The sequence below is a fragment of the Microcebus murinus genome, chromosome 17 (assembly GCF_040939455.1).
Source record: "Microcebus murinus isolate Inina chromosome 17, M.murinus_Inina_mat1.0, whole genome shotgun sequence".
In the NCBI taxonomy this organism is placed as follows: domain Eukaryota; kingdom Metazoa; phylum Chordata; class Mammalia; order Primates; family Cheirogaleidae; genus Microcebus; species Microcebus murinus.
Window position 1 is genome coordinate 27,480,716 of NC_134120.1, and position 72,089 is coordinate 27,552,804.

At 34.2% G+C, this 72,089-nt stretch overlaps 1 long non-coding RNA gene across 1 annotated transcript; it reads left to right on the forward strand.

The window, feature by feature from the left end:
• Positions 1–7,043: 7,043 nt before the first annotated feature.
• On the forward strand, positions 7,044–43,399 carry LOC142861621 (uncharacterized). The gene is made up of 3 exons (XR_012912845.1): positions 7,044–7,208; positions 42,201–42,250; positions 43,197–43,399. It is a non-coding gene; the product is annotated as an uncharacterized LOC142861621 (long non-coding RNA).
• The last annotated feature ends 28,690 nt before the right edge of the window (positions 43,400–72,089 follow it).

Genomic DNA, 72,089 nt, shown 5'->3' on the forward strand with positions numbered 1-72,089 from the left:
TGGCATTTCCCAAGGCAGATGTGACTCTGGGTATCCATGAACCTTGAGGAAGGGACCATTAGAGCTAAATGATACAACCTTCTGTTGTTGAACATTCTTTCATCTTTCATATCTCTCACAAAGGGACTAACTTACCCTGATTTAAAGGACCCCTGGAAAAGTCTGTTCCAAGGAGTTGGAGAAATTCAGGTAATGTAAGAACTAAAGGATCAGAGTTGACACATTCATGGCTTCGATTTTCATTAGCTGCAGTCCATTAAACAAGCATTTGCCAGTGTAATATTGTATGCATAAAACAACTGAAATATTTATTAAATGGAAAAACGATGGGGATGCAAGCCAACCATTCTCCTAGACAGTTTTGCCACAGGAATACAGCTCACCAGGGTCTACTGCTTTGTCATTTAGTTTAATATTTTTGAATACAAGGTTTTTAAATATCTGTGCATCATCAGACAAACATATTTAAATTTTTATGAAGGAAATGATTTTTCCGTTGGATCAAAACACTTAAAATATTAGATTTTCAAATACTTTTCGTGAGAGGGCCTGAGCATATGATACAAGTCATCAGACAGAACCAGTCCTTTTATGTTTTAAATAGAGATACTTCCTCTGATAAATCAATTGGAATAATTGTTCCCCAACATTCTTTTACAAAAGAAATGAAACAACAAGTTTTCAATGAATGAAACCTATTTATCAAGGATCATGCTAGATATTCCCAGGGCTAAAGCAAGACATGTCACTGCTTTCAGTCTCCTAATTTAATGCATAGATTAGACAGATATGTATATTGTATAAAGCAAGGTAAAATAATGAAATGGTATGAAGGTAGTAAAGTGTGACATGTATTTAGGAAAGAACTGTACCATCCAGTCTGGCTAGATTTTATTACGTAGAAGAGACACACAAATGGAAATGCTATTGCCCTTGAAGGACCTTCAGTATAAAAATTAGGAGTCTATGTGTAACTAAGGAGGCATAATTTTGAACCTCTAGGAAAATTTATATATAATGAAATTCGTCAGTTTCAAGGATACAATTTGATTACTTTTGACAAATATGTTTGTGACTCTTCATATTTCCTGATAGTCAATTCCCTCCCCCCATTCCAGGCCTCTAGCATTCTTGTTTCTATAATTTTGCTTTTTCTCGAGTTTTCAAGTAAATGGAATCATGTCGAAGATAGACTTTTGTGACTGACATTTTTCACTTACCATAATGCATTTTAGACCTATCCATGTTGTTATATTTCAGCAGTTCATTCCTTTTTATTGCTGAGTAATAGTGGCTATATGGCAGCTTTACAGTTTGTTTCCATTCACTCACTGATAGGCATTTGGGTTGCTAACAGTTTAGGACTACTATAAATAAAACTGTGAGAATTCAAATATGAGTCTTATGTGGAAAATTTCTTTTGAGAAAACAGAAGAATGAGATGGCTGGGTCACGTGGAAATTGTATGTTTAAATTTCGAAGCAACCACTCAAATGTTTTCCAAAGTGAATGTCCTGTTTTCCATTCCCAAAAGTAATGTGTACAAATTCCAGCTGTTTCACTTCCTTGCTAATATTTGACATTGTCAGAATTTTTCATATGTATGTATTAATAGTATCTCAATGTGGTTTTAATTTACATTTCCTTAAGCACTAATGATGTAACACCTTTCTGTGTGTTGTTCCTCATAAAAATCAAACAACTCCATCAATAAATGAGCAAAAGACACGAACAGAAACTTTTCAAAAGAAGACAGAATGGCCAGTAAACATATAAAAAATGCTCAACATCTCTAATCATTAGAGAAATGCAAATCAAAACCACAATGAGATATCACCTAACTCCAGTAAGATTGGCCTTTATCAAAAAAATCCCAAAGCAACAAATGCTGGAGAGAATGTGGAGAAATAGGAACACTCTTCCACTGCTGGTGGGACTGCAAATTAGTGTAACCTCTGTGGAAAAGAATTTGTAGATACCTCAAAGAGCTACAAGTAGAACTACCATTTGCTCCAGCAATAGCACTATTAGGCATCTACCCAAAGGAACAAAAGTAATTCTATAACAAAGACATCTGCACTCAAATGTTTATGGGAGCACAATTCACTTATAGCAAGGATGTGGAAACAACCCAAGTGCCTGTCAATCCTTGAGTTGATTAATACAATATGGTATATAGTATACAATGGAATACTACTCAATTATAAGAAATGATGGTGATCTAGCACCTCTTGTATTTTCCTGGATAAAGCTTGAGCCCATCCTCCAAAGTGAGGTATCACAAGAATGGAAGAATAGGCACCACATGTACTCATCATCAAACTGGCACTGACTGATCAACACTAAGGTGCTCACACAGTAGTAATATTCTTTGGGGGTTGGGGATTGGGGGTGGGTAAAATCACAACTAATGGATGCAGTGAGTGATGTACGGGGGAAGGGCATGTCTCAAATCATGCTTGGGATGTGGCAAAATCATAACATGTAACCAAAATGTTTGTACTCCCATAATTTCCTGAAATAAAAAAAAAAAAGTTTTGTTACTTTTCAATCAATTTTTTATTTGAATACATTATGACTATTAATAGTTTTGGGTTTTGTATTATATTTTGAATAAAAGTTCCTTGTTAAATATATGATGACAAAATATTTGCTTTATTACTCTTCAGGACATATTGCTTTTTTTCATTTTCTTCTATTTATCTATTTATTTTTATTTTAAAATATTAAGGGGGTACAAATGTTTTTGATACATAGCTTGAGTCAGGGCTGTAAATATACCCATCACCCGAATAGTGTTCATTGCATCTGTTAGGTGGGTTTTGCCCCTCCCCTATTTCCTTCTCCCCCTGTTTGATTTCCAATAACTTTTACTTCTCTATGTGCACTTGTGTGCCCATTTGTTAGTTCCAATTTATTAGAGAATACACATGATTTTTGTTTTTCCATTCTTGAGATACATTGCTTAGAAAAATGATCTCTAATTTCTCTTAAATTGCTGCAAAAGATATTAATGCATCCATTTTTGCAGGGGAGAGATGCCCTATCTTAGGGCTAATCAGGAGAATTACCATCAAGGGGTATAAAACATGGATGCTTACTCAACTGAGCTTTTGAGGTTGGCACTTCATATGGACTCTTTGGTGTGAAAGCAGATAGACACTGTATAACATGCCTGCAACCAAAGTTGTCAGGGAAAATAATTTCAAATTGAGGCAGTGGTAACCACCTTCAAATGTTGTGGATAGTATAAGAGAATGAGGATTAAAAATATTTTCTTAGACTTGATAATTAAGAAAGCAACATGAATTTCTCATATTCAGTTTATAAAGGAAGATTTTATGGAATAGTGAGGATTGGAAAGAAGTGTAAAAAGTGGCTAATTCATCATTACAAAGAAAGTGAAAACATTCTTGACTGGGATGTAGCATAAGTAAAATCCAGAGAAAGGAATTAGAAAGACAGAACCGATGGAGAAGATGAAGTAAAGCATAGAAGAGAAAATAAATTCAGATATTATAATCAAGTTAGCTATGATAAAAAAGGCTTTAATAAAGAGCTAGTATATTAGAATATGAAGAAATACTAGTACTTAAGAAAATATACTGTACTTAAAAATGTAAGAAAATGAGCCAAAATGACTCAACTAAGCAAGTTAAATTCTTTATAAAATTTTAGTTTCTTATATAGGCATTTTGTTTCACATCACTGCCCTCATATCTAATAATTTTAATTGAATGAGTATTTAGAAGACAAATGCCATTTACAATTAGACTAGCCTATTGTTACTCAGTATTATTCAGCTTTTGTAAGAAACACCATAAATTATGAAATTATAGTCTTATTTGGAACTGTCAAACCTCTTGTCATGAAAGCAATTTAAAATCCTAGAGTTTGATGACATCATCACATCACATCTTTTTGGAGAAACACAATTTAACTTGCACAGAAAAACAAGGATCTATGCAGTATTCTGAGATATTATTCTTTTCCCTTCTTTGAAATTAACAAGTAGCATTATGTAATCCATACAATCTGGAATCACGATATTTTATATTTTATTTCATTAAAACCATCAAACCTTCTGAAATTATCCTTAATCTGCTTTGTGGAAAAAGAAAAAAAGCTATATTTACAGTATTTTAGTGGCCTTTATTATCCTCTTCTTGGCCAGAAATATTAAAAGGTGACTGAACTTTTGAAAGTATACAACTTTCAAGATAAAGAGGAAAATTGTGTTTTCCTTAATTTCTTTTATATTTTCTGATTTATAAATAAAATGAATGATTGAATACCTCATTGACCTAAATTGTTTTCCTCTCTTCAACCAGTCTTTCAAATCCAGTTTTATATGACAGTAAGTTTTAAACCTCTAGCACATGGCCAGAGATACAAAAGTCACAGAAAGATCCTGAGGATTAGTGGTCAAGGACAGGGTGAGGTCTTTTTATGCTACATGGTGACTGGACAAATTGAGTGGATGGGTGAGAAACTTGATTTTGCCCATGCTGGACAGAATCCGACAGAGCATGATGATCAGTTCGCTTGTAGGTTTGGAAAGAGTTTGTATGAAGTGGGAGCAAGGATGAGTTGTCTATGAAGCCATAGCATTCTCAAATTGACCCCATATGACCACCTTGGTAACAGAAACCTACTCCAGTGTTTCACTCACTGAGGAAATGTTATGGTCCTTTATGTTTCCCTGTTGAGCGATGCATGCACTTCCTGTTTCCTCTCTTCCAAGTTTAAAATGCAAGACAGCTGCATTTATGTTGTGGCAGCACTATAGAATTATGCCCTTGCCTGTTTTTGTTTTTTTTTTTTTTTTTTGTTTTTTTTTTTTTTTACAAATAGGCATGCATTTACTAGTTTAGGAGGGAAAAAAAAAACTAGAATGAGAAAGAGGAGGAACTACATTTTCATAGGAACTCTTATTGTTACATTCTCAAGAGGAACAGAAGTCAGAGATTATAAGAATGTCTTCTCAGAAGACAAATCATAATTTCCTTTTTTTATATTTTGGAGAGTTGGAGTCTGGAAGATTCTCTAAAAAGAGGGATTTGAGTTAACATTATAAACCATCCAGTCTTTATCATTTGTCTTAGTGGTCCCATCCAACTGTTAGGTAACTGAGGGTCACACTCATCTTACCCCTGAACCATGGAGGAGAAACTGTGCTATGCTTGAACCATGTCCAAGTGCATTGATTATGTCTTAATGCTAGGAAGGAGGACACAGGATCAAAAGCTTGAATTTCTGCCTGGTGGTGAGTCCTCTTAAGGGTTTGCACCCTTGGGCTCAGCCATGATTTGGGTTTACATCTTTGCAGAACTTCCTACACTGATTTTGTGAAGAGGCTGGTGGAGAGGAGGGTGGGAACCTTTCCCTAGAAGACACAGGGACCACAGAAGAAATTACTCATGTTTTTAATCTTTGGAAGAACTGTTCTATCCAGTTCAGGATTTGTTGTCCTTTGGTGAGATCTAGAAAGTCTGGAAGAAAAACGTTAGAGACCTTTCCTCCCTTGTGCTCTAAGCTTTCATTTTTTTGCAGCTTGGGAAGAGGGAGGCTATTAGTTCCACATGGCCCAGCTCAGTTCAGCAGGAGTGGTTGCATGGAGGGGCACCCTGCATAGCTTGTGGGAGCAGAAGTCTTATAGCAAGACAGAGTGTGGTTTGCACAGAACATCTCCTCTGCATATATTATCACACAATCTGGCACTCTGAGATAAGTAGTAGAGGATTCATGTATCCTGGATCCTGCCAAATTCACCTAACAAGAAATAAACTCACTGAAGCATCTTTGTTACTAGTGATGATTTCAGCCTGCTTACTTCTTTGATGCTGTGGGTGAAACAATTGAACAAAATCCTAGGGAAGAGGAGTGGAAGTTAGGACCTGGCCTTTAGCATCGGCTCTATTCTAGGTGACAAAAGCAAGGAATAGAGAGCTAGGTCTTCTATATTCCAACACAGAGCCTGCTTCATTCCCATTCCACTCCTCCCTGTATGTCAGAGTGGTTTACTGCAAATCTGCTGCTTATGGTAAGATCATTCCTACTTTCACAACTTTTACTTTTTTTGTTCTTCTCACCAGGAAAGACCCCATTTTTCCTCTTCTCTAAAAATTTTCTACTTACACATCAAGGTCTAGCTCAAGTGTCACCTTTTTAATCAAGCACTTTTTATCCTTTGGGGTTCTTGAATCTCTTCCTTTTAGCTGGATGAACAATTAAAGCTTTATGAGGTTTATTAACTTGTAATTACCATTTACCAACAGTAGTATCTTGTCTCAATTTCAGACTCACTGGAAACCATGAATATATCTAACCTTTTCTTGTATGCATTAGAGCACAGACAAATTATCAGCGAATTGATTGAATTAAACCAGAATAGATAGTGTGAGATCAACATACCCAACTACGTACAAAATACCCTTGGCTGGAGATTGGATTTTTTTCAATACACCAGTGCTATTAAAATCTTTAATAGATATTATCTATTTTGCTGTTTGTTATAGATACTTGGCATTTATTTGAGATAAATTATTTCTCTTTCTCTATCCGTGTCCTTTGGTAGTGCTCTTCCACACTGACTCTATACTGGCCTTGCAACTTGCTTTGGTCACTAAGAGTCCTAAAGTCCTTGCACTTTCATCTTTATTCTGTTTCTTACTGCTCTTTAGAACCTGGGAACTGTAGTGTGCAGAGCATAGGCAAGCCTCCCAAAAGATGAAAAATCACATGGAACAGAGACAAGCCAACCCAGCTGAGGCTCTGCAGTCCAACTATCCTGTCAACTGACATGGGAGGAAGGCTATCATAGACCATTCACCTTAGCTGAGCTGATTCAATCCAAAAGAGCCACATAGTCTGCCCACAGGCTTGTTTTAAGCCACTAATTTGTGCATAGTTTCTAAGTTAGAAAAAGTAAACCAATTTTTGAAATCACAACATGCAGAAGGAAAAGCAATTATTTCAAATTACCCCTGTCCAGCAGTTCTGTGGCTGCCTAAAAGTGTTTAGGACAATAATGACATAAGACTGTATTAGTCAGAGGTTGAAGAGTTAGCTGTGTACCAAGGCTCTGAATTGAAAAGCATATGAAAAAAATATTCTCCTGTAACATATCTCTTCCAGACTAGAATTCTTCCATGCAGATAACCTGGGTTAAGTACAAGATTGCATGTTTAGTTCAACAGGAGGTTCTGGTAAGTTTATTTAGTCAAGCATCTAATTCTTGAGAGAATGGGATATAAGATAGCCTTTTAAAAAAATGTTTATAAGATTTTGGATAATATTGGGATTATCTATTCATTGCTTATGAGGTAAAACCATGTCTAACCTACTCTGAATCTTTTATTTATTGATGCTGATAGATTGATTTTCACAACTGATTCAAAGCGTTAATGGTTATAAGACGATGACATCTAAATTTCTTTTTGTGCAAAATTTGACAGGTTGTATTTGATAGCTTATTTTTCACTTCATTTAGGCTTTCAAATTTGTAATGTTTTCTCTTTATTTTTAAAGAAATCTATGTATTTAGCTACTTATGTTATAACAATGTTATTTATTTCTGAATAATTTATTCCTTGGTCAATTTTGCTAGAAATTCATCTATTTCAAAAGATTATTACAAAGAATACTTCTTTTAAATTGTTGATACTCTTTCTTTTTTATTTTTAATTTTATGTTTTATTCTATTTATCACTTTCTTTGTTTTAATTCATTTTATTTGTACTTATTCTTTTAAAATCTTGTAGTGAATATTTAACTCACTAAATTTTGGTATTTATTTTTTTCAACAATAAATCTTCATGGGCTTTAATATGTTACATTTACATTATATTTATTTTCATATATTTTCTAGTTTCCATTGCTATGTAACAACGTTCACCCCACAAAGCATTTAAGCTTCTATATGATATAAGCATCACTCTATAATCAGTGACTGTCTCTTTTAACAAATATTTATTCATTGTATCTCAAAATACAATGACAAGGTGTCTTATGGCACAACTAATTTTTGGCATAGTTTCTGAGTTAGCAAAAGCTGACTGATTTCTGAAAACACAATATCTAGAAGAAAAGACAATTCTTCCAATTACCCCTGCCCAGTAGTATTTAGCTGTCCAGCAGTTTTTAGGACCAGAATGACAGAAGAGTGTTTTAGAAGATGCTAATTTTGGCAATATGATTTCATGAAATCAGTGGTAAGAATTTGGCACAGCACTGCTCATGTTATCGAGCTCATTTGTTTTTTATTTAGAATGAAATTGAGGTCCGAGTGAATGTTAAAAGTTGAAGACTCTGCCTTTCTCAGTATATCCAAATACTATATACTTTTTATTTTAATTTATGGAGTCTATACTGTGAACCAGGGATTGTAACAAATGTTTCAAATACAGAATCTCATTTCATCCTATATTTTAATATAACTTGTCTCCATTTAAAGGATGTAAAAACTTAGGCATAGAAATGTTAATTACCTTGACCAAAATCACAAGTAATAAGAATTGTAGCAGTCGTTCAGGTCCAAGATAACTTACTCCCTAGTCTCTGTTCATAACTGTCTCATAAATGTGCTGTATATAAACAGGTTAATGTTCATATGCAATAATTTTTTTGGTTTTTAAATTAAATTAAAGAATAAGACCAATTTTGTCCTAGAAAATATTAATTTAGACATTTATCTATTATTCCATGATTAAGAAGTTATGTGTGTGCTAAAAATATGAAGAAAATAGTAAGAAAAATATCAAACAGGGTAATGAAAAACATAAGGACTGGAAAGAAAGCAGAGTAATTCTGCCCTGATTCTGTCATCAATATTATGAGTAATGAGTGAACTTGATTGAGGTCAAGATTCTCTTTTGAAACAAGAGAGGTAGGAATTTGGCAATCTCTCAGGTTCCTTACAATCTTGATAATCTTTAAGAATTTCAGTTTAGCATCCCTCCAAGCACTGTTCAAACCACACCTACTGATTAGTTATGCTTTCTAAGGCAGACATAGAGTTAACCCTGAAAAGTATCATGCAAATGTATAATTCGAAATCACAGAATTATAGGCTTTTGAGCTATATTAGTTTGCATCTGCAAGATCAAGCATAGAGATCAACGCTGCACAGAGGCTCAATAAATATTTTCTGAATTGAGTTAAATATTATTTTTAATTCTGCAGTATCCATCAGTTAATAAAAATATACTGTGTTCCAAAGGTGGAAACCCTGCCCAGTCATTTAAATTGTCAGTCTGTCAAGGCAGGAGTCATTCCTTCTGGTCCCTTTCTTATCAAGTAACGAGAAGAAGGTGAGGAAAGCATTCTCATTGTTTAATATGATCTAATGGGGAAAACATATTTCCTTTTTAGATTTGTTGAAAGCAACTCCATTCTAGTAAAATGACACCTGTCAAGTTCCTTGATGTTTTCACATTTCCTGATAAAATTTCAGATGTGGAAAAGCACACCAGGCTGGTCCTAAGCACTTCAGTGGCATGAGCAGTATAGCTATAATTAGTGACTTTTGCCTGGTGTTAACAAATGCCAGAGGGCATCTCAATCTCTGTAGATGAGTTCTCCAGGATTTAATTAGCTCTCTCCTTCTATTCTTTGTAGAACTATGCTGTCCCTAATACCTGGTGCTTGCTTCAGGCATGGGTCAAAGCATGCAGCTGTCAATTATTTAATATTCATGACATTTTTCAACAAATGAAGTGTACATGAAGCCCATAGTATAAGGATACTGAATCCATTTCATTTAAGGAATAGATAGCCTAGTTCTTTGAATAATAATTGGAGAACTCAGGGACACAGGAAATTTTGTTCTTAAATTTTAAAATCTGTCTTCTCTTTTTGCTTGTAATCATCGAGAGAGAGAAAATGAAGTAAGTATTCTCTAGGTTTTAGTTTCTAGTCTCTGTTATCTCAGTATATCAATTTTACACATCACTGCATGTTTCAATTTTTCATCTTTAAAATGGATAATTGAACCAGCTGATTTCCAAGACTCCTCCACTTTTAAATGTCTAAGTTTTGACTATGATTATGGAAATTTTTATCAAATACAGACTCATTCTTCTCTGAAATAGATTACTGGAGGAAATTCTAATTTTTTATTGTAAGTATGCACTATAGAGAGAAGGAAATTATATAACTTTTTAAACTCTATAATTTTCTGTGCCTTGAAAAGTTTGAAAACAATTTTCTTGGCTATGCCAGTGACATAAAGAGATTTTGGAATGAATCCCTGGAAGTAAGTTACACAGCTCTGAAAGTTATAGTAGTTTTCTCCAGCCTTCAGGTTGTTTTTGTGCTCTAAAGCAAGAATTTACCGAGTATGCGGGTTAGTACAACTCCCTGAAATGCCAAACTAAGTGCCTCTTTAATGCCTCTGGATAATATGGCTCCTTAAAAGTGTGTTACAGTCCATTTTTAAGCTAATTCTGAAGATTGGACTGATAACTTAACTCATGTTCTTTGTTATTTAAGGTAAAGCCAACATCCCTTAAAGACTAGACCAGGGGTGGAGAACATTTTCATGTTGAAAGGTCGCATTAATTAGGCTGTAATCAAATAAGGCCACATTGAAGAAACATCAATTAGATATATTTTAAAAAAGGACATCACTTTGTAAAAATCTAACTAGCATGTACTTAATAATTTCAAAAAATCAAAACTATTTGCTAATTTTAAAGTTAACTAACCTTTTAATGACTTTGTTGTGTCTGATTTTTATTGGAAATCGTTTGAATATTTGGTTGTAGCTTGGAGGTACACAGTTTTAGTTGATCCTCTAGACGGGTATCGGTTATTTGTGAACTTAAGGGTGCCTTCATTTGAGTTAGGTAGGAGAATGTAGATTCACAGCAATAAGTGATTGAAAAACAAGAAAGCATTTTTGGGCCGTGTTGCTGAAGGTGTGGGTATCTTACTGCATTTTTCCATATTTCAACTGGATCTTTCTTAGCATCAAACAATGACTTTAAATTGTCATCTACTGAGAGCTCAATCAATTTCATCTGTGGTTCTTTAGGTGCTGTGATGATATCAACTAGGGGAGACTGACATGCTAATTTGAATGTGATGTCATGATTCTCAAAGTCAATGAACCTTTCATTGTGTTCTCCAATTAGTAGGTCAATAACAACTGTATATTCTTCAAATAATTTACATATATCATCCTGCTCATCAGTGACCTTTGCTAGCATGGGAAAATGTTCATTTGAAATTTCCTTTTGAAGAAGTGCTCTGAAATAAAGAAAACATTTTTGAAATGCTTGGATTTTTTTTGCCATATATCACATATAGACACTTTTACCTTGCAAAGAAATATTCAAGTCATTTTGATTTGACATAATATCACACAGAAATGCTGCATTTCTATAGAAATATTCTTTCAATAATTCACATTGCTGATTCTGTTCTTCAAAAAATTTAACTATCTGTTCTCACAGAGATAAAATTTTGGTTAGCACCTGTCGCTGCAACAGACAATGCACTTTAGAATGATATGGCAAATCCACACTGAATGTCTCATTGTTCAACTTTAGCATGTTACGAAACTGAAGATGCCATTTTGCATTTGCCTGGATATAGTTAATAATACTTATAACTTGCTGCAAGGTGTCACTAAAAATAGTAGCTTTAGCACAGAGATTTTGCTGATGCAAGATACAATGAAATGAAATAAGAGCATGTGGATCTGGTAATACTTTTCTTATCTGTGCAATAAACCCTTCATGTTTTCCTGTCATGAAAGATGTACCGTCTGTACATACACTCATTAAATTTACCAAATTCAGTACAACCTCATGACATTCATCTTGAAAATTGTTGAAGATATCTATTCCCTTTGTTCTGTTCATAAGAGTCCCCAAAGCAAGTTAAGTCTTCATAGCAAAGAATATCTTCTGTTATGACCCGAATGAAATATAAAACCTGTGCCAAGTCAGTAGTATCAGTTGATCCATCTAAAGTGACTGAATAATATATATTTTTCTTTTGAAGTATTGCATGAAGTTGTTCTGTTAAGTTGAAGGCAATTCATGGTGTTGATCATTATGGTTCTCCTCAAAAGAGGCAGTTTGTACTTTAAAATGTTATTGAGGTCTAAGCATCCTACAACTTCGACAATGCATTCTTTCCCAATTTCTGCATCACTGAATGGCTTCCCTTTTCTCTCAAGTATACAAGTTACTTTGTAAGTTACTTCAGTGGCATTATTTCCAGGTCTTACTGACGCTTGAAAGAATTGTCTTTGCTTTGCTTTACATCTTTTAATTTCTGCAATGCAACCTTTCATGCTTCTCCTTCTATTAATAATTTAAAATATTTGTGGTACTTATGAGTATAACAATGCTGATGAACATTGAATTCTTTAATTTTGATATTGCAGTATCATAAAACAAGCTCATTATCTTACCTTTAGCAGAAACAAGATAATATTGCAATTCCCAATCCTCATAAAAAATCTGTTTTCTTCCTTCAGTGTTCTTCTTGGTCTTCTTTGACATGATGGGCTGTTAAGCAGACAGAATTAAAAAATACTATTGAGTTGTGTAACTATTCACAAATTCTACTTTAAACAATAATACAGTATGCTGTTGTCAAAAGCTGATAATAGACTGGCATTCTTGACTCCATAAACTTTCACCAACCATTCTTGTATACTACACATTCTTGTGTAGTAAGCACCAGTCAGGCAGAGGAAGTTAGAAATAAATCATGAGCATAGCAGCTGTCCATTTAGCACATATATTTTATAAATGTTCTAATTGTGCTGGTCAATTTGGGAGGATTATTTCATTGAAACTTATTTCATCTTTGGGATTTTGAATACATTCATTTAAAAATAAAATAATATAAAAGCCAAACAAAAATGAACTAATTAAAATAAAATAATCTGGTCTGTAAAATTTGGATTCAGTCAAATGCCAGATTTAATGTCCAGAAGGCCGCATGTGGCCTTAAGGCAGCAGGCTCGCCATCTTTGGCCTACAGCCAATGTTTGATACAACTGGTGAAAACAAACATCCTTATCTTGTTTTTGATCCTGGGATAAGTAGTTTAGAATTTTACCATTACATATGATGTGTTATCTGTAGGTTTTCATAAATGTCCTTAATCATACTGAGGACATTCCCTTCTATTACCAGTTTACTGAGAATTTTTATCAGGAATGGATGTTGAACTTTAATGCCTTTTCTGCATGAATGAATGCATGAATTTAAGATGATCATGATTTTTTTCATTTATAGATTGCTAGTATTGTGAACTATGTTGATTGGTTTTCAAATGTTAAACCAACCTTTCATTTCTGGGATCAATACTACTTGGTCACGATGTATTATCATTTTAATAGATTGTTGCTTTGATTTAGTAAAAGATATTATTTTTTACAAATATTGAATAACTATATACTTTGGGTGTAATCATGAATATTCATTAGGAGCATGGCTTTGTTAGCTAAATTGCCTAGGTCAAAATCCCAGCCTTGGTTAAGTAACTTCAGCTTTCTATGTTTCAGTTAACTGTAAAATGTCAATAAGAGAATAGACTAGCTATTTCATAGGCAGTTACTAGGGCAAAATAAGATAATGCATTTGGGAGTGTAATGCAATGTCTAGTATACAGCATGCACTAGACATGGTCAAATAGCATATATATATATTGAGTGGCTATGGTAAGTTCAGACCAGTAATGTGTGATAGGTTGTTGGTAAGAGAAGATGAGGGGAAAACATTTTGAAATAATTATGAGTGAGTTATTGAGCCAAATGGAGGCATTGCTAAATGTCAGTGAGAGATGGTGAGAGGTGCAGTAGTGGATGAGCATGCTGGCTTGGAGTTGACAAAGGGGAAGGTTTCTAGACTAATTATAGAGGTAAGGAATTGAGTATCTTAGAGTATATTTGACAAGGTATCTATAAAGGGACTTTTATGTAAGAATACTCAAAGGGTCACCCAGATGCTTAGGGGGAATTGATAATAGCAAGGTCAGGATTTCAATTACAAACCTCCATCTAGTTTTTTAGCATGAAGTTTTTATCATACCCTGATCCTTAAAGAACTTCAAATAATTTTATTCAATGGACTCCTTTGTCAGTATGGTGAAGCTACAGAGCCCTTCTTGAGATAATTTTAATTTAAATAAAATACACAGGATTACAAATAAACCATTTCAAAATTTTTAAATCATTTTAATTGATGTATAATAATTGTAAATATTTATGGGGTGCATAATGATGTTTTAACACATATAACATATAGTGATAACACCAATGTAATTAACATATCCATTATCTCAATTATTTATCATTTCTTTGTGTTGAAAACATTCAAGATCTTCCTTCTAACTATTTGAAACTATGTACTATATTATTGTTAACATAATCATCCTACAGTGGTATAGAACACTATAATTTATTTCTCCTATCTTGCTGTAATTTTGTATCCTTTAATAAATCTCTCCCTATCTCCCCACCCCTCCCCTTCCCAGCTTCTAATATCCTCTGTTCTAATTTTTACTTCTTTGAAATAGACTGTTTTAAGCTTCTATATATGAGTGAGAACATGTGATGTTCAACATTCTATTCCTTGCTTATTTCACTTAATATAACATGCTCCAGTACCATCTATGTTTCTGCAAATGACAGAATTACATTCACTTTTGTGGTTGTATACTATAGTATTCAATTTTTCATATATACCACATTTTCTTCATTCATCTGTTGTTGGACACCTAGGTTTATTTCATATCTTGGTTATTGTGAGTACAATAAACATGTTGCAACAAACATGGGGGGTGCAGATGTCTATTAAATAAATATACTGATTTCTTTTCCCTTGGATAAATATCCAGTAGAGCAATTGCTAGATCATAGGATAGTTATATTTGTAGTTTTTTGAGTAATCTCCATAGTGGCTGTAGTAGTTTGTATTTCTACCAACAGTGTATAACTGTTGTTCCCTTATCTTCACATCCTTGCTAGCTTTGTTATTATTTTTTTTTCTTTTTGATAATAGTCATCCTTACTGGGATGTGATGACACCTCATTGTGGATTTGATTTGCATTTTCTTGAAGATTAGTGATGTTGAAAAATTTTAAATATATGTGTTGGCTATTCATATGTCTTTTTTTGAGAAATGTCTGTTTAGATCATTTGACCATTTTTTAATTGGAGTTTTTTCTTTTATTTTTATTTATTTATTTATTTGTTGTTGCTGAGATGTTTTGAGTTCCCTGTATATTTGGATATTAATCTTTAAAATTTAAAGAAGAATTAATACCAAATTTTCTCAAACTATTCCAAAAATTAAAGCAGAAAGAACTCTTTCTAACTCATCCTATAAGGCCAGCATAACCCTAGCACCAAAACCAGATAAGAACACAAAAGTTAAAAAAGAAAACTACAGGCCACTATCCCTGATAAACATTGACACAAAATTTCTCAACAAAATACTAGCAAACTGAATGCAGCAATACATTGAAAAGATAATACACCATGATCAAGTGTCATTTTATCCCAGGAATGCAAAAGTTGTTCAATACATGCAAATCAATAAATGTGATACATCACAACAACTGAATGAAGGACAAAAATGATATGATCATCTCAATAGGTGCAGAAAAAGCTTTTGAATAAAATTCAACATCCCTTCAAAGCAAATACTCTCAATAAATTAGGTACAGGAGAAATGTACACAATAAAGGCCATATATGAAAACCCCACAGCTAACATAGTATTGAATAGTGAGAAGCTGAAAGCTTTTCTTATAAGAACTAAATAAGACAATGATGCCCACTCTCATTAATCTTATTCAAGATAGTACTGGAAATCCTAGTTAAAGCAATTAGGCAAGAGAAAGAAGTAAAAAGCATTCAAATTGGAAAGGAGGAAGTCAAATTGTCCCTGTTTGCAGATGACATGATCTCATAAATAGAAAAACCTAAAGACTCAACCAAAAAACTCTTAGAACTGATAAACAAATTCAGTAAAGTTGCAGGATACAAAATCAGCATACCCCAAACAGTAGCATTTCTATACACAGACAATAAACTAGTGGAAAAAAACAAAACAAAACAAAACAATAGCAACAACAAAAATACCTGGGAATAAATTTCATCACCAAAGAGGTAAAAAAACATTTACAAGGAAAACTACAAAACATTGATGAAAGAAATGGAAGAGAATACAAATAAAACAGATGGAAAGATGGATACTCCATGCTTAATGATCAGAAGTTTTAATAATAATATTGTTAAAATGAGCATACTATCCAAAGCAATCTACAGATTCAATGCAATCCCTATCATAATACCAATGATATTTTGCACATAAGTAGAAAAAATAATCCTAAAATTTGTATGGAAGCACAAAAGACCCAGAATAGCCAAAAAAACAAAGCACTGTACAAAAAGAACAAAGCTGGAGGCATCATATTACTAGACTTCAAAATATATTACAAAGCTATAGTAACCAAAACATCATAGTACTGGCATTAAAAACAGACAAATATAGCAATGGAATAGAATGGAAAACCCAGAAGTTAATCCATATATCTATAGCCAAGTCATTTTTGACAAAGGCTCCAAGAGCACTCTTTGGGGAAAGGACAGTCTCTTCAACAAAATGGTGCTGGAAAAACTGGATTTGCATGTGCGGAAGAATGAGACCAGACCTCCACCTCTCAGCCTATACAAAAATCAACTCAAAATGAATCAAAGATCTGAATGTAAGACCTAAAACAATAAAACTACTAGAAGGAAAAAATAGGGGAAAAACTTAAGGACATTGGTATGGGAAAAGATTTTATGAATAAGACCTCAAAAGCACAGGCAACAGAAGCAAAAGTAAACAAATGAGATCATATCAAACTAAGAATCTTCTACACATCAAAAGAAACACTTGGATTTGAGGGAAAGTATACATAGATCTCAGGTGAATAATCTATAAAATCTATAAGTTATATGGAAACTGAGGTAGAATGAATTAGAAAAATTAGGGAAATATTTTATTTCTTAAATCTCTTATCATTAAGTGAAATTCATGCATCTTCATTCAGTTATTCATTTGAATGTCATCTTCCAGTGAAGCCTCATCTGGCCACACTCTCTAAAACTGTAATCTTTCTCTGTCCTGCCAATAGTCTCTGGCCCGCTTCTTTGATTTAGTTTTTTCCTTAGCATTTGCTATTATCTAAACCTAGGTTTAGCAACTATGCCCATAGGTTAAATCCCAACCATCCCATTTTTTAAAAATGTAATTAAATTTAATTTTTTTCTTAGAGACAGGGTCTCACTCTGTCACCCAGGCTGGACGGATTATAGTGGTGTGATCATAGCTCACTGCAGCCTCAAACTCTGGACCCAAGTGATCCTTCTGACTCAGTCTCCCAAGTAGCTGGGACTACAGGCATGCACTAGCGCACCTGGCTGATTTTTTACATGTTTTTTGTGGAGATGGGGGTCTCACTATATTGACCAGACTGGTCTCAAACTCTTAGCCTCAAGCAGTCCTCCTGCATCTGCCTCCTAAAGTCTTGGGACTACAGGCATGAGCCACCACACCTATACCCCAGTCTTTGTAGCCATAAATTAAAAATAATTTTTTATACTTTAAATGTTTTCTGGAAAATCAGAAGAAAAATATTTTATAACATGATGAAATTTTATCAAATTTAAATGCTAGTGTCCATAAATCAAGTTTATTGGAACAGAACCACACCCATTTTCATTTATGTATTGTCTATGGCTCCTTTCATACTACGAGGGCAAAATCAAGTAGTTGTACTATTGGGCCCTTTACAGGAATTTGACTGATGCCTGCTCTAACATACTATATTTCAGTTTTATTTTCATACGTAATATGTTATATATTGTATTTTCTTAGTTATTTTCCCCCACTAGCTTATAAATCCTTTGATGGTAGGCATCTTTGTCTTTAGTTTGTTTCCTAGTTCACTCCCATTGCTCAATAACAATGTGTGGCCCGTAGTAAGGCTCACTGAACATTGGCTAATGACATGAATGTCTGCCACCTCAATAACATGATAGATGGAGCAATTGAGATAAAACAAGCACTATCAGGAAGGGAAGAGATGGATCAATGTATGAGATTTTTGAGAATGCCATAATAAAGAGTCTTGATGGATGAGTAGTACACCATCCCATAGGGGTGCCAAAAAACACCAGGAAATAAGTAGGACCTCAGGTTGCCAAGGTAGCCAGTAGCATGGTTCATTCAGGGAATAATGAGAAGGAAACCTAGAGAAATAGTTAAACGTTTATGCTGGGTAAGAAAGAGAACTACATTTAGAAAATGTAAAAGTGAGGGCAGATTATGCATAACCTCAAATGCCACAGTGAAAGTTTGGTTTGAAACCAACTTTTGAATGTCCTGACTCAGATCTGTTTGTTTACAAACCTTGGAAAGAAATGGAGGAGGAAAAGGTTACAGCTCAACTGAGACGATGTCAATTTGCCCTGTAGTTACTTGTGATTTGGAGCAATTCCAAACAAAAGCAGCAAATCGAAAGATCCCATCCCCTTTATTTTCTTCCCTTCACTTTAAGAATACCAATTACAAGTGATTGAAAGAAAACATTTTCATGGTATTTCCCCAGACCTTATTGTGTTACAAGTCTGGAGACAATCTCCAGGGCTCCAGCCGGGACACATTTACAGGATATCGAGTTTGGATTTTATGCCCTGTTTTTGCCATTATGTGGAGGTTACTTTGACGTTTATTATACTGCTGGATTGATACAAATTATAGTCAGATAAAGGCAATCAACATTTTTTTACTAGTTCTTCAAATTGTGACTTGCTCTCAGTAGGAGACAGTAGTAATTTCTGGTACTTTAGAAATTTGATGCAATACCAGCTCAACCCCCAGGACATTGAAGGGTATGTTTTATACTTTTAGCCTACTTAAACTGTGAGTATTTAATTCAATATGCATTTACTGTCGTACACTGTTACCAGATAGAAAAAAGTTTAGCAAAGGACAGATATGAAGTGTATGAATTAACAGACAACCAAATTTACTAAAAATTTTAAAATATGAAAAATTTCTAGTTGATGATAAAATAGAATTATATGGTTATTAAACAGAGCTTGATAATACAACAGTAAATACCAGCACATATTTTTATAATGCTAAAACATGCATTTTAAACTGGGGTGATAATCACCTTCCAAGGAGGCAAAACTTATACTTGGGTAGTGAAAAAATGCTTAGATGTTACAATAGTTTATGGCCCTCCAACGTGCCCACAGTATAAAAATAGACATACAATATATCTCTGGTATTAAAATTTCATGGGGGAAGATACTAGTAAGAAAAAAATTATTAAAAACTCCCAGGGAGGGGTTAAAAAGAAAGGTTGAGAAACTATTTATTTCTGCTCAAGAAATAGGCGCTTATCTTCCTTTTGCCAGTCCTCTTGATATCTGGATAACCCAAGTTATGAACTGCTTTTTAAACATTCTCAAGGCTTCTATGGTGTGCGTGTGTGTGTGTGTGTGTGTGTGTGTGTGTGTGTGTGTGTGTGTGTATGTGTGTACATGTGAGAGAGAGAGAGAGAAAGAATGTGTGCTTGCATGTTCTAAAGTATAGGCTTCTCAAAGGTAAGGTCTCAGCCTTCTGTGTTTTATAACTTTGTGAAAAGTTAAAATTTATATGTACCTGAGAATATCTAGACAATCTGACTGATACAACAGCAAGTTCAAATTTATTTTCCTATTCCCTGTTCTTTTACTTTAGCTACTCCTTTTTGTAGATTTGCTAATAATCTGTAAACCAAAAGAATGTTTAATTAAAAATCATCCCATCATAAATTTTAATGTCAAGCAAAGAATGTATTTGTAATAGGAATAAATACACACAATTTTATTTGGATACCTATATTTCTACTTGCTGAGTTTTCCTAGATATGTCTCAATAAATGGGACATCTAATTGCCTGAACTGGTATTGGATTTTAACACAATTGATACAAATGTAAGAAAAACTCTTCACTGTGAAGAAATGGCTTAATAAATGTTAACGGTGTTTATCAGTACCTTTTCTGTATTAATGACAGCTATAGCGTCAGTTGGACCCTTTACATTTTGGACTGCATTGTAAAGTAGTGTAACATAGCCAGACCTGAGTTTGAAACCGTGCATTAGCCATGACTACTTTTCTGACCTAGAGTAAGTTATTTAAACATTTTAAGCCTCCATTTTTCTCATTTTTAGGATAGATGTTATAATATCAACTTCACAGGGTCATTAGGCTAATTAAATAAGATAACATATATCAAAGAGTTAGTATAGAAACTAACCCATAATAAAGCAAAGGAAATCATGATGGTGATGCTGGTGGAAGGGTAGAAGCAGTAGTATAGTACTGATAATCACAGTAGTGGTAGTTTGTTAAATTTGAGATCATGTTATTTAGACATCCTAGTTCCCATGTAAAATTATTATTTCAAGAAATCCAATCCAGTGATAGTAAAGAAGATGAGGTTCTAGGATATTTTCAACTTGAGATATGATCAGTAGCTTTTAGAAAATTGGTAGTTATGAGGAGCAAATGAAGCCAGAATGAGGCAGTTCAACTAAGAAAAATTGGGAGAAATTTTACATAAGGAGGTTATAATAGAAGTAAATTATGGACTTCATAAACAAGACAAAAAAGAAAAGAGGTGAAAATTGAGAAAGCTGTCATTTTAAGGGAATATTTCTAAATTAAAAATTAAAAATGGAAATGTTTCCACTTGAGTTGGGGTCCAACTCCAGGACTGTGCTCATGGAGAAGAGCTAAAGATCATCTATTGTAAGGTAGTTGAGAAACCGTTATATCAGTTTATCAGATGATTATCACCATATCTGTTGATTTGAATGAGAAATATGCAGTGTATGGAGGGAGAAAAAAATATTGGGCTGGTTGTTGAAATCCTCAAGGAAAATATGAGTGTGTCATGAAGATCAAAGTAATCTGGTGACAAGGGATTTGAGAGTATGAATAAGATTTTACTATATTGAGTTAATGTACAGAAAGAATGTATACAATGCATGGGACATACTGAGTGATGAATGAGAATGTTTTAAATATAGGTGTCATATAAACATATTTACAGAGGTAACTTGTACTCCTAATGGTGCAAGCACACACATTCATTGAAAGGATGATCATGATTATTATGGTATAAATAAAATGCCCATGATTGTTCAATATATGTTTATGGCAGAATTAAATTTGGGCCACTTCTCTGAAACTGACCAGCCAATCTAAAAGAATCCAGAAACTCACATCCTTCCCATTCAACCAGACTGGGAAGTTAATATGTTTTGTGACCTTTGGCTTAAATTTTAATGCTTATAATAAAAAGTTATAGTCAAACTGTTAGGTGTACTGAGAAAATAAGAAATTAATTATGAACATCTCACTGAATACAGGGAGACTTGAATGTCCACCGTTTCTTTTAAAGCATCATTGACATAATTCCTCTACCACTGAATGAACATTTCTATAGAACTCATCTAAATGTGCTCAATGAATCCCCAGAGAGTTTCTGCATCATTAACTGTTTACACGGTGACCTCAATAGAAAGGTTTTAGCCTGATGAGATGTCTCTCTCACAGGTTGCCTCAGGCAGAAGTTGTAGTAGCATTGTACGACTTTTTGTGATACATTGAAAAATGAGAAATATCACATTAGCATTCTTAATCTTGCATCATTTAAACACTGAAACACCCCTTGTGGTGTTAAATTCCAAATAGCCCCCATAAAGCCACATCATAAGCTCTATCCCTGGCGGCCCCAGTTCCTACTGATAGGGACTCAAAGACACACATGCAGCAGTATTTATTTCCTGCTTATATTTCAAGGTTCTATAATCCAAGATTTGAAAGCAGGTGCTCTCAAATGTTATGTTCTTTTTAATGGCACAATTATTTGCCTTACATATTACAATGTCAAGGAAACAAATATGTTCAATTTTTGCTAGACATCTTTTTAGAAAGAATGACTTAGCTAACTAAATGCTTAAAAAAATTATTTCCTACACAATATTTATCTGGTAGCAGAGTCTCTATTATAATAACAATTGGATAAGTGGAATCATTCAGTGGGTGGATCAGAGAAAAGCATAATAATGCTATTTGACTTTTTCATAATATAATGCTTTCAAATCTATCTTTTGATATACATATAATCTGGTATAGATCAACATAGATTTTAAAAGGAAGATTAAACAGAAACTGAGTCACTATAACTGGTTTCTAGGCCTGAAATGGCTGGTAAACTCTTCCATATTGTATAACTTTATAGTCTATGGTTTCAGTTTATACATGTCTAAAATAAGGAAAATGGGCAACATAGCCTTCAAGACTTCAACTCAGAATTCTCTCATACTATGTGATATTGGATACTATTCCTTTCTATAAAATTACTGAATTTTCATATCATGAGACCTATGGTGTAATTAACTCAAAAATGCTATGATTTTAGTGCTTTCCCCTAGTTATTAATTGATTCACTCCCATTCTTTTCCAACACAGGTTTAAATTATTTGCTTCAATTATGTTTAATAATTATCTTCTAACTGATTCTATATTTGCTAATCTTTCTTTCTCAGCCATATTCTATTTAACCATTAGATTCATATTCTAAAATAATATTATTCAAATTCAGTCAATAGTTTCTGATGTTTAGAGAATAAAATAATTTCTGTCTAAATATATTTTATAGCATTTTTATATTCTATTTCATCCCTCATCTTTGTTGTATCTTTTATTGGCTCTTTGCGCCGATATCAATTTCTGTCTTGTCCACAGTCCTGAAAGACAGAAGCTTAAATATGGTTTTTAGTTGTTGTTCACTCAGAAAAAAATGTCTTGAAAGTAGGCTTATCATTCCCTGTATTACCTTAGCACTTAGCACAGTGATGAACATACATCTGGAATGCAGTAGATAATCATTGCTGAAATAGACATATTTTTTAATATCTAACCACCCTTCCTCATTGCACTAGGGTCTGGCTTTTGAGACTTCTAGGAATGAGATGGATTTTGCTGATTTTATCTATATCTTTTTTTCAGAGTCTCTGCAGATCAAAGACCATGGATTTTCAATGGATTTCAGTATTTTTCAATTTAGAGTTAACTTCAGCTGAAAAGTTGTATAGAAATATTTCTTTGATGTAATGGAAAGGACACAGTTGACCTGAAGTCAGATTATTTGACTTCATTAGGCTTAGTCTCCTCACCAGTCTGAAGGTAATAGACACGGCTTCTATACTGACCTCACTGGTTTTCAAAGAGAAGCAGATGAGGAGCTGGATGTGAAAGCCCTCAAATATTGCAGAATGTTGTAAAATTAAGAAGGATTCTTATTTTGTTAGCAGGAGTATTATAGGTAGTAGTAACAGTATATTGTAGCATCATTAATAAGAGTTTGTTTGGCCCATAAGGGTGGAAAGTATTCTCAAGACCACCTCCGCCCAGCCTAATTTGTATTTATATATATATACTATGTATGTGCACATGCATATGTATGTGTATGTACACATATATACAGTACATATATGTGTATACATTTTGTATTTGACCTTAAGGGTACATTTCTGTCCTCCTTTCTCAGATATTATACCAATTTTTCAAGACTCTGACTTCTCCATTTTTAAATATATATATATATATATATATATATATATATATATATATATATATATATATATATTTACTACATATAAATTGAGTACTCAAGCTGGACAGAATCATGAGGGTCTTAATGTTTTCTGCTGTGTCATAGTCCATTCCGGCCGCTTTATCAAAATACCATAGCTTATAAACAACAGAAATTTATTTCTCACTGTCCCAAAGTCTAGGAAGCACAAGATCAAAGAACAAACAGAATCAGGGAGGACCCATTCCTCATAGACAGCATTTTCTGGCTGCATACTTAGATAGTGGAAGAGGAAAGAGATCTCTCCAGGGTCTCTTTTAAAAAATAACTAATTCCATTCATGAGGGCACTGCCCTCATAATCTAATAACCTACCCAAATAGTTCACCCTCTTAATGCTATCACCTTGGAAGTTAGGATTTCAGCATATGAATTTTGGAGGAATACAAACATTCAGACCATAACAGGTTACAAAGAATACATTTTTAAAAAAAAGCACTCAAGTGTAAAGTTGCTTAATTAAAGATTTCAGCAGGTAATCCTGTGAATAATCAAGTGTTGTAAGCCATCTGGTAATGGAAAGTAGGAACAGCCCTAGTCTCCCATTGAAGTATATTTTGCATTTCTGCACACTTTCCCATTGCCTTTCACACAGCCTGTTTTCAGGGACTTGCTCATGGATTGGTTTGCACTGGAACTTAGTCACACAACATCTTGACATAATTTTTATTTTGAGATCTTGCCATTATCTGATTGACTGATTGATTCTTAAGGTTTCCAAACTCCAATTCCTTGGAGAGAAAACATAATGTACCCTTTGCAGCTTAGGGTCCACCAATAGTTTCGTCAGTTATGGCCATAGGTGGTAGTTGGTTGGGAGAGAAGAACAGAAACATATTGCACAGAAAGTTATTCCTGGCCGGGCGTGGTGGCTCACGCCTGTAATCCTAGCACTTTGGAAGGCCGAGGCGGGCGGATTGCTCAAGGTCAGGAGTTCAAAAGCAGCCTGAGCGAGACCCCGTCTCTACCAAAAATAGAAATAAATTAATTGACCAACTAAAAATATATATACAAGAGATTAGCCGGGCATGGTGGCGCATACCTGTAGTCCCAGCTACTCGGGAGGCTGAGGCAGTAGGATCGCTGAGCCCCGGAGATTGAGGTTGCTGTGAGCCAGGCTGACGCCACGGCACTCACTCTAGCCTGGGCAACAAAGTGAGACTCTGTCTCAAAAAAAAAAGAAAGTTATTCCTTCATAGAGATGCAGCTTCTACCATGAAAGACTATTGGTGATGAATCAAAGCTTTAAATATCTTCTGCATAATACAAATCAATTTTTTTATGTCATTCAAATGAAACTAACAATTCTGTATTTGTTGGAATTTCATGTTCACTGATATATATTATATATATAATAATATATTATATATATTATTATATATATATAATGTAAAGTATTTTTAATCAATCCACAGGTATTCTATCCATATTTTGGGATATCAGAAAGTGCATCTTTCACTCATTATAGATGTCCAGACACGTTCTCATCTGCTCTTACTAGTGATCAAGCAAGTTTTTTGGCTCTGACTTCCAGGGTGCTGTTTAACAACATAAGTCTTGTCCATCCCTTGAACTAACTTACACAATGTTCATATATTCATGTCCTTAAGTCCTTCTTTATATGAACGAAGACTAGATAGAACAAGAGAAACTGTAAATTTTTAGGGGGCAATTAAATGGCATTCACGTGTTTTATTGTGGTAATATTTTCTTGTCTTTTATTATATTGAATTTATATATTTTTTTTTCCTAGTAAATTTTTTTTTATTTCGCCATATTATGGGAGTACAGATTTTAAGGTTTCAATAAATGCCCATTTCCCCCCCTTCCCCCAAAAGTCTGAGTCTCCATCATGACCATCCCCCAGATGGTGCACATCTCACTCATTATGTATGTATATACCCGCCCCCCTCCCCCCTCCCCCCTGACCAATACCCTATTACTGTAGTACCTATGTGTCCACTTAGGTGCTACTCAGTTAATACCAGTTTGCTGGAGAATATATCTGGTGAATTTATATTTTTAAAGGTAGATAAATTTCCTTTTACTAATTTGCCTTTTATTTTCTCTATAAAGGATCAGTACTTAAATGTTTTTATCTTGAATATTTTGAAATTGTAATAAACTTATAGACTTCTCAGAGAAATGCTTAAAAGTTAAAAGTTTCTATCCCACTTTAGGTGCCTCACTCAAATTCTAAAGCCTGTCCTACTAAGTGAAGAATCACAAGACTGGAAAAACAAGCACCACATGTACTGACCATCAAATTGATACTAATTAATCAACACATATGTGCACATATGGTAGTAACATTCATCGGATGGGAGGCAGGTGAGAAGGATGAGGAGGGGATGGGTTTATTAATTAATACCTAATGAGTGCACACTGTCTGGGGGATGGAAAGGCTTGTAGCTCTGACTCAGGTGGGGCAAAGGCAATATATGTAAACTAGATATTTGTACCCCTGTAACGTTCTGAAATAAAAAGTAAAATTAAATAAATAACACATAACCGGCCGGGTGCGGTGGCTCATGCCTGTAATCCTAGCACTCTGGGAGGCTGAGGCGGGCGGATTGCTCGAGGTCAGGAGTTCAAAACCAGCCTGAGCAAGAGTGAGACCCCCATCTCTACTATAAATAGCAAGAAATTAATTGCCCATCTAATATCTATAGAAAAAATTAGCCGGGCGCATGGTGGCGCATGCCTGTAGTCCCAGCTACTCAGGAGGCTGAGGCAGAAGGATTGCTTGAGCCCAGGAGTTTGAGGTTGCTGTGAACTAGGCTGATGCCATGGCACTCACTCTAGTCTGGGCAACAAAGTGAGACTCTGTCTCAAAAAAATAATAATAATAAATAAATAGCACATATCCAATGAATCCCTAGCAGCTCAGAGTTCATTCTCTAAACATACTGATATAATGAAAATAATTACAGAAATATTGTCCAATCATGGTTTAGAAAGCATATTTAAATAGAACATTATAATTACTTATGTCTCCTTTTCTGAGTTTTTGAAGTTGATCAAATATATGAACTGGAAAATCTCCAAAAATATTTTATGTGCCCTAGTTTTTCATTGTGCAAGTGGCCAACTAATATAATCAGAAATTTAATAGATGTAAGGGAAGCTCAGTGGTATTAAAACATTTTTTAGAGTAGGAAAATACTTATTCAAATGAACTACTACAATGCCCCCCAACATGTAAAACAGATAAAAAGTTTAGCTTATTAGTTGAAGTATGATTTGGTGAGGCCGTAGATCTTTTCCTCATCTGTCTAATTCAGCTGCTAATAGAACTCCTGAGATCCCTTAGGAGTCTGAAACACATAAGTGAGCCAATGATGAAGATATGATGGATATAAAGGATACAATGAAGAAAGAGAAAGTGTATTTTAGATAGAAGTAATAGATCTCACAAAGGTAGCAAGGAATAGGACACTTGTTGAATATTGTCTTTAATTATATTGGTGGTGGGTAGAGAAATAATAGCCTCCTTCTCACAACCTGTATTCTACATAAAATAATTTGAATATTATTTTTTAAGTATGAAGACTCATTGTGGATTTCAAATGGAGTAGTAATTTAATGAGATTTATATTTTAGGAAGATCATTCTGGAAGCTGCACAGAGGATAAATTAAAGGAAGGGATTGACTGAGGACAAAAAAAGATAGGAATAATTGAAGTAATCAGGAGAAAAGTTATTAGAGCCAGAATTAAGAAAATAGCACTGAGAGTGGAGAGAGGGTAGCGGGTTCTATGGATTTTACATAAGTAGATGAATTGACAGCGATTATACCATTTGGAGATGGGTGATCAGTATTTCCACTATGTTGTTCATGTGTGACACAGAAAATAAAATAAGAATTGCAGAATGGAAAAGCAAGATAATTACAAGTTCATCTTTCCCTATCATCGAATTCCTTCGTGTGCCTACAATATCACTTTCCAGCTTGATAATGGTGTTCCCCATTACATTCTATATTTTATGGAGAATTCTTTAAAATCAGGGTGGAAGTGGTTAATTCAAATTACATTAACTAGCAGAAACATCTGTATTACTAGGATAAGAGGAATAGCTACACCATGATATACCATGACCAGGCTCTAAAAAAAAAAAAAAAAAGAACATTCTGGATGCTTGACAATATCTATTATGTCTGTGAAAGACAGAAAGACAGAAATACTTTTGTGTATTATCTACACAGTTTTTATCTATATCATCACCTTGTCTACATAGAAGATTTGTTAGAGTTCATTTTTCAATAGCAAGGTGAGGGAAGACTTCCAAACTTAGTGAATTAAAATAAGCTTAGGAATTCCTTCATTAATTCCTTCATTTTATTCATCTATTTGTTCATTTAGCAAATATTTTGAGTGAGGATATAGATGTATTTCTCTCATCATAGAAGGGGCAGAGATAGATAAAGTAAATGAAAAGAAACAGTTCTTGTACTTAAGATGCTCAAGGGTGAGAAGTAGAAACTAATGGGAGAATAACGTGATATAATTAGAGCACAATATGTGAGTGTACATACTTGTGGTACCAAAGAATGCTAAAGGCAATCAATACCATTAGAGTGGATATGGGCTCAACATCATGGAAGTGTCTGGATCATGTTTAGGTCAGGTGTTGGCAAATTGCAAAATTGTGGTGAGTGAAGATAGATGGTAGGCTATGGCAGGCTGTGGCTAAGTTATGCATCTTTGTCTCTCTAGTTCTGCTGTACCAATGTCTCCCTTTGTGCCTATGGGACTCAGGGTTCACATGTTGCTTCTGACTATCCATGGTACCCTCTCCTGCTTTCAGATAGTGCTCTCATCTCTGAGTCTTGCCTTTACTCCTTATCCCTGGATATCTTATTGAGAGAGGTGCATGTGATTTCCTAAAGTATTTTATGAAGCAATTTCCCTTCTCCATTAAGGGGTAAACTTGCAATCATCAAAAGGCAAGTAGAGTTATGCTAGTGAAAGTGAAATACCTCTCCCTTTACCAGAAATCTCAGCCTGTTTCAGAGAAGACTATTTGGAGAGACTTGGGGGAATGCAAGAGTGACAAACAGTCTGATCTTAATCTCATAACCCTGCTGGAATATATCTAGGTTTTAGTTAAAAATGCCTGGAAGAAAGTGCAGTGCTTTTCAGAAAACACATACGTAGCAACAGAGCACTGCAAAACCCTAACTTTGAGAAGGAATTCTAGGCACAGGCTCTCTTAGGCTCTCCAGACCATGCCACATGGACAGTGATTTGAGTCTGTGCTTGCATGAAAATGAGTTACCTTCAGGAAACAATGGGGGGAATTTTCCCAATGACTATGTGTAGCCAATATCCTTGGAGAACAGATTTTCGACAATCTTCTAGAATTTATTTTGGCACTGATCATCTTTGGATTTGCCTGGGGCCTGTACTTTGGATATCTCTGCTCTAGGAACTTTTCATCTAAGTTACAATGGAAGAAAAACAAAAACAAAAACAAAAATAAAAATAATTTACTTCTATTTTCCCCATTGGCTGATCAAATAGGCACGTAATAAATATTTTATTGAGCCAAGCAATAAATACATACATAAGATATTTAATCTATAAAAATTCAAGGTAATTTAACTAATGCTCTTCTTTTTTCTTTTTAATAGAAAACAGGTTACTTTCATGTTCTATCTTTCTGCTTCTCCAATTATCACTGCCCTCTCTGAGTGGACATGTGGCCTTCCACAAAGGATATGTGCTGTAGGTTGCCTGCTGTTTTCCCTCTTGTGTACTATTGAATGTATATATTTTAGGATATTATGCCCTTTGATCCATTGCTTAATAGCAGACAGTAATAAAGTATCATCATCATCATCATCAGAAATTATAGTGAACACTTTGAGCCAGTATTAGGTTGCATGTCATTAGCTGTGAACATTCTGTTAGTATCTTAATTGGGAATCACTTAATTAAACTAACAAGGTCAATGGCAATTCCTTTTTCTTAAGCTCCAGAGCACATTCACAACCATGGAATTTTTTTATCCTTCAAATTAAATGACTCTGCTTTTAAACATTCATTAACTCCAACCCTAATACTCCTTTCCCCAAACTGGCCTGGGGTATAGATTGAAGCGCATACACACACACACACACACACACACTGGGAGGGTTGCTTGGGAAAGAGCTCCTCCTTTTTTACTTTCAGTGAACTGCTAGAGAGTTGAACAGGTTCAGTGATAAATCATGCAGTGTTTTGGTTTATTCTTCACTGCAAATTCCCAAAAACATTTTTGACAACCATTTAATTTGCAGTAGGAAATTTATGTACTAACTCCACACTTCAAGCAGTTTATTCTTGAAAATGAAGTAGTGACAATAGACACAATAGTATGATTTCAATAAATAACAAAAATCTACAACAACCATTGTCATATTAGGATATAACTTCACTCTCTTCAGAAACAGATAAGATTTTAAGAGGAAAAATGCCTTCCAAAGTGACAAGCAAAATGTAAAATTGAGATAAACAGCTCAGGAGAGTGAGTTCCCAGCTCTGCATGGTCTGATTTGGGAGCTTGTTTCATTTGCTTTTTTGAAGATTCCATATCTTCCTGGTTCTGAGCTAGAGTATACTCTTAAAGGCTGATACACAAGCAATAGAGTAGACTCTGCCCAATAATTTTGTCTGGCTCCTCCTATTCATGAAACACTGGAATTCGGTTTAGTTTAGCTATGTAAATTGGGAAAGAATAAAAGTTTACCATTGTGACTTTATGTCTTTTCTCACTTCACATCCTATGATGCTATCAGAGGAATCCCACTCCATCCTTTGGAAAGACTTTAATGGGATGAGAGGCAAACTGGATACTTATTTTTCAGTGACATACTTGTGTGACAGTGAGAATAAATCTATCAGTAGATATTTCCTAAGCATGTACCATATATAAGACACTAGATTAGTCATGAAGAAGTTTCAAACACTGGTGAAGCATCTATTAGACTTCAGTAGACTTACAACTTAGTGAAGGAATAAATAATAATTTGAAATACATAATAATTTGGAATAAATAATAATTTGATCATTATTTTATCAAATAATAATTTGATAATATTTAATAATAATAATTTGAAATATGAAGAAATGTTAAATTTCTAAATAATACAGTGTCCCTAGAAACATCTCAACTAAGATGAATAAAGTAGGATTACCAAGTGAGGGATTTGCTCACAGAGTGGTCCACAAACAAAGAAAAGAGGATAATCAGTTTGAACTGGAAGACAGAAGGAGCTGTTTTTAGTAAAGAAGGAATTTGGACTTGGCCTACAAGGAGGTAGGTTTAGAAGACAGAAGGAGAATGAGTATAGACTTGATGATATGTGGTGTGGTCTGAATCTCTGCATACTCCAAAATTCAACTCCTGACCCCCAAAGTGATAATATTAGGAGATAAGGTCTTTGGGGAGGTGATTAGATCATGAGGGTGGAGCCCTCATGAATAGGATTAGTGCCCTGTAAAAGAGACCCCAGAGAGATTCCTCACTTTTTCCATCATGGGAGGACACAGAGAAGTGGGTCCTTATCAGATACCACATCTGCTGGCACCTTGATCTTGGACTTCCCAGCCTGCAGTACCACGAGAAATTAATTTCTGTTGTTTATAAGCTACCCAGTCTACAGTATTTTTGTTATAGCAACCCTAATGGACTAATACAATATGGAAGTTAAAAAATGTAGAGAATCATTCTGGAAGACACTGAATTTAGCATTTTGTAGAGAGAAAATGTTTGTGCTGATACTGCTGAAAGTTCAGTTGGGTAAGTACAAAGGTAATTGTGAAGGAATTTAGTGTCAGAGTGTTTTTTTAAAACCTTATTTCACATAGATTGAAATTTATTTGATTTGTGTTGCCTTTCTTACAGGGAAGTCATGTAACTTCCCTGTAATTTCCACATAACTTCTCCCTTCCTTCCTTCCTTCCTTCCTTCCTTCCTTCCTTCCTTCCTTCCTTCCTTCCTTCCTTCCTTCCTTCCTTCCTTCCCTCCCTCCTTCTCTCTCTCTTTCTCTCTCTCTCTCTCTTTCTCTATCTCTCTCTCTCAACAGAGACTTGCTCTATTGCACTGGCCAGAGTGCCATGGCATGATCATACTTCACTGCAGCCTCCAACTCTTGGGCTTAAGCAATCAACTCGCTTTACCCTCCTGAGTAGTTAGGACGACAGACATGTGCCACCACACCCACCTATTTTTTTTTTTCCTTTTTGTAGAGATAGGTCTCACTATTTTGCTGAAGTTGGTCTCAAACTCCAAGGCTCAAGTGATCCTCCTGCCTTGGCCTCCCAAAATGGTGGGATTATAGGTGTAGCTACTGCACCTGGCCCAATGATTTTAAATGTAATTTTAAAGAAACCAAAATTCATTTGTTTATATATTCTTGAATTTACTCCAAATTTAGGCAGTGTTCTGGTCATTGAGGATCTAACACTAGACCAAACAGAGGAGGATAAGCATGCTGTCATGAAATATATATTCTGGTTGGAGGAAACAAACAATAAAATAAACCAGTAAAATGCATCAATCTTAGATTTTAAGTATGAAGGAAAAAGACAAATATAGGGAGAGAAAATATGAAGTGTTGGGTGCATTGAAATGTTTGTTTGAGGGCCTTACAAAGGAAAGGGACTTCTGAACAAAAGACCTACAGGAAGTAAGGGAGTCATCCCTGCGGATATCTGGGGGCAGGGAGAGCCAGTACAGGCCCTGAAGAAGGAACAGTCCACTGAGGCTGGAACAGCATGAGCAAAGAGGAGAGTGGTAAAGATGAGGTCAAAGAGGAATACAAATCAGCTCATGGAGGGGACTGTAGCCCTCCTAAGACATAGGCTTTTACTCAGAATGAAATGTGAAGCCACTGAAGGACCTTGGGTAAAAGTTTGATGAGATCTAACTCATAATGGGCTATGCATGAATATAGCTGTTGGATACATTACAGACAAAGGAGGTTTAAAATTGAAACTGATGACCTAGAAAGGTGCAGAAGTTGAACAAATTATTCAGGCATGTAAATACATCTAAGAGTCTAGCAACAGATATATATTAATATGTATTACAATTAGTTGATATTGATACTTTTTAAAAATTTGTATGTAATGACCACTTTTTAAAATCTAATTGGTGCAGTTTGCTGAAAGAGTCTGGGATCTTCAAACCTATGGAGGTTATGTCAGTAAAATAATATACCTTTATGAAAATACTTTTTGGTCTTAGTTCTAGTTCAGCATTTCTATGTGATCTAAAGGAATAAGTTTAGGATTCTGAGTGAGCAGACATGGATTTTAAAGCCAAGTTAATAACTAACAAGCTCTATAGTTGTAGGTAAACCAGTTAATTTATACAGAGCTCAGCTGACAATCCCTGCCCTGACTTTCTCCTGTTGTTCCTAGTTTGGCCCTGGAAGCAGGGTAAATATCTAGTAGTGGGATTGCTGGATCAAAAGGTAGGTCTACTTTTAATTCTTTAAGATACCTCTATACTACCTTTCACGAAGAACACACATAACTGTGACTCAAACTGTACAAAAGCAAACTATGTAACCAAAACCTGTTACTCCCATAATATTCTGAGATTCAAAAAAAATGCAATCAGGGAACTCCCTCAAGTGGGATTCTCCAGTACTCTTCACTCAAAAGGTTCTTACCTTTTGTTCTTTAATCTCATGTGCTTCTTTAACTGCTGCTCTATTCTAGAGTCAGCTCCAGTGCCCTTATCTTACACAACTTGTGTGCAAAGTATTGTTGTAGCTGCCTGTCTTCACTCCTTACCTTTCTCCCTGGACACAATTCTTCCTCTCATGATTCAGGGTCTCTCTTCCTTGGCATATTCCCACTTGGGCTGACTGTCATAAGAAGGATGGATCTGTATAATTGTGTACATGGCTAACATTCTAAACTCACAAATCCACACACCTATGGTGAATTTTCAAAGTACACTATTAATTTTTGCTTCTTCAGGCCCTCTATTGGTGATGGTCATCTTGGCTAACATTATTGGTTCATAGTTGATAAACATAGGTGGTCAATGGAAATCTAGCTGTTTCTTGTCAGTGGACATTCAATATGCACTAGGGAAGTGGTCCTCAACCTTTTTGGCACCAGGGACCATTTTCATGGAAGACGATTTTTCCACAGCCCGGGATCGGGGGATGGTTTCCAGATGAGTCAAGCATATTACATTTATTGTGAACTTTATTTCTATTATTATTACATTGTAATATATAATGAAATAATCATACAACTCATCGTAGGTTGGAGACCCCTGCACTAGGGAACCTATTCTAGATAATTTATCATTGACTGGGACATTTGGAATCTGAGCAATGAAATTATAATCCTCACTATAATCCTTGCATCATGATCACCTATGGTCCTCACCATAGGTATTACAGTTAATGAATATTGAGCACTTGCTGTGTACCAGGGTTGCAGCCAAGAATAAATAGTACATGGGTCATCTCATTGAATCTTCATGACCATTCTAAGAAGCAGCTATCTTAAATAGCAGTTATTATGAACCCTATTATTTTAGATGATGGAACTGAAGCAGAGAAAGGGCAGGTTACTTACTCAATGTCAGTTAATTGTAGGTGATGAAGCTGAATTTCAAATCCATAACATCTGGCTCTGGAGATCTTCAAGAATGTCTACAGCTATTCATTTTGGCTTATATAGTAAAATCGAGGTTAAGGTTTTTCTGTGATAGCAAAAATATGAATATTTTCCTTAACTAGTTTAAAAAATGAGTGAGAGTGGTGATATTTCTGGAATATTTGAGCATATGAAAAAGGGGAATGACAACATATGTGTATATAAATACATAATGCACACATACCAAATTATGAGTGTAATAAAGCAAATTCATCCAACACACTTCAGTACCTTTCAAATCTTGCATAAAAAATGTAAAGGCAGTGTTATTGATTTGTGTCCTAGTAGAATTTGAAACAAATCATGCTGAATAACACATACCACGTAGCATTTACAGATGAGCAAAGGCATTGACCAACTGTCCAAGTACACAGAGAGCAGAGGAAATGATGTGAGTTTATTTGGAGATGCCTATCATCAAGCTCACATTTCAGGCCATCGTAAAGCTGCAGAATACATTACAAACAGATTTGTTATAATTTAATAGTGTTTTTTCCCTCTTGGAACAAGAGAACATAAATGTGAGCAATAACATTTTAGGATATGTAATACTTCAGTATGTGCTTTCTTTGGCATTTTGATGAATAAAAGAAAAGATGAGAACAAAATTTTTCAGCCAGGCAAATGGATCTGGATTATTAGAATATAAAAGTTGATCATACAAGCCCATTAAACACAGTAAAGGCAAGATATAATAGCAGGAATACTAACGCTAGGAAACGTCCTCACAGGGCACTGAAAAGAGGGCCAGACAGCAACCAAGAGGCTCAATGGTGCTTTCACTGAACAGCTATAATTTACATAATTTCCCTGTGTCTCAATTTCTTCATCTGAAAAATTAGTAATTTAGACTGTAGAAATAATCTCCAGAATCCTTTCTGGTCCTACCATTATGTTATTTAGATTTGGATTGGAAAAGAGAATTGCCTTAAGATAAAAATTTACCTATGAAAATAATTTCCAGTAATATCTAATATGTTGTTTAATGTGGTCTGTGGACTGTAGGACTGTTTTCATTTAAAAAAGCACTTGTTTCGGCCAGGCATGGGAGCTTGTGCCTATAATCCCAGCTACTTGGGAGGCTGAGATGGAAGGATCACTTGAAGGTAGGAGTTTGAGACCAGCCTGGACAACATAGAAAGATTCCATCTCTTAAAAATAAAATGTTCGTTGTAGTATAGTGAGTGGAGAGCCCCCATTAGTCAACCCTCTTTCTTAGATAGGAATTGAGTCTTAATATTCATTTGACCTACAGAAAGCTTAGCACATAGCTTTCTTCACTGTAGCATATACAGTTCTAATAATTTTTTATTTCATGAATACTTTCCTAGGGCTATTTACTCTATATATCAATCCTCTTGAACAGTACTTGGCATAAAGTTGGATTAATTAAATCAAAGAGAGGAGCAGAAGATAAAATATTTTCAAGTTGTAATTATAAAGATAATAGTTAGCATTTATTGAATATTTACCATTGTACATAAAATACTTTCTATATATTTTTACATGAAATATCTAACTTAATCATCCTACCAATCCTATAATGCAGGTACCCCTTATCTACTGTTAGCATGCCTATATTGCTGCTGAAGAAACAAGGCTTTGAGATGTGGCAGAATGAGTATTCATGCCCAAATGTGTCTGATAACAAAGGCTCTGGTTCTGACTTTGAGTCAGAAAACCTGGATTCAAGGCTACCATCTGGCCCTTAATATTTCTGTGATTTTTAGGAAGTTACTTATATCTCTCAGCTTTAGTTTATTCACTTATAAAAAGGGGATAATACTATATTACAAAGTTTCTTCTAATGATTAAGATTATATGAATAGCAGACCTCCATTATGTCTTTGATAATAGCTACAGAAGGCTTTCCTATGGGATGGTCCTCTGCAGGCAGTCAAAGGAAGGGGATTTGCATAATAACAAGAGCAGGACATGTGAGTAACAAGGAAAAAACATTCTCAATGGTGTCAGCTTAGAACTCAACTATTCCATCTTCAATACCTTCAAGTTGTTTTGATGACCTTGTATTCTTTGAAAGATGGGAAAACAAATACCCTTTCTTAATATGTGTCTGTTCTGCAGAGGAAGATCTAAAAGAAGTGAGCATTTGTTAGCCTTCCTGGTTTCATAAGCTATAGGATGACCATTGGGCTACTATATAACTAATGGAGCTATAGCTGTGACACAAAGCCATTCTTCTTCTTATTATTATTTGTACTTTAATTTTAAAAAGAAGAAAGTCTACCTTTTGGGGTTGGGAGATTTAGTGAGCCTTGAGCACTTTTATGACCCATCATTTTATGGGAATCAGTGCTTTTTTCTGCCGATCTCTTTGGTGTGCACTCTTGCCCTAATCTTAAATAAAAGCATCTGCTTAGAGTGAATCCACCCCAAACACAACCTTATGATGCAGTAGCTTTTGAATGAAAATTAAACAAAAGCAAATTAAGAGTTTTGTTTTCACCTATGCAGATAACACCTCAATTAGTTGCATTTGTGGCATGAATTTCCTTGGATAATTAGTCTTATGGACTTTTGCCAGGAGGCAAATTTCCTCTTTCTCTGCACTTTCTAGCAACAGCTGAAATATTAGACAAGCACTCTTACAACAAATTATATTAAGAAAATTAATTAGTAGGAAATAAAGTATTACTCTGATATCAAACATTAAGTGGTTAGACTGCATATAGACACTGACAACTACTTGGTCTATGTAACTCTTTTATCTAACCAGCTAATATGGCCCCTTTGTTCCATTGCTGGCTTGTCAAAATGATCTCCATTAAGTGGCTTTGCTTCTTTGTTCAGTCTTACTAAGTTTCTAGAGATTCCTTTGCATTTGCTGGCTCTGTTTCCTAATGGGTATATGAGTCTTTATAGTCACTGAGATACAAAGCTGATTTCTTTTTGAATGGTCTCATTAGCATACAATATACATAAATATTTTATAGCCACTCAGAAATCTTCCTGGATCAACTCCAGCTGGGCACCATATTTTCTCTTTGTCATAAGTGGCTCATAAGCAGAGATCTTTGTTTCTCCATTCCACAGACCAGGCAGTTCCTCTTCCTTTCTAACTTACACTTCAACTGAAGAAGACAATGCTGAAATACTTTCTGATGTCACTGATAGGAGGAGGAGGATTTCTTTCACAGCCTGATGCAATCAAATTTCTCTATGCCTATCCCTAGGCCTTTGGGAGTCTTGTGTTTTGCTTTGCATCACTGATCCGTGAACTTTCAGCTTACTTTCAGGTTTTTTTCCCTCCCTTGGACATACCCACAGATTCCATCCCCAGAAACTCATGTTTTTCATGTATATATTTTTTTTTTCATGTATATTGAAGGCTTTCAGATCCTCACTGAGTAAACAAATGACTGGAATAACTGTGAATATCTTTCAGGTGTTTATATTAGGTACATCTTTTAAATTTCAGAATTCTATTACTTATGTCATATAGGCTATCTTCTCATCCACTCAAACTTTGAAAGACTCTAAAAGTTTTCCATTTTGTTGGCAAGATACATGTTTTGCCAGGTCAAATTGTAGTATATATATGTATATATGTGTATGTTTATTGATACTTTTATATCATTGTAAAACAACTTTATTTCTTCTTTCAGATAATAATTTTTATTGGTAAAGAGTAAGTTTCATGTTAATTTTTCATCAAGTTTAGAAGCAATTCACTCCAATTGATTTTAAATTCTTACTTTTATATCATAATTAAGCAGATTTACCAAGGTATATCTGTCTTTATCAATAAAAAGTTATTGTTAAAGTAGAGAATAGTGAAACATAATTTTCTTCACTAAGACTGATTTTTTAAATCATTACTTATGTGGTCTAATGTTAAACTACATTTATAACAATAAAGAAATCAAGAAGCTAATGGAATGTTGAATTGAGCATTCAGTTATAGTGGAAAATAAAAAATTTATTTGACTATGTAAAAGTAGTATTTTGAAAATGTCTATGAACTAAATTAACAAAAAGGACATACAAAAAGGAGTCAAGAATTTTTTTTGTTTTATCTTTCTTTGCACTAATCATACCTTTGATTTTTACAAGTTTCTTTACCTTCCTCAATCTCAGTCTTCTTAACTATCCATTTGGAAGAATAGAAAATATCCTTGGGTGTTTGTCTGTTCTATAAAATAAAAGGGATTCAAGAGTGTGCTAAGCACTATGAGAGGCTGAGGCAGGCAGATAGTTTGAGCTCAGGAGTTCTAGAACAGCCTGAGCAAGAGCAAGACCCCATCTCTACTAAAAAAATAGAAAGAAATTAGCTGTACAACTAAAAAAATTATATATATATAATTTGTATTTTTATTTATATAATTTATATATAAATATATATATATCATATTATATATATTATATATATAAAAATTAGCCAGGCATGGTGGTGCATGGCTGTAGTCCCAACTACTTGGGAAGCTGATGCAGGAGGATCACTTGAGCCCAGGAGTTTGAGGCTGCAGTGAGCTTGGATGACACCATGGTACTCTAGCCTGGGCAACAGAGCCGGATTCTGTCTCAAGAAAAAAAAAAAAAGAGTGTGTTAAATGTGGAACATTCCTGAATAACCCCACATATAATGCTAGTAGCTTCCCAATGAGAAAACCAGGTTAATAATATCTAAGACTGCTGCCAACTTTAGTATTATGAAGTTGTCATTATCAAATTATATTGAGTCTTAATATATTTACAGAACTGGAATCAGTGCTGTGAGTAGCAGAGTTAGAAATGGAATACAACAAAAGAACGGCAAGATACATTCTCATTGAAAAGCTTATAGACAAGTTAGAGAAAATAAAACAGCCACGGAAAATAGCAAACATATTAAGACACCATTTTTAACATAATGTGAAATAAGTAAAAAAACTGAAATGATCAGTGTTTTGAGAAGTCCTTATATTTTTACACATCTTATATGTGGATTTATGACTTACACCTGTTGTCAGCAGAGACTGACATACACATATATAAGGTATAAGTATTTAATGTATATTACTTGGTACTCAGGAAAGTAAGATTACATATTGTGATAGATACTTGTTAATTACTTTAAGTGTTCAATTACTAAAAGGGCTCACTGGACTCAAATGCTTGATGCTCGCAAGACAACTTCAACATAGGCAAGATCAGTAGTAGGAGAGGCTTGCAGGGGATCTGTAAATCTCAAGAGGTGTTTATTTTTACTCCTGCCACGGGGTTATACAAGATGTGCTTTGTCTCCATGTCTTGAACCACCACAAGTGTATATGTGACAATGTCACATTTTTTCATTATGCCTCAAAATGACTTCTAAATATAAGTTTTATAGATTGATTTGTTCAATAATATTTAACATTCCTTATTCTTCTTTAGATTTTGCTTTTTCATCTTACTAGATTGCACCCTGAAGTAACTCTTTCAGAGATGTATTTATTTTGCCCAAGCATTAATGACAATGCCTATGATTTCTCCAGGATACTTTTCCTGTCTTATCTCCAGTAGTCTTCTGCATGTTGTTAGGGAAGCGTTTTCTGATCTTACTTCTCTGTAGAGCTAATGCATGCAATTTGCTGTCTGGTTTTCAGGAATTCCTCAAAATGTGTTGCTTTTTGATGGTACTCTATTTTTGTTTTTCACCACTACTATTTATTTATTTAAACTGTGGGGTTTTTTGTTTGTTTGTTTGTTTGTTTTGACATTTGATCAGATTTTAGATGGCTGGTGAAGTAAAAACATCAGCTTAGCCTGCTTCCTCGACTCAATTATTTTCATAACAAATCTGTGTTAAAGCTTTTAGAATTCCTATTATACAGATGAGAAAACTGAGACTCAGAAAATTTAAATAATTTGGGTAAAGAGACACATCAAGTCAATGTGGAATCTGAGTTTAGGTTCAAAGCCATTGATTTCTTTCACTTTAATGTAATGTAATGTCCTTTAAGATTAATATATGATCTAGATACTATTGCTTTGAGGTACTTGTTGGCACAGATTGGATTTTTTGAAGATCTCTTCTCTAGCTTTTCTCTAGCACTTTCTAAATAAATAAAAGTAACATTTATTGGAACTACTATACAAGAAGTCATGGGTTAACGAGAAAAACGTTCATTTTGAAGTATAGCAGATTTGTATTTTGATTGTGGTTTTCAGTTTCAATTATTACCTGTGCAACTGTGAACATGCAATAATTATTTTTAAATTTTTATATTTCACTATCTTTATTTGTAAAATGTATGTAGTAACATATATTTCACGGACTTACGTGATGATTGAGATGGATATGTAAGATCCTAGAAGTAGGTGGGGCATATGATAGACATTGACCAAAGGTTAGCATTTTTCTTGTCCCACATAGTATATTTAATTCTAACAACAATCCCTGAGTTGGGATATTGTTACGTTATTATTATAGGTGAGAACATATGGGCTCAGAAAGGTGAAGCATGACTTGCACTAAGTCGTGTATCTAATAAATGATAGAGCCAAATTTAGCATGGAAGGCTGTGGGACACTATATTTTTTGTTTTCTCCAGGGATTTTTCTAATTCACATTCTGAACTTGGTACCACATGAACACTCCCTTTGATCTAAGCAGTCCCTTCCTGTTGGAATCCCCCGAGTTTACTTCTTCTCTTTGGTGTTTCAGGCCACTGGATTTAATTAAAGAGAACTGAGTTTCTCTTTGTAGGAAAACCTTCAGGAAAGGGACTTATTTTTAATGATTTGGAAAATGAAGAATTAAACAAATCTGATCCTGTAGCTGAAATCATTAGCAAAGAGTTTGGGTGGTAGTTAGGACCGTGAATGGAATGGAATAAATGTTCCACAGCAGAGCAAAATCATTGCAAAGGAAAAAGATCCCTTTCTCTGTTTATGTAAATAAAAAGGCCTAGATTTAATAGGAAGTTGCCAAGATGGCTATATTTATCTCAACAATGTAAAAGTCAGCCTGGATTTGGTGCTTCTTAATTGACAATTGTACAGTTTGAAGAAGTTTTTGTTTCTTTGTGTTTTCATTTTGTTATCAAAATCAACTCTTACATGTATATCCAAACACATGCTAATACATATATTTCTGTTGTTGTTGTTGTTGTTGTAGTAACAGATAGGAACCTAGTTTGTATTCAGTTTTTACCCCAAACAGAAATTGCTGGAGGAGGAAACACTTTAACTCACTAAATGAAAGACTAAAATTTAACAAATTTTCTCTTGAGGACATTCACAGGCCATCCTACACCACCTCAAACTTCCCATAAGAGTATTAATACTGTTATTTAATCCTAACCAAAATCTTTTCAGAAAGAAAAAGGTAAGTTTTTCAGGTGTCACATACCCATGTCATAGATAAGTTTTCTAAGGCACAGAGATCTCATGTGCTTTGCCAATGTTTTCATAGCCACTTAGTATCAGTTTGGATTACTACGAAAGTGTTCCAACTTCTAATCTAACTCTCATTTGAATATATGTGAAATAGTTTTGCAAAAATGATTGTTTTTCTCCAAGACCATTCTATTAAAAAGATGAATCCCAAATACTAAAAAGAACCTCCTGGGAAGGTGACAGGTGAGGCATCCTATTTCCCAGAGTTTGTGCAATAATTCACCTAAGTGCCTTCCATAAAGAGAATTGGATGCCTTTTTATACCTTTTCGTGTATAACATGTGACAAAAAAATCATTAAGCTTTCATGAAAAAAAATGTGTGTGTGTGTGTGTGTGTGTGTGTGTGCATGTGTGTGTGTGGTAATATTTGAATAACGTGTCATGAAAAATTTTCTCTTTGGAAATCTAGGTCTTTCAAGATTGATGACATAGAAATACCCTTGCAAAGGCTCAGTTGATGTAAGTTTGGCTGATTAGTGACTGAACACATCCTGGTCATGGGGCTCAGGGGAAATCACAGGTGCAACATTAATTATAACTATACTGGGACAGATTTAGTGCTGGTACTTGGCTCAGGCGGTTACCTGCTTCATATGAACAAGCACAGTTAGACAGAAGAGCCTAGCAAGCATGATTTGACTAAACACATAATTCATGATAGCAGAAACTATTAGCTCTGGACAGAAACTCAGAGATTAGCTCCCACAAACACTTCATTTTACATAGGTCGAAACTAAGGCACAGAGAACAGAAGTAACTTATTCCAAGTCACTTAGTTGGTGAGGGATAGATTTGAAATTCAAATTTGTCTTCTAGTGCCAACCACCTTGATATACTTAACCATTTTAATTATTATTTTGCATTTGGAAATAAACACATGTATGCTTCAAAGAATCTCAAATTCAACTATTAACTTAGAGATGCTTTCTTCCACATATATATTAACATCAAAGACTTTTGATGGCCAAATGAACTAACTGAAAATGTAGTGATGGGTGCACTAAAAATTCGGATATCACCATTGTACAATTTATCCATGTAACCAAAAACCACTAGTATTCAAATCTATTGAAATGTAGAAATAAAAAAAATGTAGAAATAAAAAAAACCATATGCACAACATAGAAAGATTAGCCAGTAACACCCTTCATGACTTTGGACAGAAAAATATTGAAAATTTTAGGCCTTATTTTCCTCAAACGTAAAATAATAGGATTGAGTTATCTCCTCAAGGTGTATGAACATAAGTACCAGATGCAAATTTATATTAATATCAGCTAAGTACATTGAGGATGCTATAGAGTGAGGCAAAGTATCCTCTGTAAAACAAAAGCAGAAAATGTTTTATTATGGTCTCTTCTCTTTTTCCTCCCTCGTGTTAACCATGGTTGATTTTCCTTTACAGATTTGAAAAACCTACAACATTCATCAACATGATTATATATGCTGTGAGAACTCTGAAACCTGGTCTTCATTATTTCAGCTTGTAAAGATTCTGATTTGAACTGAGCAAGATAAATGAGACATAGAGTATCTAAAGTCTGACCTTCACATTCAGACTTTTTGTCTGACCTGTGTTTATCGCCACACACACACACACACACACACACACACGCACACACACACACACACCCCATTCACACATGGACCTATCACAGAGAAAGCACCAGCTTCAACACCATTATCAGCTATATAGTTAGAATGCAATTATTTGATAAAACAAAGTTACAAAAGATTAGCCAATAACCCTACAGAGCAAGACTTATTGAAAGTCTTGAAGTATTGAAGACTTATTGCCCATCTACATTATGCTATGGGTTTAAGCAATTAATATGGTTAAATGACAATCATTAGAACAGAAAAGCAGTATAAATGTGAAGGGGAAAAGAACTAAGTCATGATTTGGTACCAAATATTAATTTTGTAAAAATCCTTATTTATTTCAAATTAACCAAAGCTTTTCAGAAATACTGTTTTATAATAGTTTCTATGATTTATCATTATTTTTTCAACGTATGAAGTTTGTTCCTGGAAACTCTGTTTAACAACACTGGGGCAGAGTTTAAAGCTAACAGCCTGGACTATAGAACATTAGTTACCCAATAAAATCTTTATAATATTTTTTTTCTGAAGAGAACCATTTCTTCATTAACTTTTGAAATAAACAACACACTCAAAAGATTACTCATTCTTTTGTTCACTTCAGCCCAGTGTTCTTACATGTTCACACTAAAAAGTTCCATGAAGTTTATTTCAAGCAACAGGGGGCTGAGAAAGCTGATTTCACTTATAGTTTGAGGTTTCTTCCCCTCTCTTTAAATATTTATACTTCCAATAAACAAACACAGATGTTTAAAAAGAAAAAAAAAACTAACTACAAACCTTGCCCTGTGAAAACAGGCATATGGTAAGGGTTTTCAGTATGGTTTGATTTGGAATATACTAGAAATGATGCAATTACTTAATGATTTTGCATAACAAATGCAACAATTCTTTGGCTTATGTAAATAATAAAGTTTTTACAAGTCATCTAAACTTTGTTACAAATAGATAAGTAATTACATTTAGATAGATGTGGCAGAGCTGTCTATAAAGCTGAAAATATCTTGCATGGCACAAATTCATTAATTAAATACAGGCAACTGGATAAGAATCATAAATAGATGTTCTATCTCTAGCTATAATATCAGTTAACATATCACCAGAGAAGAACAATTAGGAAAATCATCAGTTATATTTAAATTTATACTTTATTTTTTAAAGCTACTTATTTCTGTAGCTAAAAGGTTCTTTATTGATTATAGGCCATACAAAATTATTCATAATGAAACGATGCTTGATCATTGAAAGTATTGCATTTCATGAATGGGAACTGGGACCAAGAATACAGTCATATTTGTTACCTGTGATCAAGGAATTAGCTATACTTGAAGATCTAACATTTAGCACTCGAACTGAACCATAAACAAAAGGAAAATAAATGAGTATCTGCATTATTCTTACCTTGTACAGGTGTTAGCCTGGATTTGATCTAAAGTGGTATGGGTAATATTGTGACATAAATACAGATATTCTTTTTCACTTTGATAAGTTGTTTTCCTAGCAGTAAATTGGAACACCCACATCACAATTTTCTTGGATATCAAGTAAAAGAATAGATATGAGGTAACATGAGGCCAATAATATTCGCCTTGTATTATTGTTGTTATTAGGCACAGTTCCTAGTAAACGAATGCTCACTGTCATTAATATTGCAGGTGGGGAAAGAGAGAAGGCTATAACAATGCTTCCTAGTTGTTTCTTATATTGCTTATTCTGATGAGCAGACAGTAAAGTATATGGTTATGAGTTTTAAGGTTTCTCATAGTTCAGGGGAACCTGTGGCCTTAGGGCCACATGTGTCCTTCCAGGTCCTTAAGTGTGGCCATTTGACTGAATCCAAATTTTACAGAACAAATTCTTTTAGTTTTATTAATACATTTTTGTTTGTATTTTATATTTTTATTTTATTACTTAAAAGAACATGTTTAAAATAGCAAAGAATAAAATAAATTTCAATGAAATAATTCTCCCAGACTGACTAACACAATCAGAATATTAGTAAACCAGAAGGGCTAAATTGACAGCTGCTATGCTCATGATTTAGTTCTAACTTCACCTCCTGACTGGTGCCACTGCTTGCACAAGGATGTTTGGTGAGAGTTTATGGGGGTCAAGTAACCCAGTCTGTTATCAGCTTTTGATAACAGTGCACTGTGTTTCTGTGTGAGGTGGAATTTTCAAGTTGCACAACTTGGCAGTATTTTTTAATTCTGTCTACTTAACAGCTCATCGTGTCAAAGAAGACCAAGAGAATGCTGAAGAAAGAAAACCAATTTTTTAATGAAGATTGAGAATTGCAATATAATCTTGTTTCTGCTAAAGGTAAGATGATTTGTTTGCTTTGTGATAATGCAATATCAACATTAAAGAAATTCAGTGCTCGTCAGCATTATAATACTCATAAGGACTACAAATATTTTAATTTGGAGAAGCTGAAAATGTCATATTGCAGAAATTAAAGGATGAAAAGCACAACCAAAGACAATTCTTTCAAGTTGGAATAAGACCTGGAAATAATGCCACTGCAGCAACTTATAAAGTAGCTTATATACTTGAGGGGAAAAAAAGAAAGCCATTCAGTGATGTAGAAATTGTGAAAGGATGTGTTGTCAAAGTTGCAGGATGCTTAGATTCTAATAATGTTTCAAAGTACAGGCAGTACAAACAACTGCCTCTTTCAAGGAGAACCATAACTGATTGACAGCATGAATTAGCCATCAACTTAACAGAACAACTTCATACTATACTTAAAAGGAAAACATATATTATTCAATCACTTTGGATGAATCCACTGATACTACTGACATAGCACAGGTTTTATACTTTATTTGGGTCATAAAAAGATTTCCTTTGCTATGAGGAGTCACTTGCTTTAGGCACTGTTGCAAACAGAACATGGAGAATAGATATCTTCAACAATTTTCAAGGTAAATGTGAAGTTGGACTGAATTTGGTAAATTTAGTGAGTATATTTTGCAGACAGTTCACCTTCCATGACAGGAAAACATTAAGGGTGTATTGCATAGATTAAAAAAAAAGTATTAACAGATCCAGATGCCTCATTTCTTTTCTTTGTCTTACACCAGCAAAATCTCTGCACTAAAGCTACTCTTTTAAGTTACAACTTGCAGCAAGTTATAAGTATTGTTAACTATAATTGTGCAAATGCAGCACAGCATCATCAGTTTTGTAACAAGCTAAAGGTGAATGATGAGGTGTTCAGTGTGGATTTGCCATATTATTCTAAAGTGCATAGGTGTCAGACAAAGTTTTATATCTGTGAGAACAGATAGTTAAATTTTATGAAGAACAGCAATGTGAAATTTATAGAAATGCAATGTTTCTGTGTGATATCATGTCAAACCAAAAGAACTTGAATATTTCTTTGCAAGGTAAAACTAAGTCTATATATATGTGGAAAAATCCAAGAATTTTGATAAAAAGCTATCTTTTTTTCCAAACACTTTTTCTTCAAATGGAAATTTTGGATAAATACTTTCCCTAGTTAGCAAAAGTCACTGATGAGCGGGATAGCATATGCAAATAATATGAAGACTATACAGCTGTTATAGACATATTAATTGGAGGATACAATGAAAGGTTCACTGACTTTGAGAATCATGACATCAACTCAAATTAGCATTTCAGCCTCATCTAGTTGGTATCGCCAATGCACCTAAAGAACTACAAATGATAATTGATTGAGCTCTCAGTAGGTGTCATTTTAAAGTCATTGAGGCCAAGAAAGATCCAATTGAATATGGAAAAATGAAGTAAAATACCTATGCCTATGGCGACATTCCCGAAAAATGCTTTCTTGCTTTTCAACCTGTTATTGCTGTGATTCTACATTGTCCTATCTAACCCAAATCAAGATACCATTAAGATGTCAAATGAGCAGCATAAGAGTTATTAATATCCTCTCACATGATTTCTGTGATCTATTGAGCCTTGTTCTGTCAAGACTGATGAAATATATTCTAACGTGTATAAAAATATTACAGAGAATTATATGAGATGAGGATTTAGGATAATTAGGAAAAATTCTATTCAGTTGTGGATAGTTGAAGTTGAGGTCTCCAGAACAATATATGCAAACTCTTTAATGTGTGTGTTGATAAATGTTATTTTTCTAAAAATCAGATGTTCATAATAAGTCTTATTTAATGCAAATGAAATGTGGATTTGGAAACCAGAACATCAATGCTAATTATTTTCTTTTGCATCCTTGGAAAATGGCCATTTGAAGTTTAATTTTCAATATAGGCAGTCAATTATATTAATTTTTCTGTTGGGGATAACAACAACTATGGCATTTTTCTTCTGTGATTTTAGCAAAGTTATGTCCAGGAAATGAAGTCAAAAGAAACAATGTCAGGACAAGCCCTAGTTCTGGAATAAAACTTCCAATGGAATTCTCTACCAATATTACAAATGTGAATGAGCCCTCAACCTGTGGGTTTCCTGTTAAAGATCAAAGATCCAGGAGGGACCTCTAAGATTACTCTTCTGTCTTTAAATAGGAGTTCCATCTTGTTTAACACACCAGAAAATGAGACAATACAATTTATCTATTGCTTTGTATTCAAGTGTCATATCCATTTAAGTCTCTGGCTGCCCCCTTCATTCTAAAGTGTAACTACAGGAAAGCACATGGAATGTTGTTTTTATGTCTCTGTCTCGTTCTCCTTTTCTATTTTGAAATACAGATATGTGGGAAGAGAACATATCAGTCATAATGCCTTTGGCCTAAATGAGATCGAGCTTTCTCATGATGGTGCTGAGGGAAAGAATGTTGGAGGAACCCAACAGGGAACTGGAGAGAAGCAGAGTCACTAACAAGGAAACTGTCACTGATGTTTACAAACCTTAAAGACTGCTGATTTAACATTTGCCATTTTTATTTATACATTACCCTTAATTCTATTTCTTGAACCCATTTTTTGACTGATATGTATGTCCACACTTCAGCTAGACTAAAACACCATGGTGAATATTTTGTATTAACCTACTGATTTGGAAATAGTTGAACAAGAAAATTCAGCCCATTGTTTTCATGGTTTGTAGGCCAGAATTAAATCATATGCTTTTACATCAGTGTGTGTGTGGCAGGGGGGAGGGTGGTTTTGGGAGGCATTTACAGAGCCTGAATAAATACTAACCTGAAATTCCACAATCATGACAAGTGTATTCTGTTTCAGGTCTATCCAACTGACCTTTGCTCATGAAGAAATCACCATTGTAATGATACTCTCTTAAATGAAACGAAGGAAATTTAGAAAGCTCAATAAACAGCCATGTTTTTACTTAAAATGTCAAGATATGGACTGCTTTACAAATAGATAAATAGAATTAGAAAAAAATCACTAAACATAGAAATGGTTTCCCAAATCAATTTATTTTCTTCTATTGCCTTTATGCATACCCACTAGCAAACCTTGAAAATCATAAAACCACTACATTAAAAATAGTTATTAATAGTTCCATGTTGTAAAACTAACCATGGCATAGGATTCATAAGGATCAAAAAGTTAAGAGTGCTAATAAAATAAACAATAAAACAGTCAAATGTTTCTTTTATTGAACTGAGAGAAATAAACGAAAACAAGGAAGAAAAATAGCTGAAAGGGAAGAAATTAAAATGAGATTCAAAATTATTTCCATGTTTCTGTTTTGTTTCTGATAACTTTGTTGTAATCATATAGTTCAGAACATTATTTATGCTTAAACCTTTCCCTTGTCAAATCTTTTTTTTTCTCTAATATCAGCAAAAATATATTTCTAGAAATAGACATACACACACTTCTATCAAACATCATCTTTTCAGATGCATTGCTATCACTTAGCCTAATTTCCTACAATTTTTGGAGGGGACAGGAAAGTTGAAGATAATATGAAACATAAGATCATAGATCTTGAGGAAAATGGTTCCTACCTATTTAATGATGTTAATTGAGGAGTAACAGTAAAGGAACTCTAAGAAATAGACCTAAAACTGGTCATGTTTAAGTGCTAAAATTCTCCACACTGACTACATCAATAGATTGCTAAGAATTTACAAAAAAAACACAAAAAACAAACAAACAAAAAAAACCTTATAGAATGTTGGCAGAGGCTAATGAATTAATCCATAATTGTTCAGTATTGATTTAGCTAGAGGTAGTTTAGGAAATCAGTTTAACAGAAAGAAAGCCTTGTGGGTTAAAGTCTAAGACAGATTAGTTTAGGATGGGAAAGAAAAGCCTAAATCAAGAGACAGATAGCATACAGTCTACCTCCAAATGGTGAAAACATGAAATCAGGCATTTAGCTAAGAATCAATCATGTTTGTACAAGAACATAATATTATAAAAACCATTTATCTTAACTGACTGACTCAGGTAGTTTCCAAAGTTGGGTGCAACTTTGTAAAATGTATATACAACACTTAACCACCCCTTCTCCCTGCTTCATGTAAGAATCCTTCCTGTCTGACTGATGATGTCTCAACCTCTCCTGGAAAAATTTTAGTGATGGGTAGATCATTATTTCAAAAAGCAGCTGCCTACTTGGAGATGTCTAGCACTGCAAAGAAGTCCTCCTTGCCATACCCAGTTCTGTTTTGGTGACAGTCCAGAGTAAATTTAAGCCCACATCTACCTAATAGATCTGTGCACATATGAAAAGCTTTTCAAATCTTTCCCTAAGATAACAACACCTAGAATTTCTTCAATTTATATAAAATAGGATTTGTGGGCAGTTTTTATTTTATTTTTTTTTTGTTTTTTGCGATATTTTTGTTTTGTTTTGTTTCATTTTGTTTAACTCTTAGTAGAATTCCCACATCACTGCAGATATTAGTGATATGACTGATGAATTTACTGGTGGAATTTTATGGGGTAGGTGTCTTTCCTATACATTCACAATATGACAAAATGAACAAAACGATAAAAGCTATCAGTTTCAGCTCAAGACATGAGCAGGCTTCCATAAGAATATACATGTTTGCCATGATTACCTTTTTCTTAAACCAATTCAAACAATATGCAAACAAAAATCTAAGAAGATAGTGAAAACAAGTTAACCAAGTTGGAGTCATAAGATAGAAATCAGGAAATAGGATTATTATGGGTAGGAAACCATGAAGGTCTCCAACAAACTTAATAATGTTAAGATCTTCCATTGGTACTACTTTTGGTCATATGTCTATTTTTCTCTCAGAATACTAAGATGGCCTAATGACTAAACTAGGATAGAAATTAACATTGTACAGTTATGTTCACTGTAACTGCTAAAACTTTGTGTCTTGTATTTCTGTAGAGAAGATGAGGGCATTGTCAGAGTTCCATTTTTTAAGGTGGAATAATAAAATTATTTTCTATAGCATAGTTCAGATATATGTAAAGGATGTGGGTAAGTAAGGGGATGATTTGTGTCAGTTATTTGCATATTGTTTCCAGAAGTCAATCTAAACTTTTAATTCTCCTCTGTGATAATAAGGCTGAACATCTGCAAACTATATTTCCAGGATTCTTTGCTACCTGCTTTAACTGGTTCTATATTAAGTTCTGCAAGGGAAGAAACAGGAAATCAAAAGGTAGGAAAGAGGAGTTCTTCCTGTTTATTTTTAACATCTTTATTAAGGTATAATTAACATACAACAAACTGTACATATTTACAGTGTACAACTGGCTGAGTTTTAGCAGGCGTTTATACCCACGAAAGTGTAGCCATGATCAAGACAATGAATATATCCATCACCTCCAGAAGTTTCCTCATATGCTTTTGCAATCCCTTCTTCTCACTCTTCCCACCCAGACAACCACTAATATGCTTCCAGCTACTATAGCTTAGTTTGCATTTTCTAGAAATTTATATAAATTTTATACATGTTGGATTATTTTATGTTTGGCTTTTTCACTCATGATGATTTTTTTGTGATTCACCCATGGTGCTGCATCTAAGAACAGTTCATTCCTTTCTTTTGCTGAAGAGTATTCCATTGTACATATCTACCACAATTTGTCCATTCACATGTTAATGAAGATTTCCACTGTTTGGCTATTAGAAACAAGGCAACAATGAACATCCATGTGCAAGTTTTACTATGGGCATATGCTTTTTCTCTTAGATAAATATCTAGGTATTGGATGGCCCATTAATATGGTAGGTATGTGTTTAACTTTTATCAAACTTCTAGTATTTTTTCCAGAGTGGTTGTACCATTTCACATTCCTGCTATCAGTGTAGGAGAATTCCATTTCTTCTACATTCTTGCCACAACTTGATATGTTCAGTCTTTTTAATGTAATTCTCATCAGTGTGTAGTGGTATTTTATTGTGGTTTTAATTTCCATGTTTGTAATTACTAATAATGTTGAGCATCTTTTTATATGCTTATTTGTCACTCATATATTCTTTGGTGAAATGAGTGTTCAAATAATTGTTTTGTCCATATTTTGATTATTTGATTTCTTATTTTAGAGGTTTAAAATTTATATAATCTGTATACAAGCCTTTTATTAAATCAACGTTTTGCAAATACTTTGTCTCAGTTTATGGTTTATCTTTTTATTCTCTTAACAATGTCTTCAGAAGAAGACTTTTTAAAATTTTGGTGAAGTCCAGTTTATCATTTTTTTTTCTGTTATGTATCCTGCTTTTAGTGCTGTAACTGAAAAGTCTTTACTTAATACCAGTATTAAGGATTATCTTCCATGTTTTCTTCTAGAAATATAATAGTTTTAGATTTGATATTTTTTCTATGATACATCCTGGGTTAATTCTTGTATATGGTATGAGGTATGGATCAAAACACATTTAAAAAAAAATTTTGCATTTGAATAATCAGTTGTTATTTCACCATTTGCTGAGAAATCTATCCTTTCCCCATTGAATTTCCCTTTATCAAAACTCAATTGCCTATATGTGCATGTGTCTATTTCTGGAATGTCTCATCTCTTCCATTAATTTATTCATCTATACAATATCATTATGTTTGATTATTATCACTTTATAGTAAATCTCGAAATCTTGTAATTTGACCCTCTAACTTTGTTCTTCTTCTTTAATTTTGTTTTGGTTATTCTACCTTCTTTGAATTTGTATGTGAACATTAGCATAAGCTTGCTAATTTCTAAAAAAAAATGTCAGCTGGGGCTTGATTCGAGACACATTATTTCCATATATCAATTTGGAAACAATTTATTTCTCATAATATTTTGAATTTTGGCACATGAAGAGACATATCTTTTCATTTATTTATGTCTGCTATAATTTTTCCCAGTAATATTTGACAGCTTACAATGCCCTGGTCTTATATATCTTTTGTCACATTAATCATGAGTTGTTTTTACTTTTTGTTATTGTATATACCATTTTTTTTTCAAAATTTTAATTTGTAACTGTTTGTTGCTAGTAAACAGTACTATAATTATTTTTAATACTTTGCTAGTATCCTATAATCTTCTAAAAACACTACTTCTGGTAGCTTTCTAAATAGGCAATCAAGTCATATGTCAATAAAGACACTTTTACTTCTTCCTTTACAATCAGGATGGTTTTTATTTCTTTATCTTGCCTGTTGCCTGGACAGAACCTACAGTACATCTTCCAGTATCCCTGATTTTAGAGGAAAGGCATTCAACTTTTAATTATTAAATATCATATTGAGTATAAATATTCATAGGTTTTCATTTATCATGTTAAGGAAATTTCTTTCTTTTCCTATTTTGCTGAGAATTCTTCATAAAAATGAAAATGTTTCCCTCTGGAGTACAGGGCAGAGTTACCAACCATTTTAAAAGATTATGATTCCATAAGCTCAGTGTTAATTTTTGGTAACGCAAATCACTGAGTGTGCAGGTATCAACTGGCTCGCTCTGTATCAGCCTGTAAGAATAAGATCTTGGTGAATTGGCTCAGCATTGCTGATACTCTGGTTACACTATTGCTATGAATAATAAATAAACTGTCTGACTCAGGAGTATTGTGTCTTTACAAATGTCCATGAAACTATGGCAGACTAACTGGTTAACTTTCAAGCTAAATAAAATATCAAACCACTCAGAGTTATTGACAGTATCAAACTCAGCTTTCTCTAGATCTAACATAGCATAACAGTGAGGTCTCATAAAACAAAGAAATAATTCTGTGGCCAGGATAACGAAGAAAAACATATAATTCATCATGAGCATGAAGCTCAAGAGTTATGATGTTAGAAATTATCTTTCAGGTGGTGTTCTATTTAAGTCCAACTTATAGGAAGGTCTGAGAGTCCCAAAGGATTTTTTTTTAAATGTTATCATGAAATATAATAAATATGAATAATTTCATTTAGTGGTTTACCAAACACCAAGTGCCAAATTCTTTGAAAGTATTAACTACTTTAATTCTCATAATAATTCTGAGGGTTTTTTTATATGTCAGCATTTTCATAGCATTTCACTCAAATTATCTCGTAACGTTTTACTGAAATTTTAAGGTCTGCCTGGTAGTAATGCAATGAGAGGAAACAGATATCTGTTTTTACTTGCTTGTTTGCTTTTTTTGTTTTAAATCTGGCACTCTAAACTTCAACATGGCTTCCAGGAAATGATAATCATGTTTTATCAGTAATTAGTATTCTAAAGAAAGGTATTCAACCTCTTCTGTACACATTTCCCATGCCAAGTGGTATGTTCCTCAAACATCACAGCTGCACAAACATATGTGGGTTATGTACACAATGTATCACTCACATGCTCACACACACATGCACACACACATCCACGCAAAAACACATGCACCCAGATTTTTTGGCAGTTGCTGTGTGTTGTATTTCTACATAATCGGCTTATGGTTTCCAAGACTGATAAGATAAGAGAACTATGCTGAATAGGAACCATTTTCTACTCTTTATACTAAAAAGATATGCGCACAAACTATTGTAACTGTTGGTTTGACACACGAATGTACTTGCTCAAACACAAATCGATGACAACGCACCTCGAATTATTGTTGTCTCTCTGTAGTATCAATGGTTTAAGGAGGTATTCCAATGTTCTGAACTACATATGCCTGAGCTTACTTGCATAGTTGAAGTCTATAAATTGCCTGAAGCTTGTTCCTGATCAGTAGTTCAGCTATTTGTGCCTAAAATGACACTTATGTACCTTTCACTAAATTGTCCTCAGTGAAGTGAAGGTCTTAACATTCCAAAGAATGATAAAATGTCAATTATTAGTCTTAGGAGTAAATAAATCAGCACTGTTTCCCTTTTTTTTTTTTTTTTTTTTTTTTTTTGGCTCAATAAGAACCATATTTGAATGTGTGGATGGTATATAAAGCTCGTAAGTTATAAATTCAGACAGCCTTTGAAAACAAGTAATACCATCTTCTGGGTCTCATATTCCATTCTCCTCCTTACTATGTAAATGTGTTGTAGAGACCCCGTAAGACATAGTATATAAAGTGCCCACAGAATTGCTGGAATATAATGAACATTAAATATTTCTTATACTCCTCCTTTTTTCTAGTAGCTCCCATTACTTAACTGTGACAACAATCATAAGAAATTAAAAAAAAAATCACTTGATAAATAAATTTTTTAAAAGTCACAATCTGCCAGCATTTTGATTGATGAATGGTGGTGTCTCCAAATCTTCTGCAATTTATTTATACTGAAAGAGTTTAGCAAATGCTACCCCAAAATATACCAGTTTAGAGGGCCCTTTGGGAACAACAAATGCAAGGAGGGGGTTTCTCTGCCCTTCCCTAATCTGCCTAAAACCCAATCCTTCAAAAGGAGCGCTATTGTCCTGAAACCCTTGCTCAGGAATCTCATCAACCAGGGAAGAATAACTCAGATCACAGGAGAAGGGACTGGAGGTCAACACCATGCCCAGACAGAACTTGTCACAGATTGTCACCTACTCTTTGGAAGGCCCCAAAGTAATTTACTCTTTCCTAAATTGCCTGCACCCCCCCCCCATCCCCTTGAACCCATGAAGAAGGTATGTAAGCTTCTCTATCTCACTGGGGTTTGGGCCATTCACTTTTCTTTCATGTGACGTCTTCATACATGTAATACATTTGTAAACCTTTTTTTCCTGTTAATCTGTCTACTAACAGTTTTTTTTATAGACTCAATTATCAAACCTTCAGACAGAGGGAAAGTCCCCCCACCACAATACTAGTATCCTTTATATTTGAAGATCACTTCTCTCATCTTAATTCTGGTTTATGTGGCTGAAGAGCTAAATATTGTGGCCAGTAAATTAAATGATATTAACATTCCACTTTTTCTTGTTAATATAACCCTACTGTCCTTGGAGGAGGAAATAGGAACATCAAAGAAACACAAATTTCCACCACCTTGAAGCAATGGGCGACTAAGTTAAATAGCAATGACTAGAAAGGTGACAATGAAAGTGTGTGCTGATGATTTCTGGTTACATTTTTTTTTTGTTTTCTTGATTCAGGCAGCTTTTTCTCTCTTCTTTCTTCCTCCTTCTGAGATATTTATAATATTTTGTATACAATGTTTATCGTGTATGACAATAATTTTGTGATCTTAAGGAAAATAGTTTCAGTTGAAGCATGATGTATGATAAAGCAGAATGCTAGACAATTGGATCTCTTGTGGCATTATCGAGATGTACTACAGAGAATATTCTGCACTTTGACCTCTTGTTATGTGAAGCAAATGAACCCCTTGTGTTGAAACCACTGTTAATCATATTTTCTGTTATTTTCAGCCAAAACACATTCCTAAATGATAAATTTCCTCACTCTGCACGTATCAACATGTCGTTTGGGAAGGAACATGTGTAAAATATTGACATAGTAGATTTATATGTATTTTGTAGAACTCATGAGTCATAGTGAACACTAAGCACAATAACAACAACAAACATTTTTAACACTTGGCAAAAAAAATCCCTATTTCTGTGTGGATTCTTTTTTTTTTTTTTTTTGAGCTAAGGAAAACTAGAACAGTGAAAGATTCCAGGTTCCAGGGACTGTATCTCCATCTCTGTGTGGTGTCAGTAAAATAGTTGAGAAAAATTCCCTTCTGCTGGATGTCTAAGACACTTGTGGAGTTTGTAATCTGACATAAAGCATTCAGCCCCCAAAAAGATATTATAAAATGGCAACAAGGTGGCTTGTTTCTCTTTATGTTATGCAAGCACTCCAGAGATTTATCCCTATAAATTTAATCTTGTGACTCCTTTATTTCTTAAATGTGTCTGCTTTGTATTTTATATGGATTTAATAAGGAGATGATCAAAATGCAATTTCACCTATAAGATGATTTATTGCCATAAAAAGAGCTTTTTCTTCCCTTTTGCTTAAAGAGAGGAAGATTAATAAGAACAAATGTCAGAGGAAATATACTTCATAGAAGAGGTTTATAACCACATAGTGAGCAAGTTTTAAAATTACTAAAGCCTAGTTGCTCAATTAGGATGGAATCAGACCTCTATGGAAAGTAAAGTCTAATTAAAGTTTGAAGGGTACTTTTATATAGGTGGTTCTGGGGAGAAACTGGGTTGACCAACACAGCCAACATCCGTGGGGTCATCATGTAAGGTCCCATGATGCTAGAAGGCAGTGCTGGTGTTTGAGATTAGCTCAAAGGCTAACAAGGTGTGCCCCTGTTTCAGCCTGAATGGTCAAAATGTCTTTCAAACTCTTGAGTCTATATCTATTTTGAAGTCCAGTAGTTGAGGTCAACAGTTCACTGATGGGTCTGACAAGGTATAACATCGCATTCCCATGGAAAAGGGGCATTAACTCCAAGTTCTTATCATAGCAAAACATGTCACTCAAGTAGCAAACTGTGTAAGTATTTGGAATCATTTCAAAGCTATATATATCACTTTGTAATATACACATTCTCATTTCTTCTTTCAATAAATATCTCCTTATTGTCATAATATATTTGCTTCTCTCATGGCTTTTGTCAGTGGTTTTCATAAAGGTCCATCAAAACAGATGCTGCTCTTCTTTGTATCTCTATATCATTCTCCTGTATCGATGTCATACCTCAGTGCTATCTGACTATATCAATTCTCATGCCTACCTCACTAATTTCAGAGACAAAATTACATTCAGCCTAATTTTGCCATTTTTAATCACCTCTGAGTCGTAACTTTATTGTGTTAGTCTTCAAATAGATAATTTATGGTTTTGTTGCAAATATATTTAAATTTTACATATAACATTTCTGGTATCATATTTTACATCTTCAGCTCTACACGACTAGCATGTCATTTCCTTTATCCCATCCTTTTCAAAGATCATTTAGTATGTTACAGTTTTAAGAAAGCTTAGTGAAATTTCCAACCACATCATAAATCTATAAATAGCTAGAAACCATAAAAAATGTTGAAAGAATTGAAGGTAGCCACCTCTGTAGGGATAGAACTTAAGTTATATAAAATTGTTAGGCAGGCAAATAACTCATTTCCTCAATAATATGCATTAATTTTGTCCAGTAGAGATATAATTGATTTCTATCCAAAAGAAAAGATTATCCCAAACATTACATTTTATTGCCCTATAGAATGTTAATTAGTTCACATCTATTAGCAAATTTATTTCAGCATTACTGACTGCCTATGTATGTATATATTTTTTCAATTCACCTTTAACATTCCTGATTTCCTCATTAAATTTATGTGTTAAATAAAATTATTGAAATCTGCTTATATATTTGCACAGGTAATATTTTTAAATTTTTGAAAAAATTATACTTTAGTGATGCCACTAATTTCATTTATAAGTGAAACAAATATGGTTATGAATGTTAAAATAGATGTTAAATTTAATTACCTGACTAGAGTCCAGTTTTTTCTTTCTTCTTATTTCCTAATGGTTAATTAGTGATATCTTCTAAAACTTCAGCTTATATACATGACTTTTACCCATTGATTATTCTTTTTCAACATCTGATTACCTATATACCCACTTATTCATATCAACATATGCAGGCATGCACACACACAAACACACACATGTTCAACCTGAACAATTAAAAAAAGAGAGATCTCAAAGTAATAAGAGGTGTAGGAAACAATGCCAAAATATTCAAAAAATGAATTTCATTGAATTGCTTCATCATTTTTATTTTCACCAGTGGTAAAATGAGAAACTACTAGATAAACAGGGAAAGCCACATGTTAGTGAATAGAAACAAGCAACCTACAATTTGTTTTGGTTTTAGTCACTAATTTACTACAATCTTCAGTAAACAATGGTCATTTAAGTCTGCAGGGATGGTAAGGGTTATTTTTATTGCGTTTTATTGTGGTGCTTATGTGTACAGGGTGACCACATTTGCAACCTGCTGGACGTTTGTTTTTCTTGCAAGTTTAGGCATAATGTTTCCCTTCTGAAGTGAAAGATGTTTCCATTTAAAACAATAGTGGACATGTCAAAGGAACAAGGAATTCTTTTTTAAATAGCATGTTTTCTATTTTAAAAAGAAAGAACATTTAAGGGGAAAAAAGAGTATTTGTTTAAGACAGAACATGAATAGAAAGATGTGTCTAATTAGATTTACTGTTTCTTTGTCATTGCCTGAGAACTGTGCAGAAAAGTAAACAATGCTTTTTACTCCCTGGGCAGAAATATTCCATCAGGTTTATTTTCCTCTTTGAATAGCATGATGAGTAGGAAGGAGAGAGAGAACTCTAGTTTGGGTAGGAATTTTGAATTATTTTCTGCAATATGGCTCTTTCTGCAAAAACAGCCTATGCATAAAATAGCTTATTAGCTTTGCTCCACAGTGTCCCAAACTCAGCTCTGATATCTCTTAGTGTTCTTTATGTCAACAGTCTTCAACTACTGAAGACCTTAGTTCAAACCAGGGTTTCCCAAACCGATGTGAGCAACAGTCACTGGGTGTCAGCAGTTACTACTTGGACAGAAGGGAAGAGTAGTGGGTGGGTGGCTTACAATTAAATATGCTCTTGAAAGTCTGGGCTCACTGAAGTTAAATGTGTTTATTTCTTTATAGGATGTTTTAGATATTTTGCTATGCTTATATTATGCTATGTTATGTTTTAAAATTTATTTCAATTATTTATTTTAATTTAGCTTTGAGGTTGTATTTGTTGGAAAATTGGTGGGCACCTCCCAGCATCCTCCTGTCTAGAAAAGGCAGATCTAGATCAAAGATCACCCTTGACACTGAACTTAAAGCTCTGCGGTGAAAATACTGCATCCCCCTTGTCCTGTTGGCAAGCGCTACAGACATCCAGTAAGTATTTTCTGAATACAATGCCATCATCCCCTTTTTAACCAACCCTATTAACCATGTGTCTTCTACCCTAAACAAGTCATTTAATACCCTATCTATTTGAAGATCAAAGTACATCATGGAAAGAAAACACCTTTGACAATTAGAAACACTGTTCAAATACAGCATCAGGGGATTCTGCCACTGGTAGAATTCTTGAAGATGACCCAGTTCAAATTATTCATGTGATAGTCAAGAAAATTGAAGTTACTTGAGCAAGGCCACACAACTCATCATTTTCAAACTACATACAATTAGAACCCAGGTCTCATAATTTTTAGCTCAATGCCCTTGACAGTATGATTATTGTTCCTATTTGGTATGGGTTTTAGAACATTTATTAAGTCATAAATTTAGAGGGAGGAATAAATCATATTTACTAGCAGTGTATTTGAGGCCAAATGGGAGAAAATAACTTAATAATTGTCAGATACAATAGTGTGTCTATATTAAAACTGTGCATGGTAATAAAAACTAACAGACAAATAAAAATACGAAAGACAAATAACCCCTGAAAGAGTCCCTGAGCACAGTTGTTTTTTATGGTTTTGAACTCACAGTCCTATGTCCTTAGCCCAGAACATTTTTATAAAGAATTATGTAAAAGAGTAGCTTAACTTGACTTAACTGCCAAAGAGATGAAGATTTGGACTGACAGAGTTTATGATGTCCATAGCTTTTTCTCTCACTCTCTTTCCCTTAACATAATTGGCTTTGACTGGGCAAATCATGTTGTTTTCATTGTAATGTCATTGCAATTTATGATTCCATAAGGCGCATGAATAGATTTTTTATTTCATTTGCTTTGCATTTCATTTTAATGCCACCTAAGAAAATTACCTATACAACTGTGCATGCTACCTTTTATTAGCTTCACCAGGTTTCCATTTTCATATTTTTGATCACCATCAAATTTTGTTTTAGCTGTATTACAAAATTAACTCTGCTTTCACAATTAGATCATTTACCTTTAAACCCTTTTCTTGTGAATTCTTTATCTGTAACATTGTGTTAAATGCAAGCATATACCCAGTAAAAGAAAACTATAACAATAATCTGCTTATTATACAACATTTGTGCTAGAATTTTATTTTCAAATAAGAATCTTGCTTTATATTTTTATCACAGTAATTATTTTAATAATCTTTAAGAAGCAGGCAGAGATATAAAACGCTGTGTAAAATTTTTTTCTTTAGTTGAGGAATAAGTTGTATCAACGTCTTATTATATGTAAATGCACAGTTTCTATTCATAAGACTAAACACAATCAGGGAAATGCTATTTTCATACACTTTATGGCAAATGAAGACTCAGTGATGGGATTGGCAAGTATTGAGGAATTAATGTGACCCTGGGAATTATGTTCCACAAAGATAAACAATTTCCTTTGTGTATTTTTCTCTTAGAGTTGGAAGTAAATTATTTTCTATCTGCATTATGCTATCTGGTTGCAAGCTTCTATTTGTACATTTGTATTTGGCACTACCTTACATTTGAAAATAGATTTTTTATAGAAAGGTTTTAGTCATAAATTAATGTATTTCACAGGATCCTTTGGGTTACAGTCTTTCTGTTACAAGCAGTGGAGGATCCTGGGGTGAAAGAAAAACTACAAAATAGAATTAAGTATCGTGAAAACTAGACACCCTCCCACAAAAGTCACATAAGAAATTTCTGTCAACTTAAATCTTAATGGAGTAAAGAGATTTATTTGTAAGCAGCATGAAGAAAGATTATATTTCATACTATTATAAATCTGTCATTCTTTTAGCTGTTGACATCCATTTTTCTATCAGATGTGGGCCCCAAAGATTTCATAAGGTAGATCTTGTTAAGGCAGTCATGTGAAATGGCTTGTCAAATATTAGGGAAAATATTATTTATTTTAATATTAATCAACTCTTTTGTTAATCACCACATATTTAATGAGAATATACTATGACTGTAATACTCTATTAATGCTAGGAAAACAGAGAAGAAGGAAAGAGTAGAGTTTTTCCTACTAATGGTTTCACAGAGTAGGAAGATAAAACTTAAGGATATAAAACTAACCTGTATAAAATAATTTGAAATGAACAATATGTAGAAGGTGTTTCTAAAGAGACTAAAGAGACTCATTAGATCATGTACATCCCTGAGTTGCCAGCTATGTTACACATTATCAGCTTGGCTGAAAAAATTAAGTCAACATTCTTTTAATATTTAACCACCATGAGTTATTCCTTTAGGGATCTTCCCCCTAAAATATTTTTTTAAAATACAAATATTTACTGAATGCCTACCAAATGCTAGGAACTCTATTACGGGCAATGGATACAGATGTAAACAAAACCATACAACAAAATAAAACACAATAAACCAACAAACAAAAACACCTGTTTTCATAGATTTTACACTCTGGTGGGAGAAAAGAGAAGAAAAAGTTAGGCTAAATATAGGGCATGGTGGTGTTAATAATATGTGCTATAGAGAAGAATCAAGGAGTTCAGATGGCAGGTTGGTATGCAGGTCTGCAATTTTAGATGGGGTACTCCTGACAGATCTCAGCAAAAAATTAATCTTGGAGCAAGGGACTCTTGGAAGTGAGGGAGAAAACCAGGAAGATATGAAATGAAAACCAAGTACAAACACCCTGATGGAGGAGTGTGCCTGGAGTGTCGGAAGAACTGCAGAAAGAGTGTGATGATCTTTGGTGAGCAAGATGGGAAGAGGCAGAAGATGACAGAGGAGCAGGGACATCAGATTAGGCAGATTTGCAGTGACTGTGGCAATGACTGCATTTTATTCTGCATTTGTTAGCCATATAGGTTTTCTTCAGAAAAGCAGTATGACTTGACTTGAGTTTTGCAAGGTTAACATTTGCTACTTTTGATAACAGATCACAGGCAAGTGGGGAGATTCAGTAGGAGGCTATCAGGTGAAATCTGATTTTAGCTTGATGATAGGATAGCTGGTTTTAGGGTGATTGCAATGGGCTAAGTGATAAGTAGTGGTACTTTGAATATATCTTTAAGGCAAAATTAATAGCTTGCTGACGAATTAGATATAGGATATAAGAAAAGAGAGAATTTAAAGCAAAGACTGGAGCAATATAATAGCTAGAGGATTTTCTGGAACAAGATACTTGGTTTATTTGTGTTTGTTATAAATAATGAAATAGATGCATTGTAGAGAAAATGATGATAAGTAGTGAAGAAAATGAAGTAAGGAAGTGAAGCAATGAACTAGGAGAAAAGAGATGGGATCTAGTGGATAAGTGGATGAACCTGGGGAGTAGAGTGGGGCTTACTCCTCGCAGCAGGTGGAAAGGCAGAACACCTGGATGCAGATGTGGACAGAAGAGAAGCTCCAGTGTGGTAACTAGTCCCACAAATTCATGCTAGTGGTCGTATATCTTTCTGCTGTTTATCTAAATTTGTAAAATTTGCAGTCCTGAACTCCATTCATGTGTCGTGTTCCTTTTATCTGCTGCTTAATCATAAGCAACCTTTCATTAGGGAAAGGGAGGAGTAAAGTGGAAAGCGAGGCAGAGAGAATGCGGGAAAAGAGAATGGAGAGAGAATGAAGAGAAGAGGAAGAAAAGAGAACAAGAAGTGAAATACACACAAAGAAAGAAAAAGAGAAAGAAAACAACAAAAAGTAAAAATTCAATAATTTGGTCTCTGTATTTTAGGATCCAAGGTGACAAGAAACAGAGATTTGATTAGAACTGATAAATTAAAAGCTTTGTAGTGACAGGAATCATTATTTATTTATTTGATCTAGCTAATGGTAGGATTTGCATAGCTGCCACTCAAGAATATTTACATAATTAATTAAGTGCTTAAAGTGGTAGAGAGTTTTTTAAGAAGGAGGGAGTTAATTTGTATTTATGTATTTAAAGTTTAATCTGGAAATAAAGCTTAACCAACAATATTCTATACATATTATATTTTATTATCTATCTCTGAGAGTAAACCCAGAAACTATAAATATGTAGCTAAGTATTAATAGTTTGGGTAGATACATAACTCCATTCTAGTTGTTTTGGGTGTGTGTTAATTTGAGAAAGTGGGAAAAAATTTGATTTGTTGGGCACATATCTAATAACTTAATCTATTGTATTGTAACCAATTCAGAAGGAAATAGAGAACAGGAGAAGGTTCTAAAAGAACCCAAACTGGTCAAAGAGCATGTAAGCACTGTGCAGGGATAGATATCCTATATTCCAGATCCAGGGACTCATCCCTGTGGCCAGATACAACTTGTCATGGATATCCAAAATGTTCTGATTTCACGTCCTTCAAACAACCTTCCAATTGCAATTTGGCATGTTGTGTAGCATCCTTACATAAAGAGAAGACAGTGATTGCCGATTTCAGTGTTCTGGCTTACATCACAGATTTATGCCCATTAGAAATCTGAAAATTTACTTTGTAATTTTTTATATCATTTTTGTGTGCTTAGATGATGAGCATCCACTTTTGAGAGGGGCATCTATTCTTGAGGCACATGCAAAATCAATTATCTGAGTACAATATTTCATACAAATAGTTTGTACTACTGTAGTCCCCTCTTATCCGCAGTTTCTTTCTTTGGTTTCAGTTACCTGTAGTCAATAATGGTCCAAAAATATCAAATGGAAAATTTCCAAAATACACAATTCATAAGTTTTAAATTACATTTTGTTCTGAGTAGTGTGATAAAATCTCAGGCTATGAAGCTCCACTCCACCCAGGACATGAATCATCTCTTTGTTCAGAATATCCACACTGTATATACTACCTGCACATTAGTCACTCAGTAGCCATCTCATTTATCAGATGGACTGTCACAGTATAACAGTGCTTGTATTCAAGGTCAGTAGTAGCCTGATGCTGTATCACAATGTTTTTGTTATTCACCTTACTTCATCTCAACACATAGGCATTTTATCATCTCACATCATCACAAGAAGAAGGGTGAAAATAGTACAATAACATATTTTGAGAGAGAGTAAGAAAGACCACATTCACATAACTTTTATTACAGTACATAGTTATTATTTTTCTATATTATTATTGTTGTTGTTAATCCCTTACTGTGCCTAATTTATAAGTTACATTTTATCATAAGTATGTATGTATAGGAAAAAACATAGCATAAAAAGGGTTCAGTGCTATCCAGGGGTATGGCATCTACCTGGGTCTTGGAACATACATCCTCACAGATAAGGATGGGGAGGAACTACTACACTTTTGGTTAGGTGACTGTGATAGACCAGAATCTGCTACACCAAAATATGCCTCTTTAATATAAGGATTATAGTGAGAAACAGAAGCCACAAGAGAAGCTCTTAAAATACAGTAGAATTTACCTTTTTATTAGGGAAATTTATGTTTATAAAGGAAATCTCCATTTATAATGCACGCATGTTCTCTCTTTCCTCCCAGGAAGAGAATGATTACACTATATCACTACATACTGTCATACTATTATCAATTATCACCTTAAATGTGCATACCAAATCTTACTCAGGTTTATTATATTTTTCCTGGCTCTCTATCTATATAAGCAGCCTTCCCACATCCTTTGTTCTTTGGCTCTTTGTTTCAGCAAATGGTAATGTGAATTAATCCTGAATTCAAAGCCACTTTTTAAAGATTTATTTATTTTCTCTGAGTATCTCCCATGTATACATGTAGTATATATGCTACTAAACTTCTGTTTTTCTTTTGTCAAACTGTCTTTTGTTATAGGGGTCAGTCCCAGCTGAGAACTATGAAGGTTAGAGAGAAATTATGTTTTCTTTCCCGACATTACCTTACTCATAAAGTATGAGTAAGGTAATGTCGGGAAAGAAAACATAATTATATATATATGTGTGTGTGTGTGCATATATATATATATAGTTTTGCTGACTGACCCTAGTGAGATTAAATAATTCAAACAGAACTGTTGGAACTTTATTCTGAGCCTTAAGAGGAATGTGGCTATGCAACCTGAGTCATGTGGCATGAAGCTGCAATTTCAGCCTCTCTTATTTCCTGTAAATAATTAGGAAGACCAAAATATGCCAGAGATAAGATCCCTCAAATCACTTCCCGTCGTCACGAAGTAATAAAGTGGTCTTCCTTGAAATGTAGCAAACTGTAACCAATTAAATCACTGTAAGCTATGCAATGTTCTCGTATGAAAAATGTAATTCTGCTAAAATTTCTCTCTCTTTGCCTTTTATAAGTGAAATCTCAACTTCTCCACTTTGGAACATTGACCCCATTCATTTAGAGTTGGTGTTTCCCACATGGCTATCCTCAAGCTTTGCACTCAAATAAATTCTATCTATACTTCATCATATTTTCTGATTCTCATTATTTAAGGTTGACATGAGTCACTTGGCTAACATTATCTATACCCCCGTCCCCCCAATAAGACTTATATTACCCAAAAGTCATTTAATTTTAGGAGTGAGAGGAGTTGAAGACCTAAAACTAGGATTTGAGGCATTATACACAAGAGATGAGGCTCTGTGAATAGAATTTAATAATCTTAAAATATTTTTCCATAGGCTGTAAACATTTACATTTACATTTTTCCCAGGGCTTTAGTTTTGATGTTTAAAAAAATGTATAATTAAAAGGATATAGTTGATACTCCCTATTCTCTACCCCAATATAAGTAGTCAGAAAATAAGAGGAAAGCAATATTTATTAAGACTGATGTTGTGCTGCATATTGTGCCAGGTAATTTTAGAGATATCGTGACACTTAAGCCTCACAACAGCCCTATGGATTAGGCATTTTTTTCTCCTTTAAGTAGAATATGGAAGGGAGATGCAGGAACACAAATGCTTACCATACAAGCAGCTTGTAAAAGACAGAGCATAAATAAGAACTCAGAATGATTAACTGCAAAGTTTATTCTCTCCCACCCTCCCCGTTCCCATAGATGCATTGAGAGTAAAACATTTCAAAAGTATAAGACTGGGGAGATTTTCAAAATCTTTAATCCATTCCACTCATAATTTATTTTATTTTTAACCCTCAGTATTTGTATTCTAGTGTTTCTGTAATGTTTACATCACTTATAAGTGAAAAGACATAAAAGATGGTAAAAAAATAATTCAATTAGAAATGTATTTATTGAACACTTACTATATGCAAAACATCTTCTTAAAGTCTCCCTAGTAAGAACAAAAAGAGGAAAACTAAAGGAACTATTTCACTTCCCTCATTATTAGCTGATTACAGAGAGCTGTCTTTATATTGCTTTCATAAAATTTTATTAATTATAATGTGCTTTTGCTAACTTTAATGTTATGTCAACATGAGCCAAAGAGATAGAACAACTATCAAATTACTTCTAATGGCTGATTACCAGCCAGAACCACTAAACACAGTTTTACCACTTTTTTCCTGTTTGTTTAAATACCAGTTTTGTTGAGTTTGATTGATTGCCTTACTTCTTTATATGGTTGAAGTAATTTAAACTTAAGGATGCACAACCATGTCAAAATCCATAGAAAATCAACTGCTAGTCCTACTTCTGAAATTCTCACATAAGTCCGTGTAATCAGAAAGAACTCCAAGAGAAGGAAAGTGATGCTGATGCTTTTCTCAACAAAATTAAACCTGCAATGCTTTTCTGTAGTTGGCAAAAGCCTTCTTATGGACTAAGAAATATTTTGAAACTTCTTGAATATCAAGAAGTTCTCAGAAAATGTCTTGATGTACCAAACAGACATAACTCAGGAAAATGTATATTCTATTTCCTTCAAGTATATTCTGTTTTCCAAGGAAAAGAGAAGAATGCCTCTTTAATTCGAATATTGTCTGTATCACCCTTTCGAAATGGACATTTGAAAAGTTCCAAATAAGCTTAACAAGCTTTAGAAAATTGGCTAGAGGAAGAACAGGATATATATCAAACCTGAAAGAAAGAGAGTTCACATGGGGCAGGGTGTTTAATATACTGTTTATAATCATGGCAATCTAAGATTCATAAGTATAAAATATTACCTCCTTTTTGTGGGAAGATAGAATAAACTAACAGAGGAGTCTGAGTATTATATTTTACTTTCATGTTAAGGACAAAATTAATCATTCATATTTATGACAAAAATTATAGCTCTCAAACATTTCCATCTGTGACAAATTACATCATAGAATTTTTTTAAACATGAGTAAATTAAACAAATACTTGCACATGAATCTTCATAGCAGCATAATCACGATATAGCTAAAAAGTTAGAAACAAAGGAAACGTACATAAATAGATTAATTAACAAACAAAAGGAGATACAGGATGAGTATTCCTTATCCAAAATGCTTGGGATGAGAAGTGTTTTGGATTTTGGACTTTTTTGGATTTTGGAATATTTGCATATACATAATGAGCTATCTTGGGAATGGGACCCAAGTCTAAACATGAAAATCATTTATGTTTCATATATACTTTATACACATAGCCTAAAGATCATTTCATGCAATATTTTGAATAATTTTGTGCATGGAACAAAATTTTATACATTGAACCAGTAACAATGTCACCTTCATTGTCTTGTTGGCACTCAGAGTTTCAGATGTTGGAGCATTTCAGATTTTAGATGTTTAGGTTAGGAATAGTTAACCCCTATATCTATACAACGAAGCACTGATACATGCTGCAATGCGGATGAACCCCAGAAACATGATGCTAAGTGAAAGAAGCCTGATATAAAAGGCCATATGTTGCATGACTTCACTTATGAAGAATATCCAGAATAAGTAAATTCACAGACACAGAAAGCAAATTATTTGTTCCCAGCAGATGGGGGGAGGGAAGAATAGGGAATGACTGACTAATGGGGATGCTATTTTCTTGGTACTGGTGAAAATGTTTTGAAACTAGGTAGTGGTGGGTAGTTGTACAACATTGTGAATGTCCTACAGGCCATTGAATTGTACACTTCCAAATGGTTAATTTTATGTTGTGTGAATTTCAATTCCCTTTTAAAAAATGAATAATATATAACCCGTTAAAAGACATGTCCATACCAACACATTCCTGTTGACTTATTTTATTAGAATGTTACTTAATTAGCTGCAAACATAAAACACTATGTGTACATAACTTCTATACAACTATAAAACCAAAACAAATTTACACATAAAATACTAAAAAGCCCTACAAACTAATAGAATACAAATTAGCCCCATAATTTAATTTGACAGATAATCTTGTGCTAAAATTAAATTGTCCTTCTCAATGTGAATAGGGTATTTACTATGGTACGGGTTCTGTAGTGGTCTACAACCTTTTGGGCAACAGGTATGGGTTTCATGGAAGACAATTTTTCTACAGCTAGGATGTGGGGCCGGGACCGTGGGGGCGGGACTGTTGAGGTGGAGCTCAGGCAGTGATGCAATGCAGGTGATGGGGAACAGCTGTAAATACAGATGAAGCTTCTTCAGTTCACCTGCTGCTCACCTCCCGCTGTGCACTCCCTCACTTCCCCTCTTTAAGTTTCATGGAAGACAATTTTTCCATGGACAGGGTGGAGGTGGGAAGAAGTGGGAGAGGGTGCTGGCGGCGGAGCTCTGTGGGCTATCAGATCAGTAACACCAGTCCACGGCCAAGAGGTTGAAGACTGCAGTTCTAAAGTATGTAGCATTTTGCTACCCCTGTGCACATTGAGATGACTCAATGTTCCAACTATGTTTTGTTTTGCTTTGTTTTAAATCTTTGAGAAAGATTTATTTGTACAGCATAGCATGTTAACAAAGGGCCTATCAGTCAGAGACATATTTCTGAAAAAGAAACAAACAAATGCAAACTTGGACAACTAAATTTTATGGCAGTATTCAATTATAAATAAGGTGGACATATGCTTTCTTTTTCAAATAGGGAAGTGTGAAAATAAAAAGAGAATGCTGTCAATACTTAGTTGGGAACAGCAAGTAAAATCCAGTACAATTGACCCTGAATAACACTACTGAACGTCTGAAAATCTGCATGTAATTCTTAACTCCTCCCTACCTTAGCTAATGATAGCCAACTGTTGTCCAGAATCCTTATCGATAACATGGTCAATGAACACAATTTTGTATGTTATCTGTATTAGATACTGTATTCTTACAATATAGTAAGCTAGAGAAAAGAAAATGTTTTTAAGAAAAGCTTAAGGAAGAGGAAATATATGTAGTGTTCATTAAGTGGAAGTGGATCTTCATCCTCATCATCTTCACACTGGGTAAGCTGAGGAGGAGGAGGAGGAGGAGGAAGAGAGGTAGATTTTGCTTTCTAAGGCGTAGCAGAGGCAGAAGAAAATTTGCATATAAATGTGCCTACACAGTTCAAGCTGTTATTCTAAAGTCAACTGTATTATTCTGGGCAACCCAAACCATATGATCTTCCTATTTATAAGGTGGTCATTCCAAACTCCAAAATATGACTTTGTGTGCACAAAATTTCTTGTTGATTTGATTTTTTTTTTTTTTTTTTGAGACAGAGTCTCGCTTTGTTGCCCAGGCTAGAGTGAGTGCCATGGCGTCAGCCTAGCTCACAGCAACCTCAAACTCCTGGGCTCGAGTGATCCTTCTGCCTCAGCCTCCCAGGTAGCTGGGACTACAGGCATGTGCCACCATGCCCGGCTAATTTTTTATATATATATCAGTTGACCAATTAATTTCTTTCTATTTATAGTAGAGACGGGGTCTCACTCTTGCTCAGGCTGGTTTTGAACTCCTGACCTTGAGCAATCCGCCCGCCTCGGCCTCCCAAGAGCTAGGATTACAGGCGTGAGCCACAGCGCCCGGCCTGTTGATTTGATTTTTAAAGCAAATTTTATTCATTGCTTTTTCCTATCTTGTTGAAGGAGTTCTTTTTCCTTTACTATTATTGCTTTCTATACCTCTCTATCTCCAAATTGAGTAAAGACCCAGGCTTTTTTAAAAGACAGGATCCTATGGATTAAGGAGGAGGAGGGTCAGCTCATCTAAATTTTCAAGTCACTGGACCATCACTTATGGTCAGTCCAGCTGAGCCTTTGAAAGTCTGTGCATCTGCAGCTTTTATGCATGTACTTCCATGCTGCACTTGGGCACATAAATGCTCATATGAAGTGCTGGCATCCATAGGACGGCCTCTGCTGTGCTCCAGGTTGCCATCCCCTCTGATGTCTGCTATACTGAAGTGGTACAGTTTCCACTAGTTACAGAACCTCAAAGTCACATCCCCTTTGGAATCTTGGAGAAATTTTTCCTCTGTTACACCATCACAAGACAAGAGGGAAGTTTGTGGAAATAGAAACCATGATGAAATGTATTCTTAACTTTGTTTTTTCCATTGTGATCCTTGAAAAATGGGGAATATATGAAAAAAATACACTATAATACAATTAAATGAGGCAATTCGATGCAGTGTTTTAGTCGTCAAACATTCTGCATGTGCTACAAATGCCTTCTAAGGACCTTCTAGAGATATGAATAACTAGAAGACTAGTGAAGAGCCAAACTTTAAATTACTTAAAGACAAAAACAAAGATTCACCAAATACCAGTAAGCTCTGACTTGTTTTCCTGACACAAACCTTCACCAAGACAAGCACAGTCTGAGATAAACTGCAGAGAGGAGAGAAAGGGAGAACTATTGGCAAGATTAAGAGTGACCTAAAACCACTGGCAGAAATATAAAGTCTACCATCTATGAGAAATGCTAATACAAAAAAAATGTCCTGCTAGACCAAGTAGACTGTATGGGAGGGACTTAAAATTATTCACATGATTAGAAGATGCAGTCTTAGAAAGACAACCCTTCAGCAGCAATTTAAAAAAAATGCCAGGGAAAGAAAATACTAAGCAAGGACTTTATGTCTAGTCAGTCTGTTCTTTAACTCCCAAAGCTGTATATAAAAAGCTTTAAAACATATAAGAGCTCAAATAATTTTGTACCTTTGGATCATTTTCAAGCAATCTACTAGTAGTGGTTTGTAAACTATTAATCTGTCATTTGGTTTTGTAAATAAAGTATCATTGGAATACAGCTCCACTAATGAGTTTATAGATTATCTATGGCTGCTTTCACTCTACAATAGCTACAACTTGTGACTTGTGAAGCCTAAAATATTTACTATTTGGCTCCTTACAGAAAAAAAAATATGGTCCCTGGACTAGAGGAAGATCTTTATCCAACCATAAGATAAGTAGAGAAACTTCAGCAAAGTGGTTGATAGTGAGCACACACATATATAATTGTATTATAGATTAATATCTAAAATAAGGGTGGGGATGAGGGTGGAAAATGTATTACATATTATATTATTAATAATATTATTATTATGTCTTACAGAAAAGGAAAGGGGGAAAAAAGAAGAAAAGAGAAAATTGCAATAAACTCTGTGATTGATATAAAATCCTAGGAAAAGTTAAAGATACCATGAAAAGTTGATAAAACAGATAATAAAAGTTTAAATAAGGAAACTTGACTGAGAAAATTT